We start from the raw sequence: 72,089 nt of genomic DNA on the forward strand, positions 1-72,089 counted from the left end.
CAGGCCAGGGTTGTGGGGAAAAGGCCCTTGTTCCAATTGGCATGGGGACACCGTCTGCAGTTTATCACCCCCCCTCTTTTCTGCCCTGCCCGGTCTGTGCTCGGAATTTCTGGTAGGAAGGTTCTGGTAGGAACTTAGGGGGGACCCCACTTTTTTCCCCCATTTTGGGAGGTGGGATTCCCTTTAATAGCCCTACCAGGCCTAAAGGGCCTGGTATGGCTTTTAGGGGGGGAACCCCATGCACAAAACTTTTTGTGGGTGGTCAGTGGGAGTAAAAATGCTCCCTCACGTTAGTGGTCAGTAGGAGGGAAAAAGGACCACAACTGTATCTGCAAGTGAAGTGTAGGCTTGCATTTAAAATCAACCTTATTTTAAAACTCCAATTCCTAGGCGCATACGTAAGGGGCATTGCCAGGGGTAAGATGGTAACAGCTATACTGAATGTATTGTATTAAAAAGGAAAGACATGCATACAAGAGGGATAACTCTCTTCCAGTAAGCTCCATCCTCAAGAGATGTTCTGCTCACCTGTGTAGTGCTGTTGTATTCCCATCTAACACAGTCTGCATGCAAGCAATGCACTTCCTTTGATAGGGCCTTGCAAGGGTTTCTGGCAAGTGGTGTTCAGCTGTGAAGAGTGGCTACCTTGAATTTGAGAATTGAATTGAAGAAAAGACTTCCCTTTATAGTCTGGGTAAGAGTGACTAAAATGGGAGTCTTGCATACCTCTCAACTCATCAACTTCAGAAAGAGAGATGCCATCTCTTTCAATGCCCACACAGTGGCTAAGTGGTTAGCACTTTCATCGGTTCGAGTCCCAACCATGGCACTCGAACCGATGTTAAATGTTCTCCCTGTGCCTACGTGGGTTTCCTCCAGGTACTCTAGTTTCCTCCCATACTCCAAAGACATGCTGGTAGGTTAATTAGTTCCTGTCTAAATTGGCCCTAGTATGTGCATGTATGAATGTGAGTTAGGGACCTTAGATTATGAGGTCTTTGAGGGAAGAAAGCGATGTGAATGTACAATATATATATATAAAAAGAGCTGCATAAATTAATGGTGCTGTATAAGTACCTGTAATATTTTTCTGCTGCATTGGTAGCACTGTGTACAACTTCAGCATCTGTCTAGATAAATGAACTCCCACACATGGGCCAACCTGGGCCATCCAATCAAAGTGGCTGAACATCAGAATCTGGAAGAAGATGTCAGCGGCTGAGGAGAGAGCCCTGGACACAAACTGCATAATTCACCCCTGTATGTGTGTAACCACTCATGTTCTTACGGGTGTAGTCTAACAGCTTGTCATTGATTTACATGGGCTGCTACTATGCAACTCTGGGAATATATGCTATATTCTGGTACGCCAAAATGCATCCATGTGTATGAGCTCTAAAAATTGTTTAGACTTCTCAGATAAAATCTCCTGTTAAAAAAAAGAGCTAAATAAAGGAGTGCAAATATGAATGTCGTCCACTCCTAGGAGAGGGTGTCCTAGAAAATTAGTGTTAAGGTTCAGTGTTCAATGCTCACATAGGACACAAAGAACCTGTAGTGTCATAATTCATATTTTGCAGACATTTTGGCATTAAACAGTAAAGTTACCATAGAGAAAACCACTGCTCTTAAAAGGAAAAAAGGTTCTGTGCAAAGACCTGTTCGATGTTCCATGGCACTGCTAGAACAATATTCTATGGACAGATGCGACAAAGGTTGAGGTTTGGTAAAGATATATGCAGGATTAAATCTGCAACCTGTTAGAGTATTTATGGACAAAAAAATATATTTCATAATTTTTAATTTTGGACAATGAGGCAGGGGAGTTTATTCACACACAGCTGAAGCCCAGGAGAAAGTCATCTTGTTACTCTAAAAATGGTCTCTGTTTGACAAGCCTTGGACACATGCAAACATGGATCAGAAAAACAATATATACGTATATTGCTTTCTACTGACGCAGGAATGAATTGTTTGAAAATTTTCTACAAATGAGTTTGAAACTTGTCTATCTTTTAAAATGATTCAATTAAAATAAGTCAATAAGACCTTATGAGACATTTGTCAATTCATATAGGTAGATCTATGACAGATTATAGTGTGTCATAGATCTCATCTAAAAAATACGTTATTTTTATAAAATATCCTACTAACAAAAAGGGGTTTCTTAATATTACTATGGTTTATTTATTAGTATTCACCATTATTAGAAATATATATGTGTGTTATAATGTAGCCATACTCAAAAAAAAAAAAATTATTTTATATTATTTTCTGGGCATCATTAATATTTTAATTATGGATCGCTATGCATGAGTTTACACATCGTGTAGCTAAGATTTCATGTGTAGATGGTAATATCTCAAAAGAGAAATAATCATAAATATGGCCACCAGACCCACAAGACGATCTATGAATTTTGGCTAAAATTACGTTATTAAATCTTTATAGAATAAAAATGAATTTCGTATAAAGATTAGTTATTATAAGGAGGAGGTATTAGAGAAAATGTATTCTACATGAAAAACGTAAGAAAAACATTTCTAGTCTCAGAATACCACCTGGTGGCCAAATTGAGCTACTGGTTGTACAAACAAAGAGTCAATCAATAATATACTGCACCAATGAGAAATTGTATTGTGTATTGCCTTCACTGAATAAAATAGCAAGTCAGGTAGAGAAAGACCCACCATCTCATCTTCAAGAATATTGGGGCCACATACATCATCTAGAGAACACACACCTTATTATGAATGGAGGACACTTCATCATCAAGAGAGAGAATCAACATCTGACATATTTCACTGAAGCCAGGATACACAGCTCAATCATAACTAAATGCCATTTTGGGATGGCAACTCCACCCATTGATCTGCAGCCATTTGAAGGGTCTGGTTAGCAGCCATCTTAAGGTAATCCATTCACAGCGTTCCACTCTGTTGCTTCTGAGGGTAAAGATTCATATTATTCTCCTGTGATTTTTTTGTGTAGGTCAATTGCAATAACACTTGCTGTAACGTAATATTTCTCCCACTATAGCATAACCACTAGAGTTAGATCATTTTTCTTTAATGTAATTTTTATTATTTTTTCTTTTCTCTTGGCCATATTGGCACACACTTTTATGTATTTCAACACTTATTCTTTCTGCAGGAGAATAACAGTCAGAATCCATAAAACACAGATTATTGTCTGCTACGTAGTTATCAGTGATTATGCTGTCTATAAGGGGAAATTAATTATTTAGTTTAATCCAACATAAATACCAAGGTTTTAGCGGAATATCTTAAGCAATTCCTTGTGAACATCAGTTAGTATCTGTGTTAACCTCTCAATCTGACAGTTAGTGCTGTTTATATAGTGAATTATTGTAAATAAATATTAATTTATTTGTGATAGTTTGTATTCCATACTGACACCGGGTTGTATTGTGTTATTCAAAGAATTTCTGTATGGCAAAATAACTTGTGAATAGTTAATTAAGTCAACTTAATTCATTTTTACAGTTGTGACCAAAATTATTCAACCCCCAATGCTGTAAAGGGGTTTAGGGACTATAGTGTACATTTGGAATTGTATTCAGAATCAAATCCTACAAGGACGTTGTAACTACCCAAATGCAACTAAAATGACATCAATTGTTTATGTAATACAGTAGTAAATGGTTCTTATGTGGTTTCTTCATTGCCACAATTATTCAACCCCTTAAAGACTACCACTCTGAAGAACAGAGGTTCATACAGGTGCTTTCCATCAGGTATTGAAAACACCTGTGGATGTCACCGAGCAGCAATCAAGCATAATAAGCACCAATTAGGCAGCTTTAAAATGACTGTGATACTCAGCTCCTTCTAGACATTTACTGGTGTGGTTACAAACATGGTGAAGGCAAGAGAATGGTCCAGGAAGACAAGAGAAGAGGTGATTTCTCTTCACAGGAAGGGCAATGGCTATAAGAAGATTGCAAAGATGTTAAACATACCAAGAGACACCTTAGGAAGCATCATTCGCAAATTCAAGGCAAAGGGCACTGTTGAAACGCTACCTGGTCGTGGCAGAAAGAAGATGCTGACTTCGACTGCTGTGCGCTACCTGAAGCGTAGAGTGGAGAGAAGTCCCCGTGTGACTGCTGAGGAACTGAGAAAAGATTTGTCAGATGTGGGTACAGAAGTTTCAGCCCAGACAATAAGACGCACACTGCGTAATGAAGGCCTCCGTGCCAGAACTCCCAGGCGTACCCCCTTGCTGTCTCCAAAGAATAAGAAGAGTCGACTGCAGTATGCCAAAAGCCATGTGGACAAACCACAAAAGTTGTGGGATAGTGTTCTGTGGACTGATGAAACAAAATTAGAACTGTTTGGGCCCATGGATCAACGCTATGTTTGGAGGAGGAAGAACAAGGCCTATGATGAAAAGAACACCTTGCCTACTGTGAAGCATGGTGGAGGGTCAATCATGCTTTGGGGCTGTTTTGCTTCTGCAGGTACAGGGAAGCTTCAGCGTGTGCAAGGTACCATGAATTCTCTTCAGTACCAGGAGATATTGGATGGAAACGTGATGCAGTCCGTCACACACCTGAGGCTTGGGAGACGTTGGACCTTTCAACAGGACAATGATCCCAAGCATACCTCCAAGTCCACTAGAGCATGGTTGCAGAGGAAAGGCTGGAACATTTTGGAGTGGCCATCGCAGTCACCAGACTTAAATCCGATTGAGAACCTCTGGTGGGACTTAAAGAAAGCAGTTGCAGTGCGCAAGCCTAAGAATGTGACTGAACTGGAGGCCTTTGCCCATGAAGAATGGGCGAAGATACCCGTAGATCGCTGCAAGACACTTGTGTCAAGCTATGCTTCACGTTTAAAAGCTGTTATAACTGTAAAAGGATGCTGTACTAAGTACTAAGATTGAATGTCACTTGGGGGTTGAATAAAACTGATAATGCTGTGAGCACAGAAAAGACATTTGTGGTTATTTCATTATAACTGTTATGTTATATTTGTCTGACCTACAAGTGCCTCTTTAATGTAAATGTAAGCAAGATGACTGAATGATCAAAAGCAATGTCAAACTGGCCAAAACACTCAATTTCAGTGGGGGTTGAATAATTTTGGTCACAACTGTATAAACTATCTTGGTATTGCTTTCACTGTTGTTTATTGATTGAGTAAACAATCTATATAGCGGACTAAATTAATCGTTCAGATATTTCCTAACAATCCCAACTGTGGAGATGTGTGTAATGGTAGGAAACTGCTTTTCTCCTTCAGGGTCTTCATGGCTTGCTCTTTTTGAGGGACCAATAAATCCAGTTAATTCATTAAAATATACATAGAATTTCAAGGCTGTCTGTGAACATCTGTGGATTTTAGAATTTTATAGTTATGTAAAATACAGGAATAAATCAATAATCAAATGTCTCAAACACAAGAAATGGCATTACCAATTACAAAGTAGGAGTCTTGAATTAGATGCCAGTAAAAAAAAAATGTGGCATGATCTGATGCTTTGCTTAAGTAAGGTATGTTAAAAATATGTATGAACTGAACCCATATGGTATACAGAATTTAGTCTAATTGCCTCCCATCTGCTGTCCATACCTGATCAGCAGTAACACAATGAGACTGCTCGAGGTCATTGCAAACAAAGCAGATTCCACTAGTTACTATGAACAACCAATTAACTCAAATAATTTCCCCTTTACTGGTTATCTACTATTTGCATTTGGAAATCTACAATGTTTTATGTGTTGTATACTAAAAAATCTAATGTTTTATCACATTTTAATAATAACAGACATTTGCTTTCCTGTCCTGTCTCTACGCAAGAATAGAACATATAACTCTCTGCATCCCATGGTTGTCAGCCCCTCAGCCATGGCACATTGAACTACTGTGGCTCTAAAAAATCATTGCTAACAAGTTCAAATATATATTTCATTAACCCACAGAGATTTTGTTTGAGTTATTGAACCAATTAAATTGCATACCCCTTGTACCCCAGTATTTTAGTTATTACTTTTTGGGCCAGTTTCTACTTTAATCTTGACATTTCCTGACAGGATTCACATACTGTTTCTCTAAATGGTGGATGACTGTTGTGATTCCTTATTGCAAGATACATCTGAAAAATTTTGCAAATAAATAATCTTTCCTCATAAATCTTGGCCAAAATGTATTCCGTTATCTTTTTAGTAAAAACAAATAACCCAAATTAGTTTATCACCAAATATTTTAATTTTTTTAAATATTTTTTTTACATTTTTATTTTTTTTTATATTATGATTTATGTTTTTTACATACTGTCACCCTAGAAGTACAGTGTCACCATAGTGACACTGTACTACTTGTGGGGGTGATGAAGATTTTTTTTTTTCTTACACTGATTGCTTTTACACCCATAAAGACTGTAAGAGCAATCATTTCTCCTTCTCTCTGGATGCATTCTTGCAGCCATTGAGAAATACTGTGTGGGTTGTGATTGGACACAGCTTGTCACATGGTACAAGGCTGTTGTGAATATCCTTGTTCCATGTGATCTCTGTGATCATTCACAGATTTCAGACGTAGTAAACAATGATGTCAGAAGTGACATCTTGCTTACTACTATTCATTTGATCACTGATTAGCCAATCAGTGATCACATGATCGGGACCTCACACAGAGGTCCCGTACAGCGATCGGACACAGCGGGCACCGGATCGCGGGGCCGCGCACTCCCAGTCCAAAATGGCAGGCGCCGTTTATGAATGGCAACCCGCCCCTGCACTGCCCTGTCTGGCCGTTTATATACATGGGCCGGACGAGAAGTGGTTAAAGAACTAAGAAGTGAAGGTATGCACTGTGGACTGTCTTTTATTCCCCTGGTATACGACATCAGGTCTGCATTACATTTGCCATTTTGAGAGGATTATTTACAGAGCACAGATAGGATCTTGAGGAGTCAAAATTTTAAGAAAGGCTGTCAGCAGGCTTCAAATGATCTCCTACTAACCTGATAACTGCTAGTATCTGGCCATATGCAGTGAAATATAAATGATCTGTTAAATGGCACATCTGTGTACTAGCATATTTCTAGTTCATATACGAGGGACGTTCAAGTCAAACCGGGTCTTTTAATTTTACAGGTATAAAAAGGGATGCTAGCGTGGTGGTACTACATGCAATAGTAAGTGGCAAGTGTGTCCTATTACTGATAGGTGGCGCACACATCGCTGGCCAGTCCAGAGACCATTAATCAAGATGGCAGATAACAGTGTTAGTGCATGGACCAGTGTGTGGTGATGAAGTTTCTTGTGAATGAAGGCGTAAAACCCGCGGATATCTACAGAGATGGTCAGCTGCAGTAAGATATTTGAATGTTGTAAATGTTTCAAAGATGGCCGTACATCCGTCAGTGACAATCCCGGCTGTGGTGGTTCCCAGCCCAAAGCAATCACTCCTGTGAACATTCAGCGCGTGGAACACGTGATCTTGGATAACTGACATATAACCTGTCGTCAAAATGCACAAGAGACAAATCTTTCTGTGGTCAGCATTTCAGCACTGATGACAAAGTGAAGCAGGCTGTTCTAGGATGGTTCAGGAGTACTGACAAATCTTTCTATGCCGAAGCTTTCCAGGCATTAGTTAAACACAGGGATAAGTGTATAAATGTAGCAAGGGAGTATGTTGAAAAATAAATGCAGTTTCCACTCCTTGAAATTAGTTTTTTTATTATTATATAAATTCAAAAGTCGGGGTTTGACTTGAACGCCTCTTTTATTATGTAGTACACATCCATTTAATTCCATAATCATGTTGTATAAACATACTAGGTGGCCATTACTTTCAATGTTGCTCATGATAAGGCCAACTCGGGCCTATTTACAACTCTGTATTAAAGTGGAGATCCACCCAAAAGGGGAACTTCTGCTTTAAGCCTTTTTCCCCCGCTCCCCATTAAGGATTGGCACCTTTGGGGAGCGGGGGGGAGCGGGTACCCAAATTTGACAGGTACCCGCTCCCAGTTCAATTGCCTAGGCGATCGGAAGCGGAAGTTGTCCTCCCCCCTCCCTCCCCGTAGTCTTTTGGGACACGTGACAGGTCTCAAAAGACTACGGGACCATTCACAAAGTGCAGCGCTTCTCGCGCATGCGCAGTGGGCAACTGGCTGTGAAGCCGCAAGCTGTCACAGCCAGGTACCCACATTAAAGATGCCGATGCCAGGGAGACATGAGAGCCAGTGAAACCAGCGGTGGTGAGGACACCACTGTATTTTAATAGTCAGCAGCTTTTTTTCCAGGTGGAACTCCACTTTAAAGCTGGACACCAGGCACATATAAGAGAATAAACAATTCAATGATTTTTTTTAAAGGTAACTACTATAAATACCTTAATTTTACTTGATTTCAGGCTTTTGTTAAACTCTTCTATAGTAATATTTGGACTGGGAGAAGGAGAGCACGTTGAGGCCAATATGGTGCCCAGTGTGCACTTGAGTTGGCAAAAAGTATGCTGATGGAAGGAGAGAGCAGAGAAATGACCTCATCAGTCTGTTGCTGCCCCTTCACTGTCCAATCACAGTCTGGGGCAGTGAGGTGGCCTAGTCACATTGCTTATTAGCAGAAGAAAAAGTCAGTTTAGCAACCAGTATGTCGTGTGACAGGGCTATGTAAATATCAAGATTGAATGGACAGAAGTACAAATCCTTTGGCAAATAAAACATATGTAGTTTATCTATGTATCTATCTGGTTGCCTGAAGTTCACCTTTAACAAATTGCTTCAAGCACTTCCCCCCTGAATTACTATCTGTTTTTTTTCAGATGTACCTGTTTATTCAAGGGAGAACATTTCCCCTGTACAAGAAGAAAACCAGGCAACTTCTGTGCTATACATACTTTTTTCAAAGTGCAGGCTATAGTACAGAAGTGTAGATTATTTTATTATTTTGTGATATGTGTAGCACCCTCCTAGTTAGCTAGGGGGATCTAGACTCCAATTGTTAGTTAGGGCTCAGTAGCAGCCTGGGTGTGATAGCTAGCAGGGGTCAAATTCTGGTCAGAGCTAAGAGGCTCTGCAGACCAGCCCTCTGGAATTTCCCCTGCTCTAGAACTTTGGAGAAAGGTCTAGAAGCAGTGGGTGGATCTGAAGGGTGGCTGGTCTGTACTCTTAGAGGATCTTGGCCAATCCCCAACAGGAGGCTTGGCAAGGAGCCAGGACAACCTTTAAAACTAACTAAGCCTGCTCAGCAGAAGAAGAGTGTTTGGAGAGGAAATCGGGTGTGGAAGATGTGAGAGAGGAAGAAAGACAGGGAGCCTGTGAGGGGGCTGCAGACAGAGGACCTTGCAAGGGGGAAGCTTGGGACTTCACTGGCCCCCTGAGAGAGGAGCACCTGTGTGGCAGGGAAGGTGCGGCCCAGCTAGAAGGCCTGGTAGCAGCCACTGACCCACCGGCAACACAGGAGTGAGTAGACCTGCACCCCCTGGGCCACATAGGGGAAGGAGCACTCTGGTGAGAAACTGGATTAGCTGCTACCCAGGAATGTTTCATTACTTAAAAAGACAGGCACTGCATCCCCTGCCCAGGGATTCACCCAGAGCTGCTGGATTAGAAAGAATCTAGGGTCTGGGGTTGTACATCAGGAGAGGCTGGCTAGCTCTCCAGAAGAGTGGTAAATAGTTTCAGAAAGTTTTTCCTCAGTTCCAGTTCCATTGGGCATACAGTACACCCCTCACCCCATCCAAGTTAATTATCCCCTAATAAAACATCAAAACAAGCTCACAGACTGGTTACTGTCTCCTGGATGCAAGTCTGAATGAAAATGCGTGTTACCTGGCTGTGCAGGACTGAAAGGGGACCCAAATCTTCAGCAACTCCTAAGGGGGTAGTACTACACATACATTATAGCACATCATCAATGGTTTTTCTATGTGCTCAGTTTGCACTTCTGCACTGTGGGGCAGAGCAGTTAAAATGCAACATTTCTGTATATTTCCACACCGCTCTGCAGCCGTCTGTGTGACGCTGTGCTTTTATGCATGGCAGGTGAGTCCCTTTGTAACATTCTATTAAAGCTTAAAAAAAAAGGTCAGTCCAAAGTATTTAGCTAAATGGAAGGAGGACCTTCACTTAACACTTTACCCAATGCAAACGCCTGGGATCCTTCACCTCACTTAAAAATCGTCCATCTGCACTTGCACTCAGGAAACAAACTTCAAGATCCTCACATGATGGTACAAAACACCCCCTAAACATAAAAAGTTATTCCCCAACATCACAGATCAATAAATCAAAAATGTACAGATTTTAGTGTTCCCGATTGCTCAGCATTCTTTCTACTGTACCATTTCTCAATCCCTTTCAAGTCATAAAAGAAATCCATACTCCATCACCTTTTGAATTCAGCCAGGGCTTGCATTCCCTCAAAATGGAAGGACCCCAACTCTCCCTCCATTGCACTCTGGCTATGAAAAGTAGAAGACGCAAATAGTATGGAGGACTTGGTCCTCTCACTCCAAAACAAACATGAAACCTATAAGAAACCATAGTTTCACTGGAATTACTATATTTACTCTAACAAAGGCAAGACATGACTAGCAGGAGACGCTCCCACCCTTATTGGAGATGCCCCTCATATAGCTCACCACACCCTGAGGGAATGATGGCTATCCTCTCTCCCACGCCCCAATTTTTTATATTTATTTTTCCCTTTCTTTCATTTACACTGCATCCCTTCATATAGTAAAATAAATAAAATGGGGTTTGTACTGAGTCTTCTATACTTCTGAATTGTCATTTCTACTATATCAACATGAGACTGTATTTCTGCCTTGTAAAAGGTTAGGATGTTAAAGCCTTACATCGCATTCATGTCATGTACTTCTGAGATGACTCATTACCTTGAGATGTAAAAATGACTTTCTTTTCTGTATTTACAAACGTCCTTGTGCTTATAAATAAAGAATTAAAAAAAAAGAAAAAAGGGAAATAATGCCTTGCATTTTTATAGCGCAAGGCTCTGTCCCTGCATTCAATACCCACTGAGAAAAACTGAACGTAACCTATTCTAATCAGCTGGGGTTAGAAATTCTTGTTTCACTATTTACAAAGACCGGTATTCAGCAACAAGGAAAATCTGGGCATTGGGTACAGACCTGGGTATGGACAAAAGAGTAGCCATCTTTAAAATTCAGGAAATCTAGAATTCTATGATCACCAAAGTCATAAAATACTCCTGAACAATAAACAGTTAATGAATTTTACTAAAACTGAAATTACTTTGAAATAAACAGCGGTTGAAGTGTCCAGTCAAGCTGAGTTTGACCCGGTATTATAATGTAATGAAGGGCTGCTCTGATGGGATGTAGATTACATATTGCTACGCTCAGAGCAATCTTCACAATAGACAAAGTTCAGCGTTGTCTTAAGGGCACAGAGTATGTAAAGTGCATCTGTCACCACCAATTATTATTCACTTATAACATGTACGTAATTTTTTTTTTTTACTATACCTTAAATAACAGCCTTTTCAGAAAAACCCACAGAAATCTGCGCAAGATTGAACTGTGGATTTGATACTTCGACCCATGTCTTGCACATATCACTGTATCTCTTTGTCCTGTGGTGGCTTGACTCAATTTACAACATACAGGGTAATAGTGAAGGGAGTTTGTGATCCTTGCTGTTTATTATTTCATGTAAGTATTCGCAACCATGTATAATGTTTTCTAAGCTTTTTTGTTAAGGCTACATTCACATCTAGGCATCCCTGGAATGTGAGTAGAAAAGCACGTTTCAGCCCACATTGCTGAAAGCATGCTAAAAACGTGGCAAAACATACATTGCTCTTGCAGTGCCATTATTTCTTAATAAGAAATAATTTTTTGCCACACAACAAATTCATGAAAAACACAGCAAAACGAGCAACGCAAAACTCACTTGGCTCTTTGCTAAGAAAGATACTTGAGCTACTTTGGTGCATTTGTCGAGTGTAGGGCACCCCCTTCAAGTGAATGGGCCGTGCTATGTTGTCACTTGACAAATTAGCCAAAAAACGTAGCAGACAAAATGTGTTGTGCCACTCAGGTGTAATTGCAGCCTATAAGGTCAAACACAAAATTCTAAAAAAGCTCTAAATAGTAGTTTATTAAAAGAGATAGTAATAATTATGACACTTTTGTATAAAAGCACTTATGTCTAGGGAGCAAATCAGAAATGACTCCATGGCCATGTTAATGGCCATATAAGAAAAAAAGGGCACCAAAATGAAAGTTGGTCATTTTTACTATTAAAATACTAGACAGGAGACTAGTAGGCGGTTTGCAAATATGCTCACTGTACCATCTTTATTTTCTGATTGGCTGGCTTAAAGCCTAACTCCAAGAAAGAATCAAGGTTTAATTGTGCAAGACTTACCTCACTTCTTGGATGGTTCAAATCTTGGTAGGTCCAGCATCTAGAGGCAGTCTGGTTGTACCCAATTCGATTGTTGTAAGACTTGGGTACAACCAGCCTGTCGGATTTTGCATGCGATTATAGCCCCTAGTAATAGTCACTGTGTTCCCTTGGCAGGAACAGCTACCCCCTGTGCCCCTCCACGGGGAGAACACAATAGCTCCACAGGAGGGATTCCTCCATCAACAATGACTGTGTTGATGGGGGAAATAATCGATTTTCTTCTCTGCAACCTGCGGTTGAAGGAACAAAATTGTGTTGACTATGGTCTGCCTTTGTGTTACTTGCATGCACATCTTCCTAGCCCATCCTGCAATGTAGTCACTCAGTTTCCTGTATGTGCATAGCTAATTTCCTGCCCTGAGGACTAGGCACTTGTCCTTGCTCATTATTTCTTCAGGGACCGGTCCCGTCACTGACCCATGTAGCTCTTTCTTCCTCTGAAGCAACGAGAAAGGACCACTGAAAAGTGTTGATGCTACTTGTAAGAAGTGTTCTCATCATGCAGGCCTTGATAGTTTGACGGACAGTAAACTGGCCCTTTGTTTGGCATGACAAATCCTCTACTTTTCTGAAAGTCAGCATTTGCATTGGATGCTGTGGAGTCTCCTGCAGTGCTTGAAAGAGAATCATAGTAATGCTCTAGGTAACTTACAATGCTTTCTATGCAGATTTAAATCAATCACTGTAGTAAAAAGAATAGAAAGGAGAGTCTATATACTTGATGTATATGCTAATTTATACAGTATATACACATAACGGAGTTACGTGTTTTCATTGCAATCCAAATAATATAATAAATATATATTTAATATAAAAATAATATATATATTTGCAGTTACTGGCTGATATAGCCATCACTCCCTATTAAATATTAGAATTGTAATCTCTTGCCATACGTTTACATTACATGTGACATGAACAGAAATATCTAATCATTGAATTGCTGAGTTTTCCATTACTGAGTTCTAAACTACAAGCAGTGCACTTCACATAGTTGAATACTAATGTGAACAATATAGGACACATGCCTGTTAAGCATGATCATTAATTACATCATTCCTGGCCTTCACATATTTTCCCAGCAAAAAAGACGTAACCTACAAGCGTCTTGTTTTATTAGTCGAACCACAAGGGAATGAGGCATACATGTTTGTGGAAATCAGAGATCTCATAATTGCTGAGGCATTAACGCTACTTGTCTTTCTTAGTAATATACACAGACATTGTAAATTACACTTACTTTAAAGTAGCACTGCCAGATTCATTAAAACAAATACGTCCCTTGGGTGGTATAACTTGTTCACTTTTGAAATGTTTGATTTTTTTTTTTTGCTGCCCTTATTTAAAAGACAGCTAAAAGTATGATTGCACTACTTTGTTACATGGATTGTATAATTTAGCTGTAGCTTTTTTTCTATTGTATTATTGAAAGTAGAGGACATTTATACTACACTACTGGTAGAGTTTTCAATATTATTCTTGGCCAGAAATTACAGAAGAATGCAGATGTTTTCTCAAGTAATTATTAAAGTAGAATAGTGGCCATGGACATTATAAAATGTTTTTATTTACTATTTAAAATCTATTTATTCTTGGTAAATAGGCTTCACTGACCTTGTAGCTGCAGCCATTGTAGAGTATTTCATCCTTAAAACAGAAACCTAACCAAAAATAACAAAACAAAATGAATGCCCATTAAAAGATAAAATAACAAAGCCAGTTTTGTTGCAATATTTACCTACAATCCCGAGTTTTAACCCGCAATATTTTTTTCCGCTTCTGTATGTCCTCAGTCTGACAACCAGCATCAATTAACCTGCTTTCTGAGAGACCAGGCGGTCTTTGAATTATTTGGGCATATTTTTCAAAATGTAAAATTTTTCATTTTGAAAAAATAGGCTCATAAGATTGTGCAACTACACACTGGTTCTGATGGTTAGGCAGGCACAGCATTTTTTAATGCATGCCTATGAATAAAAATATGCTGCAGCTGTAGCTCCCAGATGCCACTGTATGCCTATACGCTATACTTTATGCCTGTGTACAAGAGGCCATAGCAGCCCCAAGGTTTACTTTCATCTTGTGCAGTATATATAGTTACAGCTATATACCAGAGCCTGTGAGCATAGCACTAACTGGCACTACTATTATATACTATTGTGCTGTATATACAGTATATTGTACACTTCATTGTATGTGAGATTAAAAATACAGTTTATCCTAGCTGCTAAATAAACTTTTTCATAGTTTTCATTGCTGCATGTTCCTGGGAGGCGAGAATGTCACCAGCACACTGACGATCACCAATATGGGTCCAAAAGTTTTAAGAAACAATCACATAGTTACAGCAAGGCAATGTTTCAGAGTCTCGCAGGATCCCTTCATCAGGCATGTTCCTGGGAGGGACAAACAAGATCAGAGTTATAGAAATGAAGGCTGCAATTTATTTTTTTATTTTTTGTAAATCATGTTTCCTCCTGCTTCAACGATTAGAGCATTTTAAGATGAAGTGGAATGGCTGTAGTTCCTGGAATCACACATTTGTATTTTTGCCTGATGAAAAGCATTAAAACACATGTCACACACAATGCAAAATGCATTGGAATGTTTGTTAAACTGCCTAGCAATGCATGTCGACATGATGTTTCTATTGATTGTAATGGAATTTGCATCAAGAGAAAAATTGCACCAAAATAGAGTGTTTCCAGCCTTAAAGCCCTTCAATAAAATCCTTTTTATCTGTGAAAGTCCACACTGAGATCTCCATGCAGCATTTTCCTGGAGGGAGAGGTTATGCTGCTTTCTCTCTGTGATCTTGATGAGTCAATGAGAGGCATGCTGTGCTTAGGAAAAGGAGTGGTTTGAACTACAGGTTCCTTAGTGCATGGAAAGACGTGTTCGTCAGTATCATTTTTCTCTTCTAATAGGAGAACAGAAATAACACTGGAAAAGGGGAAGGATCTTGAACAGGTAGGTATTATAGCCTAATGCCTTCCTATGACACTAGCCATGGAAGCCTTTGCTTCTTTCTATTACATTGCTCTGCTATTGAGTACTTTATTGTGGTTTGTAAATATGCAAACATGTATGTAATGTATTTTCTGGTTGGTTTACTGTATTTATATTCATAGGTCTATCTATATAAGTATCTATATAAGAGATTACAGTCTGCAACAGCGTTGCACATTTCCTATCCCTTCCCATCAGTCATGAATGCAGCACCATTAAAACATTCAAACACGTCAGATACAGCAGCAATAGAGTGTCAGACAACTTTACAAAGTGATAAATGTGACACTATCTGTGTGCTTTTCACAAAGTCACCATTGGTTTGACCATTTATGCACTGAGAGCAACCACTCTTGGTTGACCAATAAAGATGCATTCAGGTGGGCTGAAATTTTTTGGACGTCTTATTCATCTTATTTACCAAGGTTAAAGGGAATTCCAGTGGGGAGCTTGTCCAAACTGTACTACACAGTTGATGTTCATGTTGTGTGAAAATGCGATGTTCCAAAGGTTTGACCTTTTCTAATAAAATCACCAGATGCTCTTGTAGAAATGAAAATGCAGCCAGCCTCTGAAAAGGGCGTTTTGGGCCATTGCAAGACATAAACAGGTTACTGGCCAATAGACAGATTGTGTAAACCTGGATGCAATTTAAAAAAAGAGTACAATGTAGGGAATGTATAATGTTGCTGCAAAAACAGCTCCGGTATATGTTGAGACCTATGTTACTTTAGCTGGTGACCCTTTAAAGGTCTGTTTTGTAACTCAGAAATATCACAATGACCTTTTCTTCCATCAAAGTAAATAAAAGTGACAATATTGCAGTGTGACAAACAACAGCAATGAAATGTTACAGCACAACTCCCAAGCATAAGGTAACTTGGCTCACACCATTTCCAACCTATGTACATACCTACTTACAACCAACTGCACTGTTCCTTTTGCTGTGTAGGGTACAAATCTGAGGATATTATAAACTGTGACAAGTTACAGAATTTTTGTTTATATGAAACGCTAATAATTTTGCTTTACCTTTTGTTGTGTGGGCTGCTAGATCCTTTTTCTTCTTCTTCCTCCACTTTCCCCTATTCCTGCTATTTATTACTATAATTACCCCTTTCCCTTCCCCGTGCCCCCATTGCCACCATGGACTTCTACAATCAACATTTAAACTTGCATGTGGGTCATGGAATATGAGTCAGCTTTTTGAGTTTGTCAAATAGTTTGCTTTTTTTTCTAACTACCCATGCTACTTTTTCATAGGCCTGGATACCATAATAACATAATATTCCCTTTAATGCTGAAATTTTGCCTGAAAATTTGGTACAGCCTCTACTTGAGTGAAACTGTTGTTCTGTGTTTGCTTGTAATTTCCTTCCTAACATATGTAGTGCTACCCCCTAAGGAGCCGCTGGATTTTGGGTCCCCTTATTTTCTGCACAGCCAAGTAACACGCATTTTCGGCAAACAAATGTAGTCAAGAATCCAGTCCATGGGCCTGTTTTTGTTTTTTTATTTAGGGAAAAATAATTTGGATAAGGATTAGAGGTTATGGGATGCCCAACTTGACTAAAAGCACAGTTTGAGGACAACCAGGGCGTTACTCCAACCAGAGTGGTATCAGTCCCTTTAACCCCTTGGCGCCGGCGTCTCCCGGCCCTTTAAGGGTTTCAGAAGCCGGGAGGCGGGGTTTAGAGTCATGTGACCACCGTGACACAACATCACGGCGGTCACATGATTGGGAAAGGTTCTGATCGAAAGAGGAGATCGGGACCTTTCCGTGAGATACCGGACATGTGTGCTGGAAATGCGCAGGGCGCGCGCTCTCAGCACATATGTATTTTTTTTATAGAATGCAAATGTGCGGCCACTCGGCGTCTAGGCCCAGATGCCGGGAGGCCGCACATTTGCGTTCGGCCGGCGCCAAGAGGTTAAGTATCAGTAGCAATGTTACTTTAACCACTTGCCTACCAGGCACTTATACCCCCTTCGTGCCCAGGCCAATTTTCAGCTTTCAGCGCTGTCACACTTTGAGTGACAATTGTGCGGCCATGCAACATTGTACCCATATGAAATTTTTATCATTTTTTTCACACAAGTAGAGATTTCTTTTGGTGGTATGTACTTGCCGCTGGGTGTTTTATTTTTTGCGCTATAAACAAAAAATCAGCAAAAAATTTTGAAAAAAAAAGTTTTTCTTTGTTTCTATTATAAAGTATTTTTTCTCCTTCACTGATGTACATTGATGAGGCTGCACTGATAGGCAGCACTGATGGACACTGATAGGCAGCACTGATGGGCACTGATAGGCGGCACTGATGAGGTGGCACTGACTGATGGCACTGACTGGCGGCACTGCTCGGCACTGACTGGCAGCACTGCTGGGCACTGATGGGTGGCACTGCTGGGTAGCACTGATGGACGTCACTGATGGATGGCACCGCTGGGCACTGGTGGGTGGCACTGCTGGGCACAGGTGGGTGGCACTGATGGGCACTTGTGGGCTGCACTGCTGGGCACAGGTGGGCGGCACTGGTGGGTGACACTGCTGGGCACTGTTTATCAGGGCACTGATGATCGGTGCCGAACCGTCCTCTGACAATTGCCGGTTATCAGCAGTACTTTCCTCATGCTGTGACAGCATGAGGAAAGTGAAGCCGATAACCAGCAATGGCATTTACAGGTGATCTGCTGTGTCATTGGACATGGCACATCATGTGGTAAAAGGCCGCTGTGGTTGGCCTTTTACCACATCACGTGATCAGCTGTGTCCATAGGACACAGCAATCACGGAGATCGCCGGGTACAAGCCCTGGGGGCGCGTGGGAGGGTGCATTCTGGGAGGATGCCATATGACGCCCTCCCAGAACTGTCCGGCCACCATGAAGCTGTCATTCAGCTATCTGCGGTCAGCAGGTGGTTAAGAACAACTATGTCCCTCTGTGTGAGCTCTCGCAAAGTCTCAAAACTTGGTTAGAAAATGCCAGCCCACCTGGCTGCTTTGGACAAGTGTCCAAGACTAAGGAATTAGGTTAGCTGTGACACTGTCTCCGTGAAAGCATGCTGTATACTGCATCTGGCAACCTTCTCCTTTATAGGCCCTGGGGTTGTAGAGGTACCCACTCTGTCCCTTGTATCCTGTTGCTTTGCATACAACTGCTTGTTCAAGCCTTTTAGCTGTGCTAGTCTTCCATAGATAGGACTTGTAGTGCAGTTGCCTCTAACTTCTTCCTTCCTTCCTCTTCATTTCCAGTCCGGAGGCAGAGGCCCCCTTCCTTGTGGTCCCCTCCCAGACCTCACAATCCTCAACACTTTATCTTCCACCCGATCACCAGACTCCTCTGCTGGCTAGGCTTTCTCATATTTATGGCCCCATCTACCACCCTGCCAGAACTCCTGCTTAGGATTGGTAAGACTGCCATGATTATACAGATCTTGATCTCTAGCCCTCCACTCACTAGCTTCTAGAATCTTCTGGATGACTCCAGAACCAGGGGGAGGTGCCAGAGGCCTGACCCGTAGCCCTCCAGCCTGGCCTAAAGTAACCTAAACAGACATGCACACTTCAGTTACTTTTGTGAGCCAAACTAAATTTACCTCTCTAGCACCCATAAAATGTTCTACAAAAACAATACCAGTGCACTTCCTGGTGTAGAACTACCCCCTTTGGAATCGCTAGAGATTTGGTCCCCCTCTATTCCTACACAGCCAGGCAACACACATTTCCTTCCAGCCTTGCACACCAGAGATAGTAAACAGTCCTTGAACTTGTTTTTGTATTTTATTAGGGGATTGAAACTTGGATGAGGATGAGTGGTACATGGGAAGCCCATGGAACCGTAAAACTGAGGACAACTTCCTGGAACTATGTACAAGTAGTCAGAAGGGTTTTCTGCTCTTGGAGAGCTATCCAGACTTGTAAAACACATACAATTTAACAGAGCTGCTCTTATATAAAACACAATTCCTATCCACGTGCTTATAAATTCAATAAATATTTGGACGGCACTTTATTTATGGACTGCGCCGACTTCACCATATTGAATTTATAAGCACGTGGATAGGAATTGTGTTTTATATAAGAGAAGCTCTGTTAAATTGTATGTGTTCTGTCAGTTGAAGGGACCCCCTTTGTAGACAGCAGAAGCTCTAGATCTATCATATTAGTGTAGTCATGCAAAGGTTGATCTATTAAATGCACATCAATTTTACACATAGCGTGGGTTTATCATTTTTAATTCAGACACTACTTGTGTATCACCTCAGACCCCAGATGAAATCTCCTCTTCACCCAGCTCTCTGAGAGAATCCCTGGTCAAGAGGTCCCAGAAGCTGCCACTTTAGATGAAAGCAGTCCCAAATGGGCGCTAGTCAGGTTTCCCACCTGAATGCACTTTCCCCTTAGCTGGCCCAGGGGTTGTGGGGTTACTCACTCAGTCTAGCAAGAAAGACACAATGTGTAATTAGGAGCCAAGTTAGACGTATTCACATTGTGGTACCATCCCAAACTCAATCAAAGCAGGAACAAAAGAGCAAGCATAAGTAATCACACCTAAGCATAAATGTGGAACTATCTTGCTCAGAAAAAAGGGACTTTATATGTACCTCACAATGGGATGAATATACAACACAAAATTATAAAAAATATAATATTTATTAACCCTTCCAGTTAAAATAGACATTTTACATAAAAACAATGAATATCACGGTCTAGCACCATCATGCAGTCTTTTACATTTGTGATGAACAAACAATAAGGTTTTTGCTGCATTTGCTTCCTCAGGATCCATGCTTGAGATGCAACCAGGGGCGGACTGACAACTCATGGGACCCCTGTGTCCTTGCCCAAACTCAAAAAAGCCTATGAAAAAGGCACCAGTGGCATCTCATGGGGCCCCCTACTGACCCCCCCGGGCAATAGGGGATCATGGGGCCCCTGTGTCCTTGCCCAAACTCAAAAAAGCCTATGAAAAAGGTACCAGGGGCATCTCATGGGGCCCCCTACTGACCCCCCGGGCAAGAGGGGATCATGGGGCCCCTGTATCCTTGCCCAAACTCAAAAAAGCCTATGAAAAAGGTACCAGGGCATCTCATGGGGCCCCCTACTGACCCCGGGCCCTCGGGCAGTGCCCGAGTTTCCAAATGGCCAGTCCGCCCCTGGATGCAACACTAGAATTAATAAAAATAGAATCCAAATAACATCTTAATTTACATACGTGGTTTATGTTGTATATCCATCCCATTGTGAGGTACACATAAAGTCCCTTTTTTCTGTGCAAGATAGTTCCACATTTATGCTTAGGTGTGATTACTTATGTTTGCTCTTTTGTTCCTACTTTACTTACTCTCCTGCAAGCTTGTGGGTTGGTGGCTGCCCTCATGCCTTATGCTGGGCTGGCTCCATCTTTGCTTCCCAGGCTGTCCCTTCTTAGGTGACGATGATGCTGAGAGATACCTCCCTTCCAGCTCCACTGCCTGTAGGTAGGCTCCTCTCCTAGACCCCCTCCCGGGCTCCACACACACCATCCTACTCACTCCATCTTCCACCCGAACTTTCCTGCTGCTGAGCAGATTCAGTCACTCTCAAAGTTGTCCTGACCCAATGTGAAGCCTCCCACCTGGGGATTGGCCAGGATCCATTGAGAGTGCAGACAAGCTCCTCCTCACCCCTGCCCACTGAATTCTGAGACTTCTCCAAGTCTCTAGATTAGTTTCAGAGAGTTGATATGCAGAACCTCTCAGCCCTGACCAAAATTTGACCCTTTTATTTCTCCCAGCTCCCATTCAGCCTCCTAGTAAAAAAGAATTAACTTAGTTCCCCCTAGCTACCAAGGAGGTTGCTACACTGGTATGGGAGTGTGCCTAGGCACGCCTGTGCCTGCCATCTCATAGCTGTATATCTTCAGTGTGAAATCTAAGGAACTGCTGCTCTCAGGAGATTTGAAATTTGATTTGCTGATGGCATTGTTGTGTTGCTCACTTTTTTTCCTGTAGGAGGCTGTGATATGAGGAAGCTAAGCCCTGCTTCTACCAAAATGGCCATCTCCACACACAAACACCATGCACAGCAAAGCAGCAAAGCATTGTAAGTCAGTGATGGGGAAAGGCCAGTTGCAGGGTGAACACAGACAAAACTATTCACTAGTCCTTTACCCTATCCTGAATTTTTTGGATATACTGTAGCTTTCAGAGTTCAGTTTATCTTTAGCACACTGAAACAAAAAATAAAAATGATTTTACACTGAATGTATTCCTCTTTTGCTTTGTCAGTGTATTGGACATCATCAGAAACTGTCCAACCAAGCACTGTAATGTAATCTTCATTTGTCTGAAGTGCATTCGCATAATGATACATAGCAGTTCACCGTAGCAATGCTGAGAGGTGGCTTAATGATTCATGTAACTTCATCATTACGAAGTGGGCAGCAGAGGCTTAATGATGCAACTCAAGTCTGATGAGCCAAACTGCATCATGTTTTTGAGTTCCTTTAGTTCCTGCTAATTACAAAGGCATATGATTACTACGACCTATCTTCTAAATATACAGCATCTCAATTGTGTGCTGCCTGAAAGGGCCGCTCTGCGCGTCAGATATCTGATTCCCTTACTGTGACTCAACGTATACAGAAGTGTGGCTGTGTCATTAACACATTGGAACTTGGCATGCTGAACATGAACATTAATGCAAGCCATACATGGGTTGAATTCCAAACTAATTTTCTTTAGAAAAAAGAACATTTTGTGCATTTTGTAATCCAATGGTGCCACCATTGATTTTGAAATTCAAACAACCTAGCCTTCAATTTCACCTCATGTTGTTACAGAAAAGAATTTTCGTGGCCAAGAATTTTCTTTTCTTTCCAGGTTAGCTCATGCTCATTTATTTTTCGTTTATATTTTTTGCACGATTCTCCCATCATTGATTCAAAATTCGTTCATTTTTCAAAAAATTTACAACATGTCGGATCACTCAAATTTGATGGTCACATGAAAATCAGCCGTTTCTGTGACCCATTAATGGTGCAAAATTCGAATGAAAATTCTTAGAAAAGGTTTTCGAAAGAAAATTCTTTTGGAATTCGACCCATGTACGGCTGGCTTTAGGCACTAGCAAGCCTATATAAAAAGATGACGGAATGTAAATTGCAGCACCCAGTTAGCGGATGTCTTATACACACACACATAAATATATATAACAGGTCTGGTTTCTGTCCATTGAAAGCCATGTCTACATCTTTAAAGCCGAACTCTAGGCAAAAAAACTCAAAAACACGAATGCAATATATATGGGGGACCTGCCAAATGATTTGTATTTCTGTTTTACCAGTCCTGAGATTTACACAGCTCTGCCACACAGCATAGTCCTGCCTGGAAGGGAAGGGGAATTTAATTCTCTCTAATGGAATTTCATTTTTACTTAAAGGTATCCCCTCCAACCCTACCCTATGACTAGACAGTGAAATGAGAAGCAGTACACTAATGAGCTCATCTGTCTGTCACCCTGCTCTCTCCTCCTATCAGCATGCTCCATGCACGGCAGCACACTAGATTGGCTCCACGTGCAGATCAGTCCCCCTCTCTGAGCTCTAGTGTACAGGAGCTGCAAGAGGCTGGTATCAATGCATTTTAAGGTAGTTACACGGCTTGCACTACAAAATACATTATTAATAACTACAGAGCTTCATTCATTTGTGCCTTTACTGTATATCTGCCTGTAATTCAGTTTTAAGATCCATCTTATCATTTTGTTGGAATTGTAGATTATAACATATGGATTGACAGAGTACTTGAGGCTTATTCATTAAGACAGAGCAAGAAGTAATGACAATGTACTACATGCAGAATCTGTAGCAGCTAATCAAGCATTGGTATACGATAGTCACATCAGTGATGTGATTTTGACTGCTGCCATTGGTTACGGATCTTTGCACGTCATCAATCTACTTTGCATTGACTTGCTGAATAAGCTTTACTGAGTATTAGAAGTTATGGAAGAAGCTGCACTTGCTCTCCCTAACTACGACAAAAGGGAAATCTCTGGTTGGAATAGATCACAATAATCTATAAAATTGCAGGGTACCTTGTAGTAACTGTATACAACCAAAAAAAAAAAAGATTAGTAAACTGAACCAAAATATAATTTTGGCAATTAAATCGATAGCTTGCTTCACATAATCTAAAATGTAGTATTATAATGGCCTTCCTTGCTTGCTTATTTATTTGTTTCCATATATTGAAATATGGCCTCCCATTAAAAATATGTGCTGCAGCATTTAACTCTGTTTTTTGCCCTCTGCAAAGTCCCTCAGATATCTGTTGATCCTGCCAACTAATCTGACCTATAGCAGCTTCCTAAGAAGGTGTGGCAATGATGCTGCACTGCTCCTGAATTGAAGGCAGAGTTGTCCCCCCTATGCAGTGGGAAATGAAAAAATGCTACATGGGGTGTGGCTGTCACTGCTGTCATTGTCACTGCTGATTCACAAGCCTGTAGCATTTCTGTCAATATCTGGCCACACTTTTTCTTGTCAGCTGCTTTCTGGTTTAACAGCACTACCTTAGAGAAACCATCCTGCTGTGAGTTCCAGTCTGTGAGGCATAGTATGTGAGACACAAATGAAGGACGGTTTGGTTCAGTCAAGGAAGGTAAAGGAAGTTTTTTTTTTACTTTATTAGGTTTATGTATCACATAGTGATGTGGTACCTATTTGTCATACAGGAGCTTTTAGCAGCGCTTTAAATGTAGGTGTACCACTAAATGCATTGTTGAACTACATTTCTGTAAAGTATCTTAAGTGGCAAAAAATGGAATTTGGTTCAGCCGGCTTTCTAATTCTGCTCCCCTCTGCTAGACAAAATATAAAGTATAAGTATTGACTGTTTAGTTTCCTCCACTGCAGTCAAAACAACAGTGGTGTCGCTATGGGGTTGCGGACTGCACCCGGGTGACACTCGCCAAAGGGGTGACACCAAAGGGGGTCCACACCCCCTGCACTCCCCTAGCAACATGGCCAGTAAGGGACCCAATGAGAGACTCATTGCCAGATCTAGAGGTGTGGAGAAAGGAAAGAAATGATATAGGTAAAAGGAGAATGTTCAGGCTGGACTGCATGGATTTATAGAGAATGCACACAGATTGTGAGAGAATTCTCCCTCCCCCAATCTCTCTTACCTACCCTCTCTATCCCACCCCCACTCTCTCTCTCTCTCTTACCTCACCCCTCTCTCCCTCTCTTACCCCCCTCTATCTCTTACCTCCCCTCTCTCTCTCTCTTACCCCCCTCTCTTACCCCCTCTCTCCCTCTCTTACCCCCCTCTCTCTCTTACCCCCCCTCTTACCCCCCTCACTCTCTCTCTCTTACCCCCCTATCTCTTACCTCCTCTCTCTCACCCCTCTCTTACCCCCTCTCTCCCTCTCTTACCCCCCTCTCTCTCTCTCTCTCTCTCCTACCCCCCCTCTCTCTCGCCCCGCTCTCCCTCTCTTACCCCCCTCTCTCTCTTACCTCCCCCCTCTCTCCCTCTCTTACCCCCCTCTCCCTCTCTTACCCTCTCCTTCTCTTACCCCCCCTCTCTCTCTTACCTCCCCCCTCTCTCCCTCTCTTACCTCCCCTCCTCTCTCCCTTACCCTCTCTTTCCTTCTCTTACCCCCTCTGTCTCTCTCTTACCCCCCTCTCTCTCTTACCCCCCCTTCTCTCTCTAACCCCTCTCCCTCTCTCTTACCCCTCTCTCTCTCACCCCCTCTTACCCCTCTCTCTATCACACTCTCCCTCTCTTACCCCCTTTCCTTACTCCCTCTCTCTTACCCTCTCTCTCTCTCTTATCCCCTCTCTCTCTTACCCCCCATCTCTCTTACCTCCTCTCTCTGTCAACACTTTCTCTCTCTTACCCCTCTTGCTCTTCTTACCCCTCTCTCTCTTACCCCCTTTCTCTCTCTCTCTCTAATACCCCCTCTTGCTCTTACTCCCTCTCTTACCTTTCCCCCTCTCACCCCCTCTCTCAATTACCCCCCTTACCCCCTCTCTTAACCCCCCCTCTCTCCCTCTTACCCCCCTCTCTCTTTCTCATAAGAAACTTTTCTAAAGTGATAGCTCCAATCACACAGCTGACAAAAAAGGGGTACCCTTTGTATGGACTTCTGAGGCACAGGCTGCGTTTGAAAAGCTGAAGACTCTGTTCACTTCTGCACCAATTTTGGTACATCCCGACCCTGAACTACCCTTTATAGTGGAAGTGGATGCTTCCAATTCTGCCGTGGGAGCTATCCTGTCTCAGCAAAGTGGTGAAAAGATGCAGCTTCATCCTTGTGCCTACTTTTCCCGTCTGATGTCCTCAGCCGAAAGAAATTATGACATTGGGAATAAAGAGCTACTGGCAATTAAGGAAGCCTTTTCTGAATGGAGGCATCTGCTAGAAGGGGCCAATCATCCTGTAACTGTTCTCACTGACCATAGAAATCTGGAATTCATTCGCTAGGCCAAGAGATTGTCTTCCAGACAAGCACGCTGGTCTTTATTCTTCTCAAGATTCAATTTTGTTATATCAAATCAACCTGGATCGAGGAATGGTAAGGCCGATGCCTTATCAAGGATGCTGTCTGAGCCTCCCCAGAAGGGCGATTCCGAATGTTCAATCCTAACGCAAAAGAACTTCCTGGGGGCCACAAGTGCAAAGACATTCTTGGGCCTCCTCAAAGAGGGGTATGAGAATGATCCACTTTTCAGGGATCCTCCTAGGGACATAAACCTTGAGTACAAGAACGGCTTTTGGACTCTAGCACATCGTCTCTATGTACCTGAGTCTGCTCGGGTGGAAGTCCTCAAATTAGTTCATGACTCCAAACTGGCAGGACACTTTGGGATTTCAAAGACTGATGACCTTCTGTCACGTTCCTTCTGGTGGCCCAGTTACAAGAAGGATATCAAATGCTACGTGGCCTCTTGTCTGACGTGCGCACGTCATAAGACACCCCGAGCTTCTCCTTTGGGGTTACTCCAGCCACTTCCTGTTCCATCGAGACCTTGGGGGTCAATTACTATGGACTTTGTGGTCGAATTGCCTCCCTCAAAGGAAATGACTACTATCTTGGTAGTCGTCGACCGCCTTACCAAAATGGCTCATTTTATACCTGTCAAGGGGGTACCTTCTGCCGAAAAAACTGCAGAGTTGATTATTCGAGATGTTTTTAAATTACATGGAATTCCTGATGATGTGGTATCTGATAGAGGAGTACAGTTTGCATCGAAATTTTGGAAAAGCTTTTGTTCAGCCTTAGGGGTAACTGTTAACCTATCCTCTGCTTTTCATCCACAGTCTAATGGTCAGACAGAGAGGACCAATCAAACTTTGGAACAGTACCTTCGGTGTTTTGTCAGCTATCTTCAGGATGACTGGGTGGACTATTTACCTACAGCAGAGTTTGCCTATAACAATGATAAACATAGCTCCACCTCCCAAATCCCTTTTTTCCTCAATATGGGGTATCATCCAGTTTTTATTCCGGAGCTCCCTATCACAATTCAAATTCCTGCTGTTGCCAACAGATTAACTACCTTGCAGGAGACTCAAGCGAAGCTGATCGAGACCTTGGGGGAGGCTCAGGAATGTTATAAAAGGGCTGCCGACAGTCATCACAGTTCACTTCCTACCTTTCATGTGGGTGACAAGGTTTGGCTATCTACTAAAAATCTGAAGGTTCATGTTCCATCTGCAAAGTTGGGCCAAAAGTTTGTGGGACCTTTCCAGATTTCTGCTCAGATTAACCCAGTCGCCTTTCGCTTAAAACTTCCTGACAGTATGAGGATTCACCCTGTGTTTCATGTATCACTTTTCAAACCATTTCATGAAAATCCTTTCTCTGGAAGAATTCTTCCTCCTCCTCCTCCTCCTCCTCCTCCTCCTCCTGTTGAGGTACAGGGTGAAGAAGAATATGTGGTAGAGAATATTCTTGACTCTAGGATGTTTAGAGGAAAATTGCAGTATCTTGTTTAATGGGAAGGATATGGGCAAGAGGAAAATTCTTGGGAGCCTGAGGAAAATGTCCATGCTCCTAGATTGACAAGAGAATTTCACCAGAGGTTTCCTCACAAGCCTGGTCCTAAGACGTCCAGGGGACATCCTGTGAGGAGGGGAGTACTGTCAGAGCCTGGGATCAAACCTGGTCCTTCTGCAGTGAGAGGCAATGTCTCTTCTCACTGAGCTATCTGGAATGCTGGACAGCTCCCTTGACAATTCTTGGATAATCCTGCCTTGTGCCTTGATTACTCTTGAACCTTGAACTCCTTGCTCCTCCCATGAACTTCCTTATAAAAGCCATGTCCATGCACTTCCTCCTTGCCAGATTATTGTGCCTTTCCAGCCAATATCCCGCTACTGTTCCTGCTGCTGTCTACACCTCCGCTACTGACCTTTGGCTTGTTCCTGACCACGATTTTGTCTCATCCTAACGTACTATGATTGATCTGCTACCATTTGTGACCGACCCTTGGCTTGTGACTGACTCTGCTTTCGTCTGATCCCTAACCTGTTGATCCGCTATTGGTTCCCAGTCTGCTCATTCCCTGGTGGGGTGATCCTGAGATCTGCGACCTGGTATTAACACGTAGCCCAATCCATCTCCACCATTAGGAGCTCTGGTGAATACCGGTTAATACTTAGACCCCGCAACTCAGGTGAGCCTGCGTCATTCCCAGGGGGATCCGCTGGTGTACCTATACTGCTGGTTTCAGGTAAGCCTTTTACTGCTATAGCAACTGGTCTCTGAACCTGACCTTATATCGTGACAGGTGGTCTCTATTGAGGCATTAGAATGGGAGGAGAGGCCTGTATTTAGGGATCAGAATGGAAGGGGGTCTTTATTGAGGGATAGGCTGGGAGGAGACTCTTTACTTGGGGATGGTCTGTACTCAAGGGTTAGAATGGGAGGTGGTCCGTACTAAAGGATCAGGCTGGGAGGAGGGTTCTGTACTGGGCGGCTAGGATAGGAGGAGGGGGGGTCTGTACTGAAGAGTTGAGTGTGGAAGTATGTACTACAGAGGTATTTGTACTAAGGAGGGTCTGTGCTAGAGGGGTCTGTACTGAAGGGTTAGGCTGGGAAGAGGATCTGTACTGGGGGACTCTGTACTAAAGAGCTACGTGAAGGAAAAGGTCTATACTGAGGGGATCTGTACTGTGGGGAGGGTCAGTACTGAGGAATTAAGCTTGGAAGGGAGTCTGTACAGAGATGTTGGGCTGGGAAATGGGGTTTGGGGCTGTGGGGGAATATCTGTACAGGGGAGGATTGGAGATCTGTACTGTGGGGGATATGGACTTGGGAAGGAAGGATTTGTAGTGGCAGGAGAGGCTCATTTTGAGTGTATTCTGTGCAGTGGCTTGTGTCCTGAGCCTTGCACTCTGAGCTCCTGAGTATGTAGGTACAATTACTATGGCATATGTTTACTGCATATACAGTGAGCAGGCTCAGGTTTTATTTAACCATGGTTCTTTAACCCCTCCCGTTGTTAATGCACTTAGGACACACCCACAATTTGGCATGCTATTCCTTTGATCATTTTGTTTGTGTGTGTGTGGGGGGGATTGATTAATGGCAGGATTACTGTGTGTGTGTGCAAGAATGGTTTTTAAAGTCCCTTCTCTGAAGTCCTTTCTGTGAGATGGATTAGCCTACAGGGCTGCCATGTGCAGCTAACTAGAAACAGTGAGGCGGAGAGGCCCTTTCAGACAGGCTGTATGGGGCCATACAATTTCTAATGGTGCCCCTGACCGCAGGGATGTGATTGTGGACAGGAGAGCATATAAAGGTACTGGGGCATTTTTTACCAAAATGCATAGAATGCAGTCATGTAAAAAAATCTAACATGTAGTACCAATTTAAAATGTAACTAAACCTTTACCCATTTCTGAAAACAATGACATTCAAGGCATGCTGTGAATAACTGTCACTGTTGCTTGTGTTCACAACTGAGCTGTCAAACCAACAAATGGCTGTGTCATAAATGATCATATGTACAGCACTATGGCAGCTTGGCGACTACAAATCTAATAAAGGGAAAGATGGCAGCTTCCCTGGCTGTAAAGGATAGGAGGGCTTAGTTCTGCTTTAAGCATTTTAATAAATACATAACTGGATTAAATTGAGGTCTTTCATATCTACCTGCACAAATCTGCTTGGCTGCTCTGGGTTATCACGCTTTGCACTTAGCCATTGCACTTTACACTAATTTATTATAGAAAAATATTAGATTGATGCTGTCATCGTCTGATGTTGACAATGTATTGTAGTTGATAAACATTGGCAGGAAATCAGATGTAGAGTGAAACTGGGAATCATTTGGGCTAATTAGATCTAAACAGCCTAATCACTCATCATAATCATCCTGTGTATGAGTACTTTACTTGTATTTTACGTTTACTGGTCTTTTCGTGCTTGTGTCATTCACCTACAAAGCTTTTCAGTTACAAGGTTCTAACTGACAGAGGTTAATTCCTTATATGAAATCTCTCATTTATTCTCCAGTTTAAGGAGTACAAGGGAAGAATATGATTTTCAGAGTAGCAGCAGTATTGACTAAAGAGCTGGATTGCAGACACGAGTATGATCCGGCAGAGCCTACTGCATTATTTCTGGGTCCATTTAATGATAGATGGAATTATAACATTTCTGAAGACAGATTCCCCTTCAGAATGCCAAACCACCTGTAATTGCTAATGGCTCTGCATAAAACAAAAAGAGCACAATAGCAGAATTTCTCCGAATACTGCTTTTCATAGCAACCTGTTATTAATTCATATCAATCTTTTAGAAGGCTGGAAGAGCAATTTCAAAGTTATAGAGATGAAAGTTATGCTGGAAAACCACAAGACTGGTCATTTTTTAATAAACCAAACTTCTGTATCATTTTGTCTCCAGCTGCACAAGTTACTGATGGATTAAAAGTTTATGATATACTTGAGACACCAGGCCAATAAGAGGAAAGTTTTTCACTTTTCAAATATAAAGTGCAGCATTAAAGTGTGTAGCCCTTTTTTATTGGGGGGGGGTTAAGACAAATGGCCTCCTCAAACAGGATATTGCACTAAACCTGTAGTAAAATAAACCAGAGAACCAAAACCTTGCGTAAGTGGAAGAGCTGGTTTGATAATTAAGTTGGCAGTGCCTCCACCCAGGACAGGGCCTCTGTGAACAGAAGGTATTCTCTCATTAACCATAATTATATTGATGCACACCAGTATGGAAATAATACAAGCTTAAAGAAAAGATTAATAATAGAACATACATCCAATTTACAAACAGGTATTAACAGCAAAGGGCCCAACAAGAGTCCTGGTGGGTTTATGCACAAATACTTGGGTATATTTTTTTATTTATTACAGGTACTTATATAGTGCTTTCAATTTACACAGCGCTTTACATATATATTGTACATTTACATCAGCCTTTACCCTTAGGGGGCATACAATCTAAGGTCCCTAACTTACATTCATGCATATACATACTAGGGCCAATTTAGACAGGAACCAATTAACCTACCAGCATGTCTTTGGAGTGTAGCAGGAAACCGGAGTACCAGGAGGAAACCCATGCAGGCACAGGAAGAACATGCAAACTCCAGGCAGGTGATGCCATGGTTGGGATTTGAACTAACGACCCTAGTACTATATACAGTATTTATTAATAGAGATACCTCAGTGTGAATTTTACAGATCAGTTCCAAGGGCCAGTGAGGAGTGAGGATGATCATGATGCAGTGTCCATTCTGGTGTCAGAAATCTAAAGACAAGATCAGTAGTGATGGGAAGATCCTCCAACCCATGTCCAACCAGCCTGGAACACAGTTTCTTACCAGCAGAAACAGCAGCGTGTCTTTGGATTGCAGAGTCAGTCTATCTACTTTCCATCTTAGTCCCTAGGAGCATCTAATCTGACATGCAAATGGACCTCTAACTACCAAGTAGACATCTGATGCCTATCCTAGCTCTCACCTATGCTGGTTATTAAACTCTGAGCTAAAACTAGCCATAGATTCCTAGACCAGAAGGGATAGGGTTAAACTAAAATAACAGACGATGCATATAAAGTCTATTGAAATAACCAAATTCACCTTCTAATATAATGGAAGGTGAACCCTAAACACATACAGTAGCATACTAGTGCACTAGCTATCTGGCAGAGTGCATGCGAGATAATCTCAATAGGACAGAGATACGTCTGTTACAAGGCTTCAGATACATACTCAAGAAGCTACGGACAGCTGCATTTTAGCTATTGAAACATAGGAATACTTGCCTAATAGTCGCTTCCTCTGGTCAGGGTGAAACACAGCAGCAACTAGCAGCCCTTGTGTGTATACAGTCATATGGACCAGTTCTGTGTCTATTTCCTGGAAACTCCCCATAATATATCACAGTCCTCCAACTGTGGTTTCTGAGCCAAATAGCAGAGGCAAGCAGTACCTGTCTATAACCAACTAACTCTGTGGTAAATAACAAAGAGCAGCTATTTACATATGCAGACAGAGGAGGGTAGCAGATACCTTCAAGTGTATTTTAGTTTTTATTTTAGTTTTGGATAGTGTAGGGATGTGTTAATACCCTTTGTAAAATATTTGTACCCCAATCCCAAGGTGTTTTCACTTTCTGTCCTATAGACACAACAGAAAGTGGGAAGAAATTTCTCAAAGTGAGGGAGGCCCCTCTTAGATAGTAGTCCCTGCAGTAAGTGCCCCATTGAAAGATATCTACACCATTCCTATTCCAATGACAACTCATAATTTTGAATTTTCAGTTGTGGTAAGCATGCTCATTAGGAAAAATATAGAGTTTAAATGAAAAAAAAAACTTATAGGGTTGATTATCCTTCCCTAATTTATCTTGAACCTAATAAGACGTTTTAGCTTTAAATGAACATTAGTCCACCATGTTACAATCTGACTGTACAATCTCCTTTAGATGTACCAACTACTGTGTAGTGCAAGAGCCTTCCTGGCTGAATACAAATTGACTGTATAGTTTAGGAAGTTCCTCATAATATAAAGTTATTGTTAAATCTAAAGTTGGTTGCACAAAGATTGTATTGTCAGAATACAATGTGTATGGTGAGCTTTAGTGACTGGAATGGATGACTCAGCTGGGCTAGTTCAGAACATGCTCTGTGTTCAAGATAGAAAACCAATGTTTTTTGTTCCTAAGAGTTAGTTCACATAGGCATCTGTATCACTGCAGTTCAGAAATCAGAGATTTATTCTAAAGTCTGTATTTTGTTAACCTAATATTTAAAAATCTTCAGGGATAGGGAAGTTGTTGCAGAAATGTGTATCATAATTGTAATTACACTTTTAAAAGATGATTTCTAAATTTGAAAAACATGAAGAAACTGGTAATCCAAGTAATTAAATGTGAAAAAATGCATGCACAAATATGTATGTAGATGTACATCTGGTTACATCTTACCTTTAGTTCAATGACTGTTCTCCATGTCAAATGTACATAGAGTTTGATAATGCCTGCTGACCGGTGATCAGCTATACTGATGCTGCTCCTGCAATATTCTAATTCATTGCACCTGCATAGTATAGTAGAGTGATAGGTCACCTAGCAGCATTAAATATCTATTTCTAAAGGACTGGGGGCTGGGCAGGCTGCTAGGATCTCCTTTGTCAGGTTCATTAGCCTTTTTGGAAAAAAAAATTATTATTATTCTTACAGATCAGGGGTCTCCAAACTTTCTAAGCAAAGGGCCAGTTTACTGCCCTTCAGGCTTCAGGGGGGCTGGACGTTGGCCAGTGGAAGTTGAAAATGCATCAATGCCCTATCATTGATTTTAATGGGAGGAATAGTGTCCCATTGTTGGTATGAATGGGAAGAATAGTGACCCATTGATGGTGTCAGTAGGGGGAATGGTGCCCCTTCATTGGTGTCAATTGGTGAAATAGTGTCCCAAGGGCCAGATATAAGCAAGCAATGGGCCACATCCAGTCCCCAGGCCACAGTTTGGAGACCACTGCTATAAAGGGGACACATATTTTTATCATTCAGCTGCTGCCTAGTTCTAGTTTGCAAAGATCCAGAGCGCTCCGTACCTATGGTCTATATTTTATTATAACAATGGAAACTGGAAAACAAATATGCAACTCTCTGGTGTATGCCAAATGGTGCATTTGTGGCCACTTTCTTAATATATCTCTGTTTAAGAGCATGGCTCATGCAGAAACACAAATTTCTTTAACAGTTTATTGGAAAGTTCAAATCATTACTTTCACAGCTGTGACAAGTGTAACGAAGTTTCCTTTTATATATATATATATATATATATATATATATATACACACACACACACATATATATATAAATATATATATATTTTTTTTTTTAAATAATCTAAATAATACCAGTAGACGTTTGTCACTGAAATAATGCTATGCATTTACAGGATACCGAATAATAACTCTACATTACATTCTGACACAACACATAAAAATTATAGCGGCAAGGTTAAAAAAGAGAATTGAAAATTTCCACATGGAGATTATGACACATGCATATTTGTCCATAGTCGTAGTACTTGACATCAAGGTACATATGCTAATTAAAAAACTGAAGTACAAATTCAGTAGCTACTATCTCTGAATATAAATCCATAAGAAAAATACTGAGGTTATAAGGAAATTTATATTAGTGCATCAACCCACTTGCATGCACACTGCAGAACCAAGTTGACTGCATTTCAAAATGAAGTTATTACCTCCCCTCTGGATATTATGAAATTGTAATAGCTCACTTTTTATGGGGTTGACCTCACATAAATGATTCTAAAGACAGGCTTGGGAATATTCCCAACCTTGTGGATGAGGATGGCTGGCATGACAAAGGACAACTCTAGCCTTGTATGGTGGAATACATGCAAGGATGCTGGGCAGATACAGTTGTGCTGAGTGAACTAAAGATTATTTACTTCATTAACTTTTGTTAGACAATTCCCAAAACAGCATGAGGGTGACAGCCTCTATAGGACAGAGGTGTGACTATTCCCTGTGAGGTGTGACTATTCCCTGTAGAGTTTACAAAGTTTGGTAAACTTTTTTTTACCAAAATAAAAAAAACTCTCATTTATGTAGTTTACTTTGAAAATGTCACTGTTCTGTGTGAAAGGCCAGAAAAGTCAATTGCTGACAGAAAGCAGGTCCCAGTTAGGTAAAGCGTATGCTGAAAACCTGCTTAAAAGCAAACAGCTCTATTTACTGCTGAAATAATTGTTTTAACTGCCAAAAAAAAATTATTTTGTTCAGCTAGATTTAAAATTCAGAAAGACAGCCTGGATTTGACCTTACATTTCTCTTATAGAGTTAAGCATTATGACTTGGTCAATGTCCTCCTGTGTTTGTGAGTTGATAGTGAAAGAACACCACATACTTATTGGTGGTGAATAGTGGCAAATGTAAGATTTCCCCTTCAGTCAGCAAGCTTAGTCCTCATGCACACTGGACACTTTGGCCAACTCAGCTAGACTCCTTTCTTCTGGCAGCTGGAAAAAACTCCTGAGGCTTGTAAACCTGTTAAATGTTTAGATTGCTAGAACAATAATTAATTTAATCTGCCAGAATATTAACTATTGAAATAAATTAAGTGCTTAATCTGTTTACACACGTTTACATGCATCAAGTGTTTATTTCTGCCAAAATGCTCCTGTCAGGGACCATCGCGATGCATGGGTCTACACAGGCGTAGGTGTCTGCCAAGACATGTAGGTGGCAGGGCACTAGGACCCAGGCGCACCCGTCGTCTTGACAGTACTAGGCAGGCACTAGGACCTAGGCTGCACCTGTCAGGTGCAGGGCGGGCTATTTAAAACAGCCCTGCACAAACACTTGTTGCCGAATGGTCTTTGTATGCTGTTGCCTGTGTTGTGAGTATCTTGATCTGGATTGTTTGACCTTGCTGCCTTCTCCTGCCCTGACCCTTGGCCTGCCTGACTCTGCTCCTGGATGTTCCCCTTTAAATCTGATCTTTTGGTATTGACCCTGCGTGTGACCCGACTATCCTTTGCCTACCGTTTTGTACCTCACCGACCCACTAGTTACCGACCCGGCCTGTATGACTCTGATTTAGCTCATCCATCCCACAGGGATCACTAGGCCCCCTCACATCAGACTCTTAGCCCCCTGGAGCTCCTGTCAGACTCCTCTACCCCTGTTGGAGATACCTAGCAGCTGCAACCTGGTACCGGAGCGCTCCAAGTCCATCCCCACCATCAGGGGCCCTGGTGAACAAGTGCTCCGGTGCTTAGACTCCGCACTCTGGGGAGGCTCTGCCAGGGAATTGATAGAGGTGCTGTCAGGCAGTCCATTACAGCTCCACTCCTGAGGCAATTTTGGTGCCTTCAGATTTCTGCCCCTAAACTCCTCTAAATGCCTATGTGTGCATGGACACTTAGACTAACATAGATGTGTGTCTAGGGCAGTGTTTCTCAACTCCAGTCCTCATGGACCCCCAACAGGTCATGTTTTCAGGATTTCCCTCAGATGAAACAGCTGTGGTAATTACTAAGGCAGTGAAACTGATCAAATCACCTGTGCAAAATAATGGAAATCCAGAAAACATGACCTGTTGGGGGTCCATGAGGACAGGAGTTGAGAAACACTGGTCTAGGGGGAGAAAAGTCAAATGCCTGTAAAACAGGAATTTAGGAGCTCAAGTGTGCATGAGACCTTATTGTGTAGTGTGCAATGTAGTAAAGCCTGAATGGTTTACAGCTCTGTCCCTTCCCTCCCACCCCGAACCACGTTGCAAAGTGGACTACGCAGGTTAAATTGAGTTACACTGATGTAATATTTCAAAGTACAATTAGGTATATATTAATAAACACAATGCTGGGTTAAGGTCTTTAGCCTCCTGACTAAATACTTCTCATACTTGTCTGTTTAGACCTCTCCCTTAGCTGCACTGCAGAACTACTTAAACCTACTTTCAAACATCCACCTGTAGGTTGAACTGGTAAATAAACCCAATAATTTTTTTGAAGAATAGAATGTGGACTTTTTAGGCACATACACTTAACACCATTGTCTGATAAAAAATATCTATTTATTAACAAACCTTTAAAACATATTATATCATGTAATAGTTCAACCATTTCATAGGTTGAATGATGATATATTTCCCCTGAATATTAGTTGAGGTTCTCGGTGTTATACAATCTTCTGCATTGTCACATGATAGAATTCCTCCAACCATAGGGGTTTCCACCTTGAACAGTATTGCCCTACATGTTTCGCTACCAGTATCGCTTCCTCGGGGGCTTGTGTTACATCTAAGAGACAAAAATCTATAGATAATATCCACAAAATATTCATAATGGATGTCAACAAAAAAAATATACAGATGTCTTCTTAATAATAAGCAAAGATATATAAATGTAGCACCATCTTAGGTGCTAGGATACGTATAGTTCGATTAAGCGTAGCTGTGTTTGTCTGCTTACCAGAGAGACTGTCAGGTAAATTCAGTGTGGTATTCTGCTTAACAGAGTGCTGTGATTGAGGAGTTAGGTCTGCACATGCTGCTCTGGTGCTGTTGGAGTTTCTCTGAGGTTCTTCCTGCCTTCAGGAAGCTATGAGAGCTTCCAAAATATGGGTAGGAGCTAGGCAAATGCACAGCCTGAATATGGATACAGCCCTGGCCAATTGTGGGGGAGGACAGTCCCATTGCATGCTGGGAGTGGTATTTATATTCTGAGAGCACATGGGTTCAGTGTCTTTCTCAGGAGTGGATTACACAAGCCAGGCTGGAGGCAGGCTGCCTCATCTGGCACTTGCTGCCATGTGGCCTCAGGTGGGCGACCTGAGGGCCTGAAGTTAGGGAGACGGACCCTGGTTCTTCAGTAACATAACTGAGAGGAGCTGCCTGCCAAAGATCTGTCTGGTGTCAGTGGAGAGAGTCGCTTGGAAGATTGGAAGGAGGCAACCATTCTGTCCTTGGACTTGTGAGTACAGACACTGAGAGATCTTTGGGATTCTGTGTGCTTGCTACCCCTCTGGTGCCTAATAGTCAGCATGGGTCTAGAAAAGAAAGGGAACACTGGCTAGTGTTCTGAAGAGCTTGTCCAAGTGTTGCTACTGCAAAGGAACTTTGCTGAGCTATGTTACCTTTGGGCTGTTGCAATCTGTCGTAACTGGCTTATACCTGAGGAGCTCAGCCCTGTAACTGCTACTACTGCTTAAGGAACTTTAAAACTCTTAAAACTACTTGCTGCTATATGTTACAGGAGAAGTCTGCTATCTACTGTCTTCAAGACTTCATACATGTTCAACTAAGAGAGTGTTCAGCTAGATGTCCTCAGTGCAAATAGTTCTGATTTTGGAGTATCCTACTACAATTCCCCATCCCTATGCCCAGTTCTACAATAAAACTCCAAAAACAAATCATCCCCTAGACTGGTCATTGAAAACAAACAAGAAAAAGTATGTGTGAGTTTATTTGGCTGAAGAACTACACTGTCCCTGACTATGGGGCGAAGCAAGGGGAGCCCGTAGAAAACATATCAGCGGCTCCTTTGGGGGTAGTGTTACATATACACACAGAATTTAAGGTGATGGCTGAGGACACCACCAGCATGGGGGCAGATCCCTCAGCAACAGTGAATGCGGGGGCACAAAAACCCAGAGTTGACAAATACTGGTCAGGGAGCACACCCATTATTTCCCGGACTAGATGCCAGAACCCTACCACAGTAAAAAAAAGTCTGAAGCAGATTTTTTATTTTCAAGCAAATCCCACCAAACCAGTTCACAAACAACAAAATTAGTAATATCGAAGTGAAATAAATTTCACCCAAGTCACTTTGCTCATCTATACTCAGGATCTCAAACTTGAGATATCAGGCATGAAATTCTTTTGTGCGATCTTTGCAGCTAATTTATATGAGTTTTTGTGTTTTGTTTCTGACATGTAAAGCACACATTTCGTAGATGAGCAGTGATCAAATCACTAAATAATGGACACACATTATACTTATATGTACTGCTACAAAGGTGGTCAGAAACTGGGGACTTATTGCAAGAAATGGCCAGAGTCTGCAAACAATACAGAGGTGTGATTGGGAACTTGGAGCATGCTTCAGGAGACAGTCAGAGACTAAGCACATATTACATAAGAATGCTAGCGATCATAACCATTACAATTTCTTTACAAATTAATACTTACAAATTTGTGTTCTTCATATCCCTCATAAAAATATTTGAAGTGCAGCCCTAAACCAAAATCAATACAAAAAAAATAATATGTGCATATGCAAACGCTGAAAACCATCTGCGTATCATTTGAGATGACAAATCACGCTGCTTACCACACAGCAGCTTGAGCTCCTGATGATGTCATTTTCTGACGAAACGCATAGGAAGGAGCCAGGATGTTCTGTCATTATGCACATCAATTGTCCTATGGGAATTCCCTGTGAATTGTTGTTATATCATTTTTGTTTATACACATATTATTATGTCTGTATTGACAATGGTTTAGTGCTGCACATTTGTCATTTAATAAGTTTTGAACACATTGGGCTCCATTCACAAAGCTCTATCCACCACTTTTTAATTCAGTAAAATACTGCTCTTTGTTTTTCAAAAGTTTTTTTGGCATTCACTAAAAAACACTTCTAAAATACTGAGTATTTTGTCTCATGCAATATCCAGTGGGATTAATACAGTGGAGAAGAACTATAACCCCTGTCAGTTTTTATTGCTAATAAAGAGTTAAAATGGTTTAAACCAAGGAAATATGCCAACTCACTAAATCAGTGCAGTCCCTGCAGCATATCTTTTCATACAAAAGAAAAAAGGAGACTAGAATACCAGTCAAAGCTGCTTTCAAAGGACACACGTGAGGTGTTAAAACAACTATGTTAACGTAAGTAAATACAAAATATCTTTCTAAATGTCAAATCTTAAATGGAAAAAGAATCACATATCATGCACATATATAAATACCCTTATTCAACCAATAAAAAATACAATGTTGTCTTTTTTATTGGAGGAAAAAGGGTATTTATATACAGTGTGTGTGTGATTTTTTTATACTATTTTCATTCAATATTTGACATTTATAAAGATATTTTGTATTTATTTAAAGTATAACTAAAGGAAAAATTAGAACACCTATTAGGTTATTACTGCTGTCTGTCCTAATTAGGGAGATGCACCCTCTCTATTTGTCCTGTTTACCAGTATCATTGAAATTGAAAGTAAAATAAATTCCCAAATTTTGGGTTGTCCCCAGAAAAGTAATAGAGGGGACATCTTCCAACGGCATGTAGATGGCAAAAAAAAAAAACAGGGGTTATAACCTTCCATTACGCTATCCAAAATGAAATATAAAATTTTGCCTTTAGTTACACTTTCAAGCAGCCTTTATCAACCTTTTCAACATAGAGGTACCCTTGAAACACAGTGCCATTTAGCAAAAATTGGCCTGGTCATGAGGGGGAGGGGGGGTAAATCTTCCAGAGCTGAAGTGGCTAAAGATGGTTGTGCATGAATATCCCAGTAGACCAGCAGTTTTTGAAATACTCAGACCAGCCGGTCTGACACCAGTGCAGCCTCATCAATGCACATCAGTGAAGGAGAAAAAATTACCTGTTTGCAAAATTGTATAACAGAAACTAAGAAAAATAATTATTTTTTCAAAATTTTTGGTCTTTTTTCATTTGTTTAGCAAAGAAATAAAAAAAAATAGTGGTGATTAAATACCACCAAAAGAAAGCTCTATATGTCTCCAAAAAATGCTACAAATTTGATATGTATACATTGTTGCATGACCGCACAATAGTCATGCAAAATGCAACAGCACTGAAAGCTGAAAACTGGCCTGGGCAGGAAAGGGGTGAAAGTGCCCGCTAGGCAAGTGGTTAAAGGCTTTTAGAGTGAGCACTTTGCAAGGGACGTTGCTCCAGTGCTTAGTAAATGAGGTGGATCTCTGCTGACTTCCATCATCCAATCATGTGCAAGCAACATTGCTATTTTTTTCCTTGCATGTGATTCTTTGTATTCTTTGTAATATAAGGCCCCATGTACTACGCTCTGGAGCAACTTGCAAACTGCATGGTCTATTTGCCTTAAAGTAGAACTATAGGCAACATTTTTTTCATTTTGGATAGAGTAATGGAGGGTTATAACCCCTGTCAGTTTTTTCCATCTGTGGCCCCATTGGTAGATGTCCCCTCTATTACTTTCCTGGGGAGAACCCAAAATTTGAGATTTTCTCTTACTTTCACTTTCCATGATAATGGTATACAGGACAAATCGAAAGGGTGAATTTAATGAGGGCACAGACAATAAAAACCTAACAGGTGTTCTGATCCATCTCCACTCTATTCAAAACTAAGAAAAGGTTTTTCTTAGTAAATCAACCCCAATGGTTTCCATATTTAGGTTTCTATGCATTACTGTTGAGAGAACTGATCTAAAAAGGCAGAGACTACTCAAAATTGGCTATTATATTTTTACATTCCTTAAAATGTTACTAAACCCAGGACCCTGCATTCACTATATCTGGTCACCCAGAGTACACACAACATGGAAATGCAATTATTCTAGTAAATATAAACTGCTAAATGCCTTTTTTCATCAGCAGTATAAAGCAGTCTTGTGACTTCTAACAATGTCCAGCTGAGCCCTACTTAAAGCTTGTAGGAGGAGTTTTCATTCTCCTCTGACTGTCCCGTGAGGCTGCATAACCCCTCCGGACAGTGCTGATTGGCCCTGAGCTGATCACATGCACCCCCCCCCCGACAGAAAAAAAACTCCTTAGCAATACACATCAAACAGAGCATGTGCAGAGTGACTCCCGTAGCTCTGTGATATCAGCAGATGGATTGGGGACAGTAGAAGAAGGGAAGTAGCAGAGAAGATGGGATCAAACAGCCTTTTTACACAAAGCAGAGGATTAACTCCTTAGGTTCCACAGTGAGTATAGCAAGCATGCTTTGCTGCATATACAGACTGATTTTTTTTTCACCTTACATTGGTGTAACAGGACAGAAGTTGCGAACATGGATGAATTTGCACAGACATACCATCCAGGAACATATAGAAGGTGACTTCTGCACACCTGTGGAACACCATTTCGCACAACCAGACCTCGCTATGGAAGACCTCAATATCTTAGTTCTTAAAGGAAATTTCAAAACTATCCAGGGAAGTAAAACATTTGAACTAAGAATTATATTTCTATTTGATACAAAAGCCTTATTTTGGACATGGGTTCTTCACTCATTATCCAGCTGTTTCACAACCCCTTCTGTGACTCTTGTCCCAACCTCTGCCCCCACAGTCTTTGCTTTTGCTCTGTCTTATCTCTAGTCTAATCCTAATTTTATAACCATTGCTGTGTACACTGGTTTGTGTGTGTGTTTGTCAACCCCCCCCCCCCCCCCCCCCCCGCTCAGAGATTGTTTCTTTTAACACTGCCAAAACTTTGTGAAGTAGTACTGCTTGGACCTTGAAGAAGGGGACATACCTCAAGCTTGTCCTGAAAATTGTATGTTAGTGCAAATAAAAAAAAGTATCACAGACAGTACTCAATTGTTTCTAGAGTGAACGACTAATAGTTGTCCTGTGGACAGATTCTCCCACCTGAGCTGTGAATCTCTGCAGCTCCTCCAGAGTTACCATGGACCTCTTGGCTTCTTCTCTTTGAATGCTCTTCTTGCCCGGCCTGTCAGTTCAGATGGACGGCCAAGTCTTGGTAGGTTTGCGGTTGTGTCATACTCTTTCCATTTTCGGATGATGGATTGAACAGTGCTCTGTGAGATGTTCAAAGCTTGGAATATTTTTTTATAACCTAACCCTGCTTTAAACTTCTCCACAACTTTATCCCTGACCTGTCTGGTGTGTTCCTTGGCCTTCATGATGGTGTCTGTTCACTAATGTTCTCTAACAAACCTCTGAGGGATTCACAGAACAGCTGTATTTATACTGAGATTAAATAACACTCAGGTGAACTCTATTTACTAATTTGGTGACTTCTGAAGGCAATTGGTTCCACTAGATTTTAGTTAGGGGTATCAGAGTAAAGGGGGCTGAATACAAATGCACGCCATACTTTTCAGATATTTATTTGTAAACAAAAATTACAAAAAAACTTTTATCATTTTCCTTCCACTTCACAATTATGTGCTACTTTGTGTTGGTCTATCACATAAAATCCCAATAAAAATACATTTATGTTTTTAGTTGTAACATGATAAAATGTGGACAATTTCAAGGGGTATAAATACTTTTTCAAGGCACTGTAGCTAGCAGAAGCCAGTCTAATGAACAGTTTTACTGTGCCTCCTTGATACTGTGCAGATACTGTGGTATGGGGCAGCAGTATTTGGAGTTTGGGTATTTGTAGGACACGGCTATAATACAGAAGGCATTTTCTCCAAAATCCACAGTAGCTGGGGGCAGAGGGACATTTTGCAGACCCAAACTTACAGGTGTCATAATGTAAATTGTAGTCCAGGAAGACATCCCCTCACACTGTTCCAGGTCACACTCTAATTAGGTGTGTGCTTCAACAATAAAAACACTAGTGGCTGCTTGGGACCACACAATACGTCCTAGAGAGCAACATGTGCAGATTGTGCACAGGGTAGTAAACTTTAAAAGTCCTGTGAAATAGTGTCAAAGCAAGTATACAGGTAAAACATATGTTTTATAAATGAGAGGTTACTATGGAAATACTTTGTTTTCCCATATGTGTTCCTATTGTTTGGGAGGACCCTTTGATGAGCAGACAGCTGGTGTCTGAAGCATCCATATAGCCCAAGGATAGCGGATTGCCAATTTTCACACATTATTTTACCAGTAAAAAATAACCTGGACGATACTTTATAAGACATCAATAAAAGAGCATGGAAGAGCCAACATCCCAGAGAGCTTTTATAGGTATAACTGCTGTGTTTCTTTTAATGATCCATGCGACAATAAAAAAAAAAAGTGCACGACTGTAATGGGATTCATCAAAAGAATACGGTAGCTTCAGTAAATATGTGGCTTGCTTCTCGCGATTTGCGGATCAAATTTCTCTCTTTGTCAGTTACTGATCTTTTTATAGCAATTCTGCTTTGAACACAAGATGGCAGCCTTAAATAAACACAGCTTCAGCACTGTCCTGGATCTTTACACATCATTAATTTTCTAATTTACACGTTCTGTTTTTCAGGGGCAAACTGTAGCTCATTACTCACGAAGTTATAAGGCCCCAGCATACATGCCTCTTCTAGCTGTGTTTTTACCTGATTGGGCCCTCTGTTAAATGGTTACATCTCATAAGAAGTAAAGTATAAAAGTCATCTACATACTGTCAGTGATTTTACCAAAGTAGGAATTCATAATGTACACGCGTATAAGACATTTCACATCTATAACTCCAGAGCTTTATCAATCGCTGTCAGACAGATGAGCACATCAAAATAAAAACTTAAAAGGTTTTCCAAGTTTAACTGGAAGGTTTAATGTGAACTATTCAAGGTTTAACTTGAAAGGTTTTCAGGCTTAAAAAAAAGTCCCCTTGTTCAGTTGTATCAAGGTCTCCCCCCCTTAAACACCTTAAGCAACCTGCTTCCAATATACTACTGTTGGTCTTCTTCCATCTGCATATACTGACTCACAGAATGCACCTTTCAAGATAGATCTTAGTAATCTTGGATGTTTCCATCCTCACTTGCTTTCATATTGGCATAAATGTTCAATATTTCTACCAACAGAAAATCTTCTTCAGATCACAGAGGCCTTAAAATATGGATAGGTATATGTCATCTTTCCTTAACTACATCTTTTTGGACAACTTGAAAATGATCCTATTGCTTGCCTTTAAACAGAACTGGGAGCAGGTATTATCACTAGACAACATTGTGCTTTTTATCTGTTGTTTGAGAATGAAATAAAGGCTCACCAAGGCAGCTGATTACTTAAAGTGATTGTAAAGTCATAAGTTTTATTTTTTTTTTTAAATAACAAACAGAATTTTACTTACTTGATCTGAGCAATGGAACTGCACAGAGCTACCATGGCTCTCCTTATCTCACATCCCCTGCTGGCGCTCCTGGCTCTTCTTCTTGGTGTGCCACCATAGGAAACTGCTTCCTATCATGGCACACCTGCATACTCAATCCTGAGCACCTCTGCCTGTGTCCATTGACGCAGACAGCGAGGGTCGGGCTCACCCTCCACTTCCTCGTGACAGGATTTGACTGACAGCAGCAGGAACCAATGGCTCCTGCTGCTCTCAGCAAAGCTTATGAGAGCAGGGAGAAGAAGAGAGCTGCTGCATGGGCACAGCACTGGATTGAGTGAGGACTTTGAGTATAAGGGGAAGTAAGGGGTGGGTGATAGTTTAACATAAACATTTTTTGCTTTAATGCAAGGAATGCATTTAGGTAAAAAAAATGTTTAGGCTTTACAACCACTTTAAAGCTACTAAAAAAAAGTTCCACAGCAAGAGTTTAAAACAAAAAAGCAGCTCTGGCTGCAATACTCACTTCCTCTCCAGCACTGTCCTCCTTTGTTTCTGCCACTCCTCTGAAATTCCCGGGTGGAATGAAGCCCTACATCATACAACTTATAAGACTGAGGACATTCTGTGAGGGGTGCCATCACAACGCTCTGTGCTCACATACACGTTGTTGAATACCACCTATCATCTGTGAAGATTTAAAGAAGGCCCTCAGTGTCATGTGACCACCCTGAAGATATCTGGAAAAGGTAAGTATATATAAAAAAAATATATTAATGGAAATAAACTTCCTTTTAAGTATGGCATGATACAACACACAAATGATAACTGGACTCCTTGGGGACATACAGCTGTCTATGCTCCCTTCCAGTCATGGAGTAGAAAGGGAGATATTAAAGGGGGGTTCCACCCAAAAGGGGAAGTTACGCTTTAAGAACTGCTACCCATTAAGGATTGGCACCTTTGGGGGGCAGATTCCCGAATTTGACAGGTACTCGCTCCCACTTCCGCTCCGATCGCCTAGGTGATCGGAAGCGGAAGGTGTCCTCCCTCCCTGTAGCCTTTTGGGACACATGACAGGTCCCAGAAGACTAACGGACCATTCATGAAGCTCAGCGCTACTCGCGCATGCGCAGTGGGTACCCAGCTGTGAAGCCGCAAGCTGTCACAGCCGGGTACCCACACTGAAGATGCCGGCCTCCTGGAATACAGGACACCCGGTGAAACGGGCTGCGGGGGACACACCGCTGGACCGAGGGACAGGTAAGTGGCTGTTTTTTAAAAGTCAGCAGCTGCAGTTTTTGTAGCTGCTGTCTTTTATTTTTTGACAGGGTGAGTGGAACTCTGTTTTAAGAGTGCATGTACCATCCATGAGTCACAAAAAACAAAGTGGTGGCTTCAGAGCTGGCCACCTCAGCCAATTCAGCAGGAGTGGGGCACAGTAAGTCAGGACCTGAAACCTATGCTGCACAGGTAGTTAACTCATTAAGGCTAGGGTCACACCTGTGCAGGTTGTGTTTGAAGCGTTTCTGCATTGTATTTTGCATTGCGTTTTTTCACTTGCGTTTTTGCTGAATTTTATGTTTATTTTTTATTTTTTTCTCTTGTGGCTATGCAGATTTTAAACACAAAATGCATCAAAAACGCAGCAAAAATGCAATATATGTTTTTCTGCAGAGTTCCCGCTTTGCGTTCGAAAAATTCCTAGACCCCTTCAAAAAAAATGCACCGGGTGAAAACGCGGAGATGTGAACCTGTCCCATAAGAAATCATGTTAAATGGACTGTACTGCATTTCTTCAAAATGCAAAACACTGCAGAAAATGCTTAGGTTGAACCTAGGGTAAGGGTTGCACATTGGCCTTTTTGCCTGGGGTGCTAAGGGACCTGTCCCATCACCGGGTGGCATGTTCAAGGATGGGTGAATGTTGGCTTGTGGCTCTAGGGGAGACATCTGCCGATTTTAGACCTAAGTAAACTAGCACAGAGGCAAGTTGTAGTTAAAGGTCCTCTGTTTGCCTGGCCTTTGCATAGTATAGATCCTCTTCAGGATTATAGACCTGGTTGACCTAGCATATGAGAACTTCTTCTTACATATGAAATAAGGGTACACATTATTATACTTATTGACTATGATGATGGCCACACATAGGCAGATCTCTAATCAACTGTAACAAGAGACCAGAGACCTGTTTTTATCGCATTCACTATGTCAACTTCATTTTTCAATTTGGCCAGTGCAACACCACACAGTAGGCACAGTGAGAGATTATTCCTTCATCCATAGAAAAAATGAACAATCATGCAATCACAGGTATTTTCCAACCTGCTGATAAAAGACACAGAATAATGGCTGCTTTGGTGCTTGTGTTACCTTATTATTTCTTCCAAGAGAACACATACAAAGCACTATTGTATCACAAGCAATGCTTGCACTGAGCACATGACACGCATAATATTCCCTGTATGGCTGCCCTTCAAGGCTTTGTCAGGAACAAAACCTCTTTCAGACCTTTCAGTGGAAATTAGGGTCTTTTGGCAAGTACAATGTTCTCAGGACAAAAGCACGCACATCCTCTTCTTTTTATCCCCCGAGACTCTAGTGATTGCATGTCTCTCCCTGGCCACAGATTGTAGTGAGAACAGCTCAGCAACAGGGGAAGGAAACCGCTCCAGACTTATGAAGCTTAGCAGTCATTGCTCCACATGGGAGAATTTCAAATGAGCCGTGAAGGAGAGAAACCGCCAGGGTAGAAAAACTTCACTCCTGATTCAGTGCTAGCACTGGATTAGAAATATCTGTTACAGCTGGAGAACAGAGCACTGTAAAATTAACTAATTATTTGTGGATTCTGCTGAATTTTGTTTAATGTCTAAATTTCTCATTTTCATAAATGCTGATTGAAAATTATCTTCTCAATAATTATCAATTATATGATAATAATAAAACTACAGTAATAGGAGGTTTTGGTAACTAATCAGGAAGCTGTAATATAAGCCATGTTCATGACAAAGCCTTATTCATAATGGATTTATTTATTTTGACAACATAGGCATGTGGAAGGGGCCAAGTGGTGGGTACCCCAATGAAAAGACTGGCACACAATGTTCAACAATGAGTTGTAAATGTATTATTTGGTAATGGAAGGTAACATATAACAACCAGTGCCATCCTTTGCACACAGCAGCCTGTAGTCTTTGATATCAATGCTTACTACCTTCTGAGAGAGTTCCAATCAGTATGGAAACAGTGACATCAGCACCCGGGCAACCCAAGTGAGAAAAGTTATGATTGACACACATGGCAAGTTTCCAGCAGCAAAGTAGTCGCTTTTATAAATATTACATTACCAAGGAAGCTTCTGAGAAGGGGGTGACTGATAGGTAAGGTGTAGTGCAAATAGCAACAAAACACCAGTACAAGTTTTGATCACAGCACTGTGGTTTGTAGATCCAGAGAAGTGGGCTATGGTGTCCCTAGCCTGTCCTTCCTCCCATGGTACTTTTAACATGAACAGGCAGAAAAGCCTGAGACATGCGCACTAGATCGCCCCCTGTGGTGCACACCAGCGCAATCCCGTGACCACTGTGTCTTGTGGACACAGTGGATCATGGCGCTTGGTACCTGGCAGCTGTGAACAGCTGGTTTATCATGTGATCGCTATGATCAATCATAGCGATCACAAGATAGTATGTAAGCAAACTGTCATGAAAGGTTTGCATTCATGACTGTTTGCTTAATGTTGTGAAGCTGTGATTGGCCAACCTGGCTGTGATTGTCACCCTGTACCATGTAATTAGCTGTAGCCAGTCATAGCATGTCAACAGAAAGCAAGCTGTCATGAATGGAAAGCCATTAATGACAGTTTACTATTGCTTATAACAGAGATCACCACTGTTATAAGCAATAACAGTGTGAAAAAAAAATCCCTGATCATCCTCTCAGAGTAATACAGTGTCACTATGGGGACACTGAACTACTCTGATGACAGCATGTTAAAAAAAAATAGCAACAAAAATGTTAAAAAAAGAAAATGTTTAAAGAAATGTTTAAAAATATGAATTTTTTTTTTACTATATTTACAGTTTACATGTATCTACTCAAATCAAACACTGGTTGGTGTTTGTCAGGGCACACTTTGTCAGGCCTATTCTAAATAGAACCAATAATTGCAACTGGCATTAGAGATGGTATTTACATAGGAGGGGATCATGAAATTATCTGCGGTTGTTTGAGTGTTTGATCCAAGCCAAAAGTGACTTTAGCCTTTATTTAGTTTTCTGGTCTCTACCAGTCGGTGATATTCCATCAACAGCTTATTTCTTAGATATCAGAAAATCTTTCTTAGAAATCAAAACATTTTCTACATCCCCATGTTTTTTAGATAAAATATATAAATATGTTTGTCTTTCTTCAGTTGATGGATTTGACCACAATTCCTCATTTAATTAATTTGTGTGAAACATATGCCGCTCATGCTAGAGAGTAAACAAAGAAAAGACACATTCTGAAGCAGGAGAACGTAACCTGAAAGCAAAAGATTAATCTACAGAAGACACAAATGCAAATAACATGAGACAGACTAAATTTTGGACATCTCCCAATCTCCGCACTGAAGCGGGACACAGATGTCACATTAGAACAAGTGTCATATAGCTCGTCTACTGTGGAGCTGGTGATTAAATGGTGTGAGTTGAGCTCCTGAGAAGAACCACATAGGTCACATGTCAGTATTAATGATCTCTCAGGGTAAATCAGATCATGCCTTCGCTGCTGAGAGGAAAGCGTTGAAATAGGAAAGCTGAGAAGCCCTGGGATTCACGGAAAGGAGGGGTTACTTTGGCAACAGAAAATATTTTCATGATGCTTAGATGATCAAGTATACTTAACAAGCATTGCCCTTCTAATAACAGTTTTATTTTTTACAGGGCTTCCATACCAATAATAGTTAACAGTATGTTTCTTTCTATATGCTTACATTTTCATTATGTGTACATTTATAAAGGAAATAATAGCGGTATCATATGTAGGTAGGCTCCTACTATACTGATTAATTTAACTAGACAGCTTGGTGTGAGAGATTTCCCACTGCTCAGACTAATTAAATAAAGTATGAAATATTCTAGTCTCAACCATATTAGAGAAGGCAGAGCAGATGACTGTAGTCCCAAGGTAAAAAGAATAGTTCCTGTTCTGGTCCAATATTTACATCATAGTGGTGTAACATTTTGCATCAGCTGTGACATAATGCTAAAAAGGGCTGGACTTAGCAGCAGGGGTGGAGCTTAGAGGCATATGACGCTCTCATTTGTGTCTATATCTCAGGAAAGCCCTTTAACAATATAGGTAATCAGCCAAATGATCAGAAAGTAACTGTAATTTGCAGTTTACTAAACATGTACAATGTTAGAAGCAATAATGTAAAACAGTTTCAGGATGAGAAAGAACATACATATACAAACGTATGACAGTAGATTAGGATTGTGGTGCAAAGAGGTGAAAGTATCAATACACTGCCAACAGCCCCAGTACTGGCAGTGTCTGCAAAGTCCATACATGTGTATATGTGAAATCCTAAGTATAATTAGGGTTCATGAGGCGGCTGCCATCCTGTAGAGTATAGCCAACTCTGTACAGTAAGAAACAAGAGAGAAAAGGAGGCACCACTAAGTGCAGTATTATGTCAACTTTAATAGCAAATGGTTAAAAACACTCACAGAGGTAGGTAGTTAACAAGCACATCTGCATGTCCATGAGTTGTCTCTCCTTTCTGTCCCACAGGAGCCACCAGTGGAGGTTATGATGGTAATGCTGAGGATGGAAGCCAGGCAGATTTCCTGATGCAGAGCAGGAAGAACATGCCGAACCAACATGGAACGCACGGGCGGATGTAAAGTCACCGGAGGAACAAAGAGGACCAGAAGAGGATCGCAGAGAGGGTTGCAGAGATTACAGGCTAAGCGCTCAGACCCTCTAGCTCATTCTATAGGCCTCTAGAGGCCTGTAGAATCTCAGGATGACATTTTCTGGGATGTTCGGCAACACGCCTCTGTCTTCAGGTGTGTCAGCAGAGTGGTTCAGAGGGTTCCACAACAGGAGCATGTATCATTGTCAGGATTCTTGGCTTCTCCTGGGAGTCTTGGAGATAATACTGAAAGCAGAAGACCATTGAACATCTGGTGGCAGAGACATTTGTGGCTTACGAACTTGGACAAATTCCTCTATGACCTCCTTATAGTTTCAGTGGGTATGAGGCGTTTATAGTGCAGGCATTTCATTTTTCTTTTGTTCCTTCTCTCTGGATATTGTAGACTGGCAAGCCTGGAATGGGCTGTTGTAGGACAACCCTAGGGACTTCTTTCCATGGTGTTTGTAATTTTCCTTGCTGATGTACACTTTTACGCAGACTGGAATTCTGTCCCCAGGTTGAACATCCAAGTGTTCAAAGTCTAATGCTTTTAACTGTTTGTGCTCCACCCATGACCAGTTCCTAACAAATTGTTGGACTCCAGACAGGCTTTGTTTCTATGCCCAAATTTAGGAAGTTAGTGTGTGTCTGAGGACTTCTGTGGGAGCTGTGGTCCCTAGGTCTGTGGGGTCCCTGACAATACAGCCAGACATAACATGGTAGGGTGAGCAGCCTGTTGAAGAACGTACTGTATGGTTGTATTTCCAGACAACTTCAGTTAAATCGGAATTTCACTCTCTCAATCAACATGAACATTTTTAATCCTTATGCTATTAGCATTAGTAAATAAATAGGAAAGTATATTATATTTACTTGTTTTAAACTTTTTTTTTACATTTCTCCAGTTACTTCCTGGTTTCCATGTCTAGGCAAATGATATCATACATCCCAGCAGTTTTCAGGAGAGGAGGGAAGATTATCAGCTCAGCCTGAGCTAAGGGCACATGGATTATAGGAAGTAATTGCTACATGAATCATCTGCCCTAACTCCAGATGTCCACTGCCAGAAATACCAGGGAGCATTTTTCAAAATGATTTCAAAATGATTTAATCACTTGCCTAACGGGCACTTATACCCCCTTCATGCATGGGCCAATTTTCAGTTTTCAGCACTGTTGCACTTTGAATGACAATTGCGCGGACATGCAACATTGAACCCATATGACATTTGTATCATTTTTTTCACACAAATAGAGTTTTCTTTTGGTGGTATTTAATTGCCACTGGGTGTCTTATTTCTTGCACTATAAACAAAAAATAGCAAAAAAATTTTTAAAAAAGTGTTTCTATTATAAAATTTTGCAAACAGGTAATTTTTCTCATTCACTGATGTGCATTAATGAGGCTGCACTGATAGGTGGCACTTATGAAGCGGCACAAGTGGGCATTGATGAGGAGGCACTGATGATGCTGCACTGATAGGTGGCACTGATAGGCCAGACTGATAGGCCAGACTGATGGGCAGCACTGACCGACAGCCCTGACTGACTGGCAGCACTGGCTGGCGGCACTGCTGGGCACTGGTGGGTGGCACTGCTGGGCACTGATCATCAGGGCACTGATCCTCAGGGCACTAATGATCAGTGCCGATCTCCTTTGTGACAGTTGGCAGTTATTGGCAGCATGTCTCATCTGCAATAAAAAGCCTGTATGCTCACAGTATGTAACAGCAGAGCTTTCTGCTTTAAAGAGACCCCGTTGCCCATTATTCATTTCAGCAAAAATGTATTGTTGATTATATGCACATTTAATTAACTTTATACATATTATTTAAAAACCTCCCGTATGTGGACATATAAAAGCTAAGAGACTTCTGCTGGGCATTACCATTTTAGATGTAAGGTCAGCTCCAGCAGATTTAAAGCATTAATAAATCCAAAACCAAAAATTGCCTACATTGCAGCTTATCAATCATTAGATGTGGTGGCTGCATTTGTTTTCTTTCTTTTTCCCTTCTGTTTTCCTCCGGTGATCTGGCCAGTAACACACTTACTGTATTACAGTGTTACCACACTTAGATGTACTAGCAGATTTACATACACTAACAAACTGAAGCCAAACTCCAAGTCATACTGCAGTTACAACAACAGTTTTCTTCCTTTTGGGACAAAGGTTTTACATGAATAAATAAAAGCTGAAAATTATAAGCACACCTGTCAGTGGTAAATGGTTTTTCTCAACAAACCAAGTGATACATTTACTGAAGAGCTTGTTCTGTTGAAAACCAACAGACTTACTGGCCAGATCACTAGATGAAAATAACAAAGTAACAAGCATTCAACATAAAACTGGAAAAGCTGTAATGCTGTGTATCAGAAACATTGTATTGGTGTCACGATAAGCTGCACTATAAGTTAGTAAATAAAGTGTTACTAAACCCAGGACCCTGCATTTACTATATCTGGTCTCCCACAGTACACAGAACATGGAAATGCAATTATTTTAGTAAATATAAACTGCTAAATAACTTTTCTCATCAGCCGTTAGAGCAGTCTTGTGACTTCTATCAGTGTCCAGCAGAGCACTGGTTAAAACTTGTAGGAGGAGTTATTGAATCCCCCTGATTTTCCAAAGAGGCTGCATAACCCCTGGCCCTCTGTCTAGACAGTGCTGATTGGCAAAAAAAGCTCTCTAGCAATACACACCAAACTGAGCATGTTCAGCTTGCCCCCAAGGTTCTGTTTTATCAGCAGATGGATTGAGGACAGTAGAAGAAGGGGAGGATCATATAAGATAGCATCAAACATCTTTTTTACGCAATGCAGAGGAGTAACACTTTAGTTTCCACAGTGAGTATAAGAAGAATGCTTTACTGCATATACAGACTGATTTTACTGTTGTGAGTTTTGTAACACTTTAATTATCCGTGATAAAGCTTTATAAAATAACTGCTCGTCAAACTGGAAAATTGTGTATTTTTTCTTTAATTTACTCAAATAAACAGCAATTTAAAAAAAAACATCTTTGACTGAACCAGTCATCCCAGCCAGTAATCAATGGGATCATGATTTGGCACCTCTTTGACTGGGATATGATCCATTTATGATTTAACCATCTTTTCCAGATGATGGCTATAGATTTTCTAGTTCTTGTGCCTGAGTGGTGCTGAGATTGGAACCATTTTTCCAACCTGTCTTTAGCTTTATTAGCTACCTGTTCCTAATGGAAATTAAACTATTGTCAGTGATGGCTCAGGTGAAGGTTGCAGAAATAGTTAAGTGATACAGATGGGAAAGGTTCAACCCCTATGAATACTCATTCTTGTGAAAGGAATACTGTTTAATTCATGCAAGACCAGGACAGCATTTTTAGATGTGTGATGCTATAAAGTGGAAGCAGACTCTTAAGACCATAGCCCAGACATTTTCCAAACGTGGATATATAGTTACATAGTTAGTCTGGCTGAAAAAAGACAAACGTCTATTCAGTTCAACCATAGAAAAAAAAAGTTACAATCTTATACCCACAGTTGATCCAGAGGAAGGCATAAAAACCCAATCCAATTTGCTCCTGCTGGGAATAAAATTCCTTCCTGATCCCCCGAGAGGCAATCAGATATTCCCTGGATCAACTTTACCTATAAATGTTAGTATCCAGTTATATTCTGTGTATCTAGGAAAGAATCCAGGCCTTTTTTGAAGCAATTCACTGAGCTGGCCAGAACCAACTCTTGAGGGAGTCTATTTCACATTTTCACAGCTCTCACTGTGAAGAAACCTTTCCGTGTTTGGAGATTAAAGTTTTTTTCCTCCAGACATAAAGAGTGCCCCCTTGTCCCTGTGATGACCTCAGGGTGAATAGCTCTACACAGAGTTCACTATATGAACCACTGATGTATTTATACATGTTGATCATATCCCCCTTAATCTCTTCTTCTCAAGAGAGAATAAATTCAGTTCCTCTCATCTTTCCTCATAGCTGAGCTCCTCCATGCCTCTTATCTGTTTGGTTGCCCTTCTCTGCACTTTCTCCAGTTCCCCAATGTTCTTTTAGTGAATTGGTGCCCAAAACTGAACTGCATATTCCAGATGAGGTCTTACTAATGATTTGTACAGGGGTAATATGTTATCTCTCTCTCTGGAGTCTTTACCTCTTTTGATACAAGAGAAGATTTTGCTCGCTTTAGAAACCGCAGCTTGGCATTGCATGTCATTATTAAGCTTGTGATCTACCAGAACTCCCAGATCCTTCTCCACCATTGATTCCCCCAGTTGTATTCCCCCTAGTATGTATGATACATGCATATTCTTAGCCCCCAAGTGCATAACCTTACATTTATCAACATTAAACCTCATTTGCCATATAGTTGCCTAATTAAACAGTGCATTGAGGTCAGCTTGTAAATTGAAGACATCCTGTAAGGACATTATTCCACTGTACAGCTTGGTGTCATCTGCAGACTGAAATGGGATTTTTAATCTCATATCCTACATTGTTTATAAATATATTAAAAAGTAAGGGTCCCAACACTGAACCCTGGGGTACACCACTGATATCTTTTCATGGGTTCCTGCACTATTAAATGAATTTTGTGGTCCAAACAGGAACAAAATGCAGTTCCATTAGACTCAGGTGAGTAACATGAAAGATGGAAGAGCAACATCTTGTATGAGTGTTTGTTCAGACTATTTGTAATGGTGTTACCAGTTTGTGTTTTATTTCACATTATGACTGTTAATTAGCAATCTGACCGATATCCTATATCCCAATACATCATCCTCATCATATTCTAATATAGTCACACACATCATGATTAGGAATATTAGAAAATATAATAGAACCTTTACAATCAAATGCTTGCCCACTCTTTCCTTTGCCCCTCTAGATTTGTCAAGATTGAGAAACTAACAGGGAAAAGGACTAGTTGTGGACTCAACCGTAATGGGGAATGTGTAAATACTCAAGAGAAATAATTTATTATTGTATTATATTATTATTATTTATTATTATTTATTAATTAGTTATTATTTCTCTTGAGTAGTTACAAATTCCCTATTCCGGTTGAGTCCACATCTAGTCCTTTTCCATCTTAGTTTCTCATTAGCTTGGTGTCTAGGGACTCCTGGAACACATATTTTCGTTTGATCATATATTTTTAGGTACCTTGAGGCTTCTTTTGGAAGTTTTGCAAATTTGTCAAGATTGACATGACCAGTACTACTGCCAATGACATAAATTGAATCTAAGAGCTCTTTTTTTATAATTGCATCTTGCTTGATTGATTTGCTTATTTAGAGGAAAGCCTTGATCCCCTATGACCAGTGCTGCTTACAAGAGAAAGATCATACAGTAATTTGGAATTAAAGCAGAACTGAATACATTGATTTAACTGTTTCCCAAAACAGTAACATTTGCATTTTGCAAACAAATGATAATTGTCATAGTTGCTTGTGCTCTCATTGGAACTATCAAACTGTCAAATGGCTGGTGTCAAAACTGACCACATGAGAAACACCATGTCAACTGCAAATCAAATAGAGGCTAAGATGGCAATTTAAAGTGGTTGTAATCTCTTACATATACCCAGTGAAGTGACTGGCCTCAGGTGGTGAACAGAGATGAAACAAATCCTCCTACATAAGTTGTACCTGTTTATCTGCGGTATTCTCTTCTCTACATCCATTCAAAGGGCAGAGTTTACCCAGAATCTCTCAGCTCTGAAAAGCAGGGTTGAAGAGCTGAAGTTGCATCAGTGAGGAGAGCTCTTAGAACTGATGGGAGGGAAGAACCCCCCCCCCCCCCCCTCCTTCACACAGCACATAGGAACAGAACTGAGGCTGTCAATCACAGGCTGTGCCCTTCCTTGTCACCATTTTATTCATGGTGTCAGGAAAACTTAGCAGAAGTGACTCATGCAGATAGCAGAGGAACAGGGCAGCAGACAGGAAGGACACTTAGTGCTCTGGATTGAGCCAAGCACTCATTATAGAGGGATATGCTTTCTTCATATTTTATGTCTGAGGTTTACAACCACTTTAAAGGATATGTAATGATATAGCCAGCAACTCCATCAAAACTAATGCATTTCGGCCAAAGCCTTCCTCATAGCATCGATGAAGATAAAGATATTTTGAAGAATCAATGATTTGCCGACTATATCTTTACTTATTCTGAAGTGAACGTTCAGCCTGAGCACCAGCTCCGCAGTCAAACTTTCTGGACCAGCAGGAGAGCTTGGGTGAGCTTTTTTTGTGTGTACTTTAACCACTTGCCAACCATGCTATAGCCGAATGACAGCTACAGTGCGGTTATCCAGAACGCGCCCTCCCATGCACCCCTAGCGGCGCGCACCCGGCGAACTCCAAGATCGCTGTATCCTACGGACACAGCTGATCCTGTGATGTAAGTGGCCAATCACAGCGGCCTTTTATCAATCGATTAGCTGTGTCCAATAACACAGCAGATCACCGGGTAAATACAGTTGCTGGTTATTGGCTGCACTTTCCTCACACTGTCACAGCATGAGGAAAGTACTTCTGATAACCAGCAATTGTCAGAGAACAGATTGGCACTGATCATTAGGGCACTGATTATCAGTGCCCAGCAGTGCTACTCACTAGTGCCCAGCAGTGCCACCCACCTGCGCCTATCAGTGCCCAGCAGTGCCACCCACCTGTGCCCATCAGTGCCACCCATCAGTGCCCAGCAGTGCCACCTATCAGTGCCACTCGTCAGTGCTGCCCAGCAGTGCCGCCAGTCAATGCCAACAGTGCCACCAGACAGTGCCCATCAGTGCCGCCTATCAGTGCCTATCTGTGCCACCTATCAGTGCCCATTATTGCTGCATATCAGTGCAGCAGCATCAGTGTCGCCTATCAATGCCCATCAGTGTCGATCCGTGCCAACTCATCAGTGCTGCCTATCAGTGCCCATAAGTGCTGCCTATCAGTGCAGCCTCATCAATGCACATCAGCGAAGGGGAAAAAATTACCTGTTTGCAAAATTTTTTAATAGAAACAAAGTAAAACATTTTTTTTTTTGCTCTTTTTTTGTTTATAGCACAAAAAATAAAACAACAAGCAGCTATTAAATACCACCAAAAGAAATCTCTATTTGTGTGAAAAGAATGAGAAAAATGTCATATGGGTATAGTGTTGCATGACCGCGCAATTGTCAATCAAAGTGCGACAGCGCTGAAAGTTGAAAATTGGCCAGGGCAGGAAGGGGGTATAAGTGCCCGGTAGGCAAGTGGTTAAAGAACAGATGGGGTTCATTGCTGCTTGAAGAAAATCAGCTTGAAAACTTGTGCACAGATATTAAAAATTTAGAACGGTGATCAGCTGAAGAACGTATTAGGTCAGTGTCCATAAATCTGATTCATGATCCTACTTCATCTCCTTTTACAAGTTTCTCTATCCACAATGTGGGCCATATTCAGTAACTGGTCATTTTGGCACATCAGGTAGTTTTTTTCATCTAATCTATCTATGGCCTCTATTCATCATATGACTGAGCATCTCTAAAGCTTTACCAAGGATGGGTCAGTCTTTACTTATACACTGCTGATACATCATGGCACAACAGAATCAGGTGTCTACAACTATCATCTTGTCCAGCAGGGAAATTGTTATAGCTACTGTTTATGACAATGATAGCTGACTGAATTAAAAAATAAAATACTTGAATTAAAAAATAAATAAAACTGAAATGCTCAAATCAATTCTACTATCCCTTAATCACAAATCTATATAAATCCTAATGTCAATCAGTGACAGATCTGTGCAAAACAAATATGCAAACAAATATGCAAAATAAATAGGTGCCACATATAACCTTCACATACATAGAAATTCATCAACCCAAAAATGTGTATTCTCAGTAGGCAATATATGCAATTGTTTAAACACGATAATATCAGTCACTATACACCATCCAATCTTCATATGATAAATGATATCCAATTTCTTCTGTGTATCACTCGAGATTCACACTTTTCACCACGTGAAAAAACACTGTTGTGACCACCAACATACCCCCTCTGGGTGTCTTCTCACCTGTTAAGATGGACCCTGTAAGCAAATGAAGGGCAAAAACACTTGTTACAGATGTATCAGAACTTGCATCCAAAGGACTCTCTTAGTGGTTACCAGTTTTCTGTCTGGTTGTACTGAAGTTGATTGATAAATGCAATCTACCTATAGATGGATCGAAATTCCTGCTGAGTCGGATGAATTTCAATCTGTCTATAAGCAGCTATAGTGTGGTAGTGACTGCCTTTCCACTAAAAAGTGATACATGCTTGGATCTCTTTTCAGAACTGCTGAGGAGGTGATATATTACCTCCTCACTGCCTAATTTAACCTGCTAATTTCCATACTACCATTCTGCAGTCACATGCAGAATGGATGCAGCGCCACTCCATTGAACTGCATTACTGCGTTCAGTGGCAGCAACATGCTCTATGTTTAGTGTTCAGACAGGAGGTCAGGGGGTTAGTTAAACCATGGCTCAGCCACTGGGTTTTACAGCCCCCCAGACACATGTGTGAACAAGCTCTAAGAATCCTCTCAAACAGAACGGAGCCCACTTCAATCAACAGGGGATCCATGAGCAGATCACTTGCTGAAACAGAGCTGAACAGGATGGATGTCAGTTTTTTTTACATCTGTGTCTGTTCAGTTTGTGCCAGCAGACACAGGTGGATCTGTGACAGCTCTATGAGCGGCTGGATGAAAACAGACTCCAGTTTCTGTTTACTGTCTGCTTATATCAGACGTCCTCCAATTTGTCATGTTTAGGTCCAGGTAAATAGAGGACACAGTTCTTTTCTAGGTTTTATTTCCCAGACCTGGATGGATTCAGAGCAGCTCAAAACAACCTGATGCTGAGGACTCTTTCTCTAATCTGTTTATTAAGGTGTTATGTATTTACTATCTTTCTCCCATTGTGTGCCTCCTAGGTGTGCATTCCATTGTTAATTTAGTTAATTGAGTCACCTATTGTTTGTCTGATGGCAAGTCCTCTTGGAGGCTCCTGCATGATGAGATTACTCTGATGTCAGCTTCATCTCGTTACCTAATCAGTGTGGGATGTTTATCCTAATGTATAACATTTGTGGTTATTGTTCATGTGGGGATTGCTCCTATTTGTGAACTGTATAAATACCTGTGATTTCTGTTCAATAAAGTAGTTCCAGTTTGGCATCTAAGCTAGTCTTGTCTAGTCTTGAGTGCAATAATACCTTGATCCTGTGTCCCAGTGGTGAGGAAGCGGTTCTCTGATGGACTCACCCAATCGGGGTGACAGGCGTTCCATCACATTTGGTGGCAAGCAGAAGGATGCTTCTTACAGTCTGGGACATCCAAACAACCACCAGTTTCAATGGCGAATGCAAGAGAATATCACCCAGTATAGAGAGCCTGGTTCTGATCAGGACATGCTGGAATTGAGAAACGCGATCCACCAGAAGCGCTGGATGGAGGCTCTCCAAGTGGAGCAAGACTATTATGAAAAGATTATCCTTACATTCCTGAATAGATACTGGCTGCAGTTGGACTTGCGTATGCCATTCCTAGGACAGCATCCTTGGGAGGAATGGATTATGAAGCTGTATAGACTGGTCCACAGAGAAATTGTGCTGGATGATGGGTATCGGGCGCTGCAATGGTATGCTACCCAAGTGTGTCCTTGGCTGAAGAACAGGGATCCCATAGAAAGCTAGGACTTTAGTGGCCCAGGATTAATAATTGAGATGCTTCAGGAAGATCCATATTTTGGTAGTGCAGTGGAATGGAGATGGGAGGACATTCGAGATGTAATGAAGTTGGAACTTCAGCATGAGCTCAGATTGAGCCCTGACTTGGACTTTATAGTTACACAACAATGGGAGCTGGAACAAGCAAATAAAAGACTGTTCAACAAAGCTCAACAGTATGCCCCAGCACTTATGGATACTATGGATTATGAGTCACCCGCCGAAGCACTGGCACTGGGTCCAAGTGCCGTGAGCCCGTACCCTAGATTTTCAGCTATTCCAGACTCAGGATTTAATAGACTTTTCTGCTAAGGAGGAACAACCCAGTGAGGCTCCAATGGAAGAGCTGGCATCAGGGCAGAGCAACACTGAACTCTGCTGAGCACCAACAGGACTTCCTGAGCACCAGGGAGCCAGGGCAGACAGCCCTTCACCACAGTAACAGGTCAATACAGTGGAACTCCTAACCCCAGCTGAAGTGCTGGCAGTGGGGCAGAGAACCACCAGTCTCCGCCCATACATAGTCCCAGAAGAAAAGCTGGTAACAGGACAGAGGTTCCAAGACCTCTGCCCCACACCAACAACAGTCATGGGGCCCCAGAGAGAGGATGTGGTCATCCTCCCTCCTCAGCGGCAGTTCCACAGTCCGGGAGAGAAGGTGGTCATTCTCCTTCCCCAGGGGCAGATCCACAGTCTGGGAGAAGAGAAGGTCGTCCTCCCTCCTGAGCAGCAGCCGAGGGACTCAGGAGAGAAGGAAGTCATCCTCACTCCCCAGCTGGAGTTTGGGAGTCCAGAACATGGAGCAGTTGGCGCAATCCTCCCAGTGGCAGTTCCACAGTCCGGGAGAGGAGGTGGTCGTCCTCTATCCCCAGCGGCAGTGGAGTGCAGGAAATCATCCTCGCTCCACAGCAGAAGTCTGGGAGTTCGGGAGATTGAGCAGCCGACTCATCTCTCCAGCTGCAGTTCAACAGTCCAGGAGAGGAGGTGGTCATCCTCTCTCCCCAACAGTCAGCTGGAGCAGAGGAAACTGTTTTTCCTTCCCAGCAAGGATCTGACCACAAGAACAGAACCTTGGAAGACCCCAATGGAGAAAGGAAGAGGAGAGGAGAGGAGGAAGTGAGATTGTAATTGATGCTAAAGGTGCGGTGAGATAGGTAGGAAGAGAACCAGTGAAGAGTACAGTCATGGAGACTAATGAAGTGGAGTTTTTTTAGGAGGAGCGGGTGGTCCACTGTATCAATGGCAGCAGAGAGGTCCAGGAAAAGGAGTACAGAATAGTGACTATTGGTTTTAGCTGTTAGTAGATCATTTGTGAGTTTTAGGAGAGCAGTTTCTGTGGAGAGCAAAATACAGACATAAGAGCATCAAAAAGGTTATTTTCAGTAAGATGGTCACGCAGTCAGTTGTAGACTAGGCCCTCAAGGAGTTTGGAGGAAAGGGGAGCAAGAAAATGGGACATAGGTTGTTAAGATTGGAGGGGTTCAGTGAGGGCTTTTTAAGTCATGACTGTATAACCACTTACATCCATACTGTCCCCCCCACACACACACACAAATTATGTAAATAAATAAATTAAGAGTTATTGATGCTTGCAAATATACTAATGATTAAAAATTACAATTTCATTATTAAACACATTTGGAACTTTATGGTGCTGCTGTAATGGATTTTCCTGTTTGTTTCTAAATTGTTTTGCAGGTGTCATTTGTTCAGTAAATACAGTAACTACTTTGGTAGATGGTGAATAGAGCTGTAGCTGGTAACCCCAAAAATACTTCATTCAACAGTTCCCTTGAGTTGAGCATGGCTCTGGGATGTGTCAAGCCATTTCAGCTTTCAAATCTTCTGTCTGATGCTGGAGATGTGGAAATATGATAAATAGGGAGACAATAAATAATTCTCACTACTTCCTGCCATGATTACATGCTAAATGCTCTGGAAAATCTGTATAAACTTTTCAGCATATGTATTACACCCTCTTAAGAGTGGCTGGATTTGATTGCAAGGTCCTCCAACCTTTCAGTGATACTCAGAATACAGTTATACAGCAGCTTAATTTTTTTTTATTTAGCTGCAACTCTAGGAGAGAACTGGTTAGTGACTAGTCACCCTAATGCAGACCTAGAAGAACAGTAACAGCGGTAAATACATACAACAGTTACAGAAAATGTACTTTATAAATTGAGACAGTAGTGTGAGTGGTAAAGAAGACATAAACCTAACTACAACTAAAGCCAGCCTTAAACCTGTAGAATTTTGTTCAAAAACTTAAATTTTTGGAATATTTGTTCAATTTTCTTATGGTTAATGGGGTCGAATTGACATTTGTTTTCAACCATAATCACAAGAAAATTCAAATGGAAGGATGGATTTTTTTCTCATATGAACGAAAAACTAATTGTGAATGTGATTTTTTATTTGGGGAACGTTGTGCATATTGTGATTAAACCTGTTTAATACAACTGGAATTCCATTCAAATAGCAGGTCTGGACAAAGTTTTAGGGGCATAACTCAGTTATGGCAAGAAAGAATGCTCTGACAAACAATTTTTCAGAATTTCCATATGGGCATTTGAACAAAAATCTAACCGTGTACGGTAAGCTTTACTAATGCTGTAAGTCTGTTGTTTTGTCACCCTGGCCAGTAAAGAATAGATACACAAAACATATGTAAATGTCCACAGCCGGCAAAGCTGGGGCCCTTTGCAGCTCCTATTAAATAAATAACTCACTTTGTAATCCACATGTACATTGGGATTGATTTACTAAAACTGAAGAGTCCAAAATCTGGTGCAGCCCTGCATAGAAACCAATCAGCTTCCAGTTTTTTTTTTGTCAAAGCTTAATTGAACAAGCTGAAGTTAGAAGCTGACTGGTTACTATGCGCATGCATACTCTGTGTGGTTGACCCTCCTATATACCCTCAGTAGGAAGCCCCACCTGGTTGTAATGCATATAAGAGGGTCAGCTACCTTTTGGAAAAGATGCTGGTGTGACTTTGGTGCAGTTGCTTCATGATTTTGGCCCCATAGACCTCAATGGAAACACACCGAAAATGCATGTACATTGCCAGCATTTTGTATTGTTGTTAGAAGCTGCCACCCACTGGTGTCCTAAAAAATAGTGATTCATTCTTGCTGAATGTAAACAAACAATCCCATAAAAAAACAAAATGGCCTGTGGTACCCCACAATCCATACCAGGCCCCTGGGTATGGTATGAATTGTGGGGGGTACCTGGTATAGTTGGTATAGTACAGTAAGGGAGAGGTATGCTCATCCCCTCTTCCCTGGCCTGCCAGGCTGTATGCTTAGAAGACCTCAAGGACCTGGTTCAAATTGTGGTGGGACCTTCAATTCTTTTTTTATTTCAAATGATGGGCTCATTTGTCTACATGAGTCATGTGCTGTTAGGACAACAGCTCCTTAACAACTAGCATCTGTGTACTGAGCAATCTCCTTCCACTCCAAACAAAATCACAGCAACAGGGAAAAAGCATAAAAACTCACTAAAACAAAATGATGTCACAATACAACATTGCACTGAAAATCGGATCAAGTCACAGTTGCACTAGTGTGAACCTAGTCTAGTGAAAATCCTAACTTTGCGTTTCTTCACTACAACTCCAAGAAACAGTACGTATTCCTTAGCTCCCTTCTGACTTCTGCAAGTCTCTCACTCTGCTACTTTCTCTTGAGTAGTCCTGGGCTGAAATCTGTACTCTCACAGGTCTGACCAGCAGGAATGCTGATAAAGGAGATACCAGCATGTTCTCAGTAGAGATGAGCGAATTATTCAAAAATTCTATTCGGCTGATTCGCCGAATTTGCGGGAGAAATTGGATTCGATGCGAATTTATTCGCTGCGAATTTAACTTATTAAAAGGGTTTCTAGGCTTCAGAGAGCCTTTATATTAGTGCAGAACACTGTACCTTTAATTTAAATGCCCTTGGAGTCTGCTGGGGAAGAGAAATAATACTGTCAGTCAGTATGACATGCAGATGAGTGCCGTCGATCTTAGAATCACCGCACACTTCACTCATTTGGGCAGTCACGGGGCACGACGAAGAAGAAGAAGAAGAATGAAAAGAAGAAGAATGAAAAGAAGAAGAAGAAGAATGAAAAGAAGAATGAAAAGAAGAAGAAGAATGAAAAGAAGAAGAATGAAAAGAAGAATGAGAAGAAGAATGAAAAGAAGAATGAGAAGAATGAAAAGAAGAAGAAGAAGAATGAAAAGAAGAAGAATGAAAAGAAGAATGAGAAGAAGAATGAAAAGAAGAATGAGAAGAATGGAAAGAAGAATGAAAAGAAGAAGAAGAAGAATGAGAAGAAGAAGAAGAATGAAAAGAAGAAGAAGAAGAAGAATGAAAAGAAGAATGAGAAGAAGAATGAAAAGAAGAATGAAAAGAAGAATGAGAAGAATGAAAAGAAGAATGAAAAGAAGAAGAAGAAGAAGAATGAAGAGAAGAAGAAGAAGAATGAAAAGAAGAATGAAAAGAAGAATGAGAAGAAGAATGAAAAGAATGAGAAGAATGAAAAGAAGAATGAAAAGAAGAAGAAGAAGAATGAAAAGAAGAAGAAGAAGAATGAAAAGAAGAAGAATGAAAAGAAGAATGAGAAGAAGAATGAAAAAAGGAATGAAAAGAAGAATGAGAAGAATGAAAAGAAGAATGAAAAGAAGAAGAAGAAGAATGAAAAGAAGAAGAAGAATGAAAAGAAGAATGAAAAGAAGAAGAAGAAGAATGAAAAGAAGAAGAATGAAAAGAAGAATGAAAAGAAGATGAAGAAGAATGAAAAGTTGAAGAAGAAGAATGAAAAGAAGAAGAAGAAGAATGAAAAGAAGAATGAAAAGAAGAAGAAGAAGAATGAAAAGAAGAAGAAGAAGAATGAAAAGAAGAATGAGAAGAAGAATGAAAAGAAGAATGAGAAGAATGAAAAGAAGAATGAAAAGAAGAAGAAGAAGAATGAAAAGAAGAATGAAAAGAAGAAGAAGAAGAATGAAAAGAAGAAGAAGAAGAATGAAAAGAAGAATGAGAAGAAGAATGAAAAGAAGAATGAAAAGAAGAATGAGAAGAATGAAAAGAAGAATGAAAAGAAGAAGAAGAAGAATGAAAAGAAGAATGAAAAGAAGAAGAAGAATGAAAAGAAGAATGAAAAGAAGAAGAAGAATGAAAAGAAGAAGAAGAAGAATGAAAAGAAGAAGAATGAAAAGAAGAAGAAGAATGAAAAGAAGAAGAAGAAGAATGAAAAGAAGAAGAAGAAGAATGAAAAGAAGAATGAGAAGAAGTATGAAAAGAAGAATGAGAAGAATGAAAAGAAGAATGAAAAGAAGAAGAAGAAGAATGAAAAGAAGAAGAAGAAGAATGACAAGAAGAATGAAAAGAAGAAGAAGAAGAATGAAAAGAAGAAGAAGAATGAAAAGAAGAATGAGAAGAAGAATGAAAAGAAGAATGAAAAGAAGAAGAAGAAGAATGAAAAGAAGAAGAAGAAGAATGAAAATAAGAATGAAAAGAAGAATGAGAAGAATGAAAAGAAGAATGAAAAGAAGAAGAAGAAGAATGAAAAGAAGAAGAAGAAGAATGAAAAGAAGAATGAAAAGAAGAAGAAGAAGAATGAAAAGAAGAAGAAGAAGAAGAAGAAGAATGAAAAGAAGAATGAAAAGAAGAAGAAGAATGAAAAGAAGAAGAAGAAGAATGAAAAGAAGAGGAAGAAGAATGAAAAGAAGAAGAATGAAAAGAAGAAGAAGAATGAAAAGAAGAAGAAGAAGAATGAAAAGAAGAAGAAGAATGAAAAGAAGAAGAAGAATGAAAAGAAGAAGAATTCCAGTACAGCAAAAAGTGTATCTGCAGAGAGCTCCGCTATTTCTGACAGTTCTCTGACAGTTCCTTCACATTTACAGCGGTTGAAACATTGTATCTATTTATTTCCGAATAAAAACATCTGTATCCTAAATGGAAACAAATAGATACAATGTTTCAACCGCTGTAAATGTGAAGGAACTGTCAGAGAACTGTCAGAAATAGCGGAGCTCTCTGCAGTGACACTTTTTGCCGGCTGATCGGGGAAAATTCGATTCGTGCATCCGAAGTTTGCTAAAATTCGGATTCGGTGCGAATCGAATTTTTCCTAATATTCGAAACGAATTCCACTTCGCCAAGTTCGATTCGCTCATCTCTAGTTCTCAGCATGAAAGGGACAGTTATCCTGTCACAGACAGATATTCAGCAACTTGGCTCTCTCTGGGCATACCACACCTGTTTCTCCAAAAAATGGCCACTGTCCTTCCCTGCTTGTCTCTTCTTCTCCCTTCTCTGTTCTTCTCACTGGCTGACAGTGCTCTTGGGGCAAGTGATCCAAGCCACATCTTCCTGTGCACAAATGTAACAGTAGGAGTAATCTTATAAGGGGGACATGCTTCTGTGAATCTACAAACTCAGCCAACCAAGATAAAAAGGGCACTCTAGATCCTATGGGGTTCTACACACATATGATAAGAGGCTGCATCTGTGGTGAATTCACTTAACACCAGCCACAAATGGGAGAAAGATTTTATTTTCTATGGCTGGAATGGTGAAGACAAAAAAGGAGTACAACATGGCACTGAATCCCCTTAAAAATGACCATTATTGTAACACTAAAATAACAGCAGAGCCACTATTTGACTACTTGCAATGAAATATAACATCATGCAATCTTTGTATGGACACAACTAAATATTAGATATGAAAATACACTAATACTTGAAAAATTACCAAAATTAATTTGTATATTAGAGCTTCCAAATCCTCTTGCATAACAGTGACTAATAATTTGAATTTTGGGTGAGGACATTTTGGAGTAGTTAGGAAAAAAGGATAATATGTCTCCTATGCATGGTGGATTATTTTATTAGGTGTAATAACAGTAATTAAAACATCATCAACCCCCTTAAACCACCAGATGCTGGAATGATATGCGGTTTAAAAATAATTTAACACTGCGATTGTTACCAATATGGTGGATGGGAGACTAAAGTATTATTGGTATACTTTGCATCAAAGATTTTTAAAGCAAAGTCAGTAACATGCTCTTTCGAGTGATTAGAGGGACAAATTAAATAATAGCTTTTATTATATTGAATAATGTAGTTATGAGATAAGAGTCTGAGAAGAGAAGAAAAGTGGCGGTGAAGAGTAATAATTACTGACACACATGACATACAAATAATAACAAAGATTGATGCAGCCTGTTACAAAAGGTGTCGAGGGTCTGACACACAAGAATGTACAATCTGATTTATGTAACGTATACAGCAATTAATATCTTTTGCTACAAGTTTTGTTCTCTCACTGTGCTCCAAGTCATTCATATAGAAACGGATCCACATGGGGGATCACTGATTTGATAGTACAGTGGAAGAATCCCCAATGTGTTTTCCAACTGTTTAGAGATAAAATGGCTCAGCGTGCACCAGGCAAGAGATTATTGATAGTTGATTGCTGTAAATGTTATTACTGTTTGAAGGTAGTTACCACACTCTTTCTTTACCGAAAAAGCTGTATTTTCAGATTTTTTTCTTTGCAGACTTAGCCCGCTTTCACACTACTGTGGTGCCATTTTCCAACATCACAGGTGCACCGCACCTTACCCACATATTTGGAGTGGGTTAGTTGTGCTTTCCCATAGAGTTATATATATAGTTTTCCCCGCATGCTTGCCCAAACATATGGGCAAGCATGCGGGGAAAACTGCACCACAATAGTGTGAAAATGCCCGAGTAAGGGTAAACAAACCTGCCCAGGTTTAATTTGCTGAGGGTTTGTTGAGTCCAACTTGAAATTCATGAAACACAGACTTAAAGTGGAACTTCACCCAAAAGGGAAAGCTCCACTTGTTTGCATCCTCCCCCCTCCACTACCACATTTGGTACTTTTTGGGGGGGAGCGGGTACCTGGTTTTAACAGGTACCCACTCCCACTTTCGGTCAGATGCCGAGTTGGAAGTTGGTCCCCCCTCCTTTACCTGCAGATTTCTGGCATACTTCACAGGTACCAGAAGACTGTGACCCATTCACAAAGCACAACATGCTTTGCGCATGCGCAGTAGAAGGCCAGCTGTGAAGCCGAAAGATTTCACAACTGGCTTCCCTTGCTTAAGATGCCAGCCCCTGCACCTGAAGCCGATTAAGGAATCAGTCCGGGTGAGGTCTTCGCTGGATCTCTGGACAGGTTACTGTTCTTATATTAAAAGTCAGCAGCTACAGTATTTGTATTTTTTGGGGGAGCCTGGAGCACTACTTTAAGAGAAGTCCATGGGGGTCACGTTTTGATACTAAATTCTGGCCATTTGTAAGGCTAATAGGCAAGCTATCATCAAAAAAGCACATGGGTAGCTGGACACTGCCATGGGGGACAGAAGGCAAAAAAAATTTAAAATGCATTACAGTGGGGAGAGGGACTAGCTTTCTTAGGGCCAATTCACAATAATGCTTTGATCTGCATTTTAGTGCAGCTGTAAAACTCGGGTTAATACAAGGACATCTAGAACACAATTGTTTCCTATATGTCCTGTTTACACCACAATGCTGCATTGGATCAAAATGCAACATGTATGCATGTTGATGCAAAGCAACGCAGGTCAACGTATATAAAATGAAGGCCATTTTACAACGCAAGTAAGATAAAAAGTTTGCTTTGTGATTTATTTTGTGAACCACAGGATGTGATGTCACAGGAAATCCTGCAAAATGCAGTGCATGTTAACACGCACTGAAAATCAACATACATCAAAAAAGCACATCAACATGCATCAATGCATGTTAAAATGTGACTAATATGCATGGAGATGTAAAAGCATATTACATGCATTTTAGTACAAGTCAGTGTGAATTCACCCTTAATGTGACTTTGAGGGTGAAAAATACTTTAAATTATAAACTTAGGAGATGTGCTTAAGCTATATATGGTTTAACGGATCAGTACAAGTTTCATATATTTATTGATTTATTTTTTAACTTTTTTTCTACATTGTTTTTACAGAATATATATATATATATTTATTTTTTGGTTTGTTTTTGTTTATGTTCTGTCACCAGTCAGTATCCTTGATCACCACCACACCAGTCCAAAAAATTGTGACAGAAAAGTACAAGTTCACAAAACTCACCATGCCTCTTGCTAAATACCTTGGACTGTCTACTTTCTAAAAAAGAGTAATGAGGGTGGTATTTGCACTATTTTAGGCATTTTAGGGCCTTGAGAAATGAGATAGGCAGTCAGTGCATCAGGATTGATCAATTCTCAAATATATATATATATATATATATATATATATATAAAATTATGTATGTATATATATATATAAATACACCCTGTTCCAAATTATTATGCAAATTCTATTTAAGTGTCACAAAGATTAAATATTTTGATAGCTGGATGGCATTGTGTCTCAGGGCTCTTTTGATCACTGAAAACAATCTTGGACACCTGTGATAATTAGATTGGCAGGTGAGCCCAATTTAAGGAAAAACTAGTAAAGGAGGGTGTTCCACATTATTAAGCAGAGCACCATTTTCAAGCAATATGGGGAAGAAAAAGGATCTCTCTGCTGCCGAAAAGAGTGAAATAGTTCAATGGCTTGGACGAGGTATGAAAACATTAGATATTTCACGAAAACCTAAGCGTGAGCATCGCACTATTAAGAGATTTGTGGCTGATTCAGAGCACAGACGGGTTCGTGCAGATAAAGGCACATTGAGGAAGATTTCTGCCAGATCCATGCATCGGATCAAGAGAGCAGCTGCTAAAATACCATTACATAGCAGCAAACAGATATTTGAAGCTGCTGGTGCCTCTGGAGTCCCACAGACATCAAGGTGTAGAGTCCTCCAGAGTCTTGCAACTATTCAGCCACTACTAACCAATGCTCACAAGCAGAAACGGCTGCATTGGGCAGAAAAATACATGAAGACTAATTTTCAAACAGTCCTGTTCACTGATGAGTGCCGTGCAACCCTGGATGGTCCAGATGGATGGAGTAGTGGATGGTTGGTGGACGGCCACCCTGTTCCAACAAGGCTGCGATGTCAGTAAGGCAGTGGTGGAGTCATGTTTTGGGCCGGAATCATGGGAACAGAGCCGGTCGGCCCCTTTAGGGTCCCCGAAGGTGTAAAGATGACCTCTGCAAAGTATGTGGAGTTTATGACTGACCACTTTCTTCCCTGGTACAGAAGGAAGAACTATGCTTTTCGTAATAAAATCATCTTCATGCATGACAATGCACCATCTCATGCTGCAAAGAGTACCTCTGCATCAATGGCTGCAAAGGAGAGAAAGTCATTGTGTGGCCTCCATCCTCCCCTGACCTCAATCCTATTGAGAACCTTTGGAGCATCCTCAAGCAAAAGATCTATGGGGGTGGGAGGCAGTTTACATCCAAACAGCAGCTCTGGGAGGCTATTCTGACATCTGGCAAACAAATTCAAGCAGAAACTGTCCAAAAACTCACAAGTTCAATGGATGCAAGACTTGGGAAGCTGCTATCAAATAAGGGGTCCTATGTTAAAATGTAACGTGACCTGTTAAAATGTTTAAAAAGTTAAAATGTTGTTAAAAGTTTGATTGAAATAGCATTTGATTTCAGTAAATATGCTGCAAACACAACAAATGACAATTTTCAGTTCTTTACAACCTATAAAGTGTTTTGAAACTTACTGTGCGTAATAATTTGGAACAGTGCATTGTACGTTTTTTATGTTTAAAAAAATATACTGTTATCAATAGGAGGTTTGTTCAATAAAATTTGAATTCTACTCTTAATAGCTGATAACATGAGAATTATGCTGACTGTTATTTACATCAATTATTTTGGTAGATGAGATATAATTTGCATAATAATTTGGAACAGGGTGTGTGTGTGTATATATATATATATATATATATATATATATATACTGTATATATATATATATCATAGTTTGTAGAGTCTGTAACTTTCACACAGACTTTTTTACCAAAGAAATGTAGAAGAATAAATGTTGCCCTAAATTTATGAAGAAATATTATTTATTTGCAAAATTTTATAACAGAAGAAAGAAAAATGTGTTTTTTTTTTTTAAAGTTTTGGTATTTTTTAATTTATGTAGCAAAAAAGCAAGCTCTATCTGTCTCAAACAATTAATAAAAATGTAATTTGGGTACAGTGTTGCATGGGTAATTGGCATTCAAATTGTTAAATACAGCAGCAGCACCTAATCTGATTTGTTTCAAATTGAAAAAAGGCTTTTATATTTTTTAAGTGGTTATAGGTCTGAATTTAATAGTGGAAACAGAAGCCACAACAGATCTAAAAGCTAAAGAAAGCCTAAAGCCCTTGACTTCATACAAATTGGCTAGAGGCAAAAGAGTTTATTAGTATAATTTGTGAACTTGTGTTCCACAATGCATTGTGTTAAGAGTAAAAAAAAAAAAACATCAAAACTACAACCCTACATTCCCTGAAGCCCATCACTGTATACCCAAAATATTCAACATATAGACTTCAGGTATGTGTTTAGTAGAAACTGGCTAGTGTCAAAACAGTACACGAACACTTGAATAGGCAGCAAATAGTAAGAGAGCAGGCAGGTTTTATCTTACAATAAAATTATATTATATTATCTGGGAGACAATGGCCACTAATATTGTTCAGTGGCTAGACAGTGTGTAAACAACTTGATTAGAATTTAAGAAAAGAGGGCGCGACAAGGCAGGTTTATCTTGAAATAGAAATTAGAGTGTACTATTTGATAGACAATACAGACAATAGCCACACATACTCTAAAACAGTGGCTGGACAGTAGCAGCTTGGCTAGGCTGCAATATAAGAGAGAGACAAGGAAATAAAAATGGTTGTATTATTTGAGAGACAATAGCCACAAATATTGTACAGTGGTTTAACAGTATGTAAGGAGCTTGGTTAGGTCAGAAAATATGTCCACCAGTTATCGCAACTCCCTCCTTGTTTGCCTACCTTTACACA

The 72,089-nt window shown here is 40.7% G+C and overlaps 1 long non-coding RNA gene across 1 annotated transcript; it reads left to right on the plus strand.

The window, feature by feature from the left end:
- The first annotated feature begins 15,268 nt into the window (after window positions 1-15,268).
- LOC149464958 (uncharacterized) lies at window positions 15,269-50,941 on the plus strand. Its single transcript, XR_016312281.1, has 2 exons — window positions 15,269-15,405; window positions 50,212-50,941. It is a non-coding gene; the product is annotated as an uncharacterized LOC149464958 (long non-coding RNA).
- The last annotated feature ends 21,148 nt before the right edge of the window (window positions 50,942-72,089 follow it).

This window comes from Staurois parvus, unplaced genomic scaffold (genome assembly GCF_062004578.1).
Source record: "Staurois parvus isolate SC_StPar_1 unplaced genomic scaffold, SC_StPar_1.0 ptg000145l, whole genome shotgun sequence".
Taxonomy (NCBI): Eukaryota; Metazoa; Chordata; class Amphibia; order Anura; family Ranidae; genus Staurois; species Staurois parvus.